The 72,089-nt window shown below is 43.5% G+C and overlaps 2 protein-coding genes across 3 annotated transcripts; both read right to left on the reverse strand.

Annotated features, from left to right (window-relative positions):
* Nucleotides 1-20,986: 20,986 nt before the first annotated feature.
* LOC103647410 (uncharacterized) lies at nt 20,987-21,994 on the reverse strand. Its single transcript, XM_008671948.2, has 2 exons — nt 21,891-21,994; nt 20,987-21,805 (listed from the first exon to the last, which is right to left on the reverse strand). The coding sequence occupies exons 1-2, from the start codon at nt 21,990-21,992 to the stop codon at nt 21,218-21,220; spliced, it is 690 nt and encodes a 229-aa protein (XP_008670170.1). The 5' UTR covers nt 21,993-21,994; the 3' UTR covers nt 20,987-21,217.
* A 17,076-nt stretch (nt 21,995-39,070) lies between these two features.
* LOC103647411 (uncharacterized) lies at nt 39,071-41,809 on the reverse strand. 2 transcript variants are annotated; one of them, XM_008671949.4, is made up of 8 exons: nt 41,525-41,809; nt 41,081-41,304; nt 40,826-40,998; nt 40,515-40,732; nt 40,339-40,423; nt 39,918-40,257; nt 39,773-39,830; nt 39,071-39,666 (listed from the first exon to the last, which is right to left on the reverse strand). In XM_008671949.4, the coding sequence occupies exons 2-8, from the start codon at nt 41,220-41,222 to the stop codon at nt 39,450-39,452; spliced, it is 1,233 nt and encodes a 410-aa protein (XP_008670171.1). In that variant the 5' UTR covers nt 41,223-41,304; nt 41,525-41,809; the 3' UTR covers nt 39,071-39,449. The 2 variants fall into 2 exon arrangements, with proteins under 2 accessions (XP_008670171.1, NP_001288506.1); NM_001301577.1 differs by lacking the exon at nt 41,081-41,304 and having other exon boundaries at nt 39,161-39,666; nt 41,525-41,799.
* Nucleotides 41,810-72,089: the final 30,280 nt, after the last annotated feature.

The following is a 72,089-nucleotide window of genomic DNA, read 5'->3' on the forward strand; positions in this document are numbered from 1 at the left end:
ATTCCATGACTATATTTGTACTTTTCTTACTTCTGGTAGATCAGATATAGATTATGGTAAGCATGCCAAGGGGTGGAATACAATGTAGTTCTGCTACATAAACCCAAGATATATGTCTATTCAGAATCGACCTTTACCATTTGGTTTATAGTATATACCATACCAGTCAAAGGACTATCCCAAGTCAATTCAGCGGCTATAAGTATTTAAATTCTGAGAGATGTATGCAACACAAGCATAGAGGTCCTAGATAGGCCGAGTAAAGTGGTTCGACGAAAACACACAATGTTGGTGTGAAAAAATTCTCAGAATTACCTTTCGATGTACTCGCAACTTCGTGTTGCTAAGGTACTAGCCATTTATCTCAAAGTTCGCTTCATGTCGTTCAGCGATAAATAGCAATGTGCCAACATCTGGTTGAGCAATGTATGACTGAGATTCTAGCATTTATTCATCTGACAAGGTCTTATTGCTTACTAATAAAATCTCAATTTGTGATGTCTTCTATGCCAAAAAGGCTTTCATGCATTATATTATATATCTTCGGGTTACTTCAGGTAAAACTTTATGCATGAGAGAGAGAGAGCAGAGAATTAACTTATTTGTGTTTCATTGTATTTCAATTTAATTTCCCAGATTTCCAAGCACTATGGGGCTTGATATAGTAGTTATGGCCCCTTGGCGATATATATAAATATATGATACCACACAACACAATCAAATAAAATATAGAGCCAAACAAAATTGTTTACGAAGGTTGTGCAATAATGTGACTTTAGGGGCTTGAATAACCCACCACATTCCACGCGAGTACAAGCTCTAGCGTATCTGGCGTCAACATATGTGCGGCCATTAGGGCTACAACAACACAACAAGCCTTTATAACAAGCGCAATTGTGGCTCGGTAGTCGGGGTACACGATAAATCCACACAACGTGCGCAACAGGCGCAATTGTGGCTCGATGATCACGACAGACGGATAGTGCCTACAGGGCTGCGAAAAATGTGTGACTCGACGATTGCGGTTCGACTCAACGGGAGCAGTCCGATTAAATGAGAGTGCGACATAGTAATCACATGACACAACCAAGTTCGTACGACACAAATACTGTGTCGTGTTGCCAAGATGCAGCCAATGCCATAACTCGGTCGATTAATAACGTAGTCTGATCGACGTGTCTGAGTACCCACTATATAATTTAATCGCTCGACGTGAGTCCAAAAGCTCAACACATCATAAATATTTAGAGCGATTTTAGTCTGCGCAGTATAGTCTGCACAACCATTTTAATAATTTTCTGCTAATTATTTACTACGGGGAATAATTATTAATGCAATAAAAATGAACACCAAAATTAATGTATGAGCATAACACATCAGGTGTAATTATCATTTTACCATATTCAAGCATGTATTTTTCTACTAATTATTTGCGATAGAAAAATAACTGATTAAGATAGAAAACATGCTTAATTATTTTGTTTTTCAGCCGGTCACTTACATGAAATACTCAACGCATGATTGTTTTCTTAGCCGCATGCATCTTTTCCTAGTTTGACTCATGCGGTAGAGGATGCATGGCATCATGCATATGTGCATGCAGACGTGCGCGGGTCAACAGGTCAGCAACGACAAGGCGACTATAACTGTGTGCATGTCTCCTAGATCTGAAAAATGCGCGTGGAGCCAGCGACCAGATGCGCCGAGCGACGCCGCCGAGCAACCGGATCTTACAGAATGCTCTGGTTCGGGCGTGGCCCCGATATGGCTCCGGCATAGTCGAGGCGCGACTGCTAGCGCGCAGTGCGGTCCCGATGAGCGGAGCACCACTACGACGATGGCAGTACGTCGCGCACGAATTACAGCCCGTGCACAACTAACTGATCAATCAGTAAATATACTGTTTGTTTGCGTAGATGGAGAATCGAAGACTGTCGCGTAGGACAGTTCGGCTAGGCCATAAGACCTGCCGGCTTGACGGAGAGTTGATGCAGATCTGATCCCGCAGCGACATCGAGGTAGAGCGTGCTGATAACGTGTTGAAAACTACATCACCACAGATCACCAGATCCACTCTCTTCCCTCCCGCCAGCAGTAGAGGCGCGAGAAGTTGTAGAAGACCTGTTTCCCTTCCCATAAGCACGACAGAGAAAACACACGAGACACAGGGTATAGGGTTGGGCATCTGGTCTCTTTCTCTTCTCTTTATTATGAGAGAGTGTACAGGTTCTTTATATAAAGATGTGAGACCCATTAGAGGCAAAGCAGGTATTTACCCATATAACCTTAACTAGGGTTACTTAACAACTCCCAATCTAATACGCCGACGCCTCGAATAGCCCCCGCCATGGGCCGCACCCTGGCAGGCCGACTGTTGCGAGCTAACGGGCCGCCCACCTTGAGCCGCCATGGGCTGAATACCTGCAACGAGAGCTGCTACTGTGCTGCTGGCCGGTGCGCACTTGCTAGCCTTCCCACGCACACATGCATGAGCATGAAGCCCTTTCTTTTTTTTAATTTTCTTTTCTCATTTTCCTTTTTTCTTTTGAGACATTTTTAATATGTCACCGCGATAATCCGTGCAAGTCTCAACCGCACACAATTGTAAATATACAATGTTGATTCAATCAAAATATCCTGCTTAGCATCTTCGACCTGAACTTAGTCACAAAATCTAGTTTTCATACCTCATTTTCCTTCCTGAATTTACTACGGAAATTAGTTATGGTCGCCGCTGCCGGCCAAGTTCCATCTTAACCAACGTCTGCACATCCACGATCCATACAGTCAAGTACAACCACAAGTCCACGACTTTCACTCACGGATAAACAAACCAACACCACTCTACTGAGTGTGTTACATTAATATCAAAACACATATTCGCACACATGCATTGTCTCCAAAATCAAGTAAAACACTTTGCAATGTTAATGTTGATTCTAAAACAATGTTCTAATGTCAACCAACACAATATTTTCATCACACATGTCACGATTTCACAATCTCTTCCTTGATAAAAGCATTAATTGACAACACCGCACAAATTTTGAAAATTGGCGTTCACTTTCAAAATTTTGATTAGAATCCAAAAGAAAAGTGAAAAAGATCATAAAAAAGATCTAGCTCACTCTAAAAAGAAGGTAAATATGTGAATGTGTGTATCAAAGTTCTCCTCATTTGACAATGAATTCATCAAAAATACAAAAGAGATAAACTTACTTCCTCTTTACACAATTTTTAATAATGGCGAGTGTCATAATTAATCCACATATGTAACAAATACTTACCTAAAACATGCTAAAATATAGTTACACTTTCAAATCCATGTACACACGATTTCATCCGGGCATAACTAAAAAATAAGTGCAAATATGATTTTATTACAAGACATGGTAAAATTTGTACATATTAAATATTCTATGCACCTTTATGCTTGAAAACTCGATGATTGTTCATTGCAACAAATATAAATTGCAAGGAGTTAGAGTTGAATTTTTCAATGTTCTAGAGAGTCTAGTATATCTTTTGTACCTTTCCTTTTTAGTAATACTTTACTTTATTTAATATTGTTTTTTCTCTACTCTACTTAGTCTTTACTTTATGCAACATTTATCATAGTGATATTGTTATTGTGGTTTATATTTGTATGTAGTTGTATGCTTGTTAGATTGATGATACAATACCCAAACCTATGCATTGGACACTACCCTAACATGTATTCTAATTGATTGATGTGTGCGTAATTAGTGTAGTGACAGATAGTGTAAAAATAAAGTTTGTATACTTGATCTTTCACATGGTTGCTGCTTGCCTTACGAATTATATGTGGATGCTAGTAAGTGGTGACAACGATGTCTAGTATTTGTATACCACCACATCTTGTAGGAAAGTTATTAAAATAGTAAGACCCTCATAACAAGTTAGCCGCTTTAGACAAACATTTTTGCATTCGCTAGTTCGCCTAACACCTCGTGTACTTTGTGGAGACTCACTCTTCTTACTACATTTGTATATCTAGGATTAACCCATAGAAGTAGAATTAGAAAAAAGAAACCAATTACTTCCTTATTGTTCTTCCACCTAGCTATATCTTACTAGTTTTCTTTTTGAGTTATCTTTATCTTTGTGCATTCAGCTTGTTTCATCTTCCTTCCTATCGTTATTAAATTACCCTGACTACACTAATTGATAACTTATTATGATTCGTCCCATGACTTGGATTATTGTTGTGGCGTAGTGTGGCAACAAACACATTCGGAATTCCAAGGTTCCAACACATTGGTCGTCAAACACATTATTATGCATATATATCAGCATCATGCGTATCGATACATTGCTACTAGTAGATTGGATCCTGCTATTAGCCTCTTCTTCGTCTCCAGCGAAATCGTCATAAAGTGTGTTGACACCAGAAAAGATCTAGATCACATAGTAAGAGCTAACATGTCCATGGTCAACACACAACCTTGACAGAAGCGTGGAGCATAGCGGACCGGTCAAGCCATAGTTGAACCTATTCTATGTCGGTAGACTCTTGAACACCTCTCAAGAAGACCCTATCAGAGATGAGCACGTAGAGGTTGTTCTAGGATCGGCAAGGCCACCTAGAACATCACTAAATCTCGCACAAAGATGTGACGAACATCAAGATAGAGAGGGACAATATGGGGTAAAAAGGATATTAGATGTATCTTTGATCTATTGTATATTGAACACCTCGATCGCTCGTGTATATAGAGGGGGACTGATCCTATCCCATTAGAAAACTACTCCAGAATATGTTGGTTAAGTATTCAATTTTAAAATCAATTTCAAAAGGATTCCATTCATAAAAACAAGAGTTAATCTAACCGACTACCAAAATCGGCAAGATCGACTTTAACAGGAGAAAATGGCCACTATAGCGGCCTGGCCGGGTTTTAAGGATGGCTTGGTGAACATTAGGCTACCTCTAGCAGCTTACTAATCTTCATCTCTCACTAGGTATGTGCCTTTGCGTTGCGATGGGAGTAAAAATTTTGTATGAAACATAGATATGGAACGACAAACATCACCATGATATTTAAAATCTATGTGGCAAACATTATCAATATCGTAAAACAACTCCATGTACTGCTACTGTTGGCCTCAGACGAGTCGTGACAGCGTCTCCCACCTGAGGTTGGCCTCAGGGGAGTCATGACTGGATCTCCCGCCCGAGGTTGACCTCGGGCGAGTCGTGACTGCGTAACTCGCCTAGGGTTGGCCTCTAGCAAGTCGTTACTGCATCTCCCGCCTAGGGTTGGCCTCTGGCGAGTCATGACTGTATCTCCCGTGGGGCATGTCGTGACTACATCTCCCGTGCGAGGTTGGCCTCGGGTGAGTCATGACTGTACATGTCTCCCACCCGGGGGTGGCCTCGGGTGAGTCATGACTGCGTCTCTCGCCCGGGGCCTTATAGAGCTGGTCGGTGGAGTTGGGCACCTTCCGGAGCATCGCCCGAGATGCCCTCAAACGAGTTGGAAATGCCCTCAGTCGAGTTACGACTGCATCTTCTGTCGGAGGGTGGCCTCGGGCGAATTGTGACTATGTATCCCGCCCAGGATTGGTCTCGGGCGAGTCCTGACTGGGTCTCCCTTCCGGGGTTGGCCTCGGGCGAGTCGTGACTGCGTCTCCCGCCCGGGGTTGGCCTCGAGCAAGTCGTGACTGCGTCTCCCGCCCAGGGTTGGCCTCGGGGGTGTTGTGATTGTGTCCCCCGTCCATGGTTGGCCTCGAGCGAGTCGTGACTGCGTCTCCCCCTGGGGTCGCCTCGGGTGATTCGTGACTACGTCTCTTGCCGGGGGCCTTATGGAGTTGGGCACTTTTCGGAGCATCGCCCGAGATGCCCTCGGGCGAGTTGGAAATGTGTAGCTTGTCCGAGGTTGGGCTCAGGTGAGTCGTGACTATGACTTCCACTAGAGGGTGGCCTCGGACGAGTCTTGACTGCATCTCTCGCCCGAGGTTGGCCTCGGGCGAGTCATGACTTTGTCTCCCGCTCGAGGTTGGCCTTGGGAGAGTCATGACTGCGTCTCCCGCCCGAGGTTGGCCTCGAGCAAGTCGTGACTGTGTATCCCGCCTGGGGTTGGCCTCGGGCGAGTCGTGACTATGTCTCCCGCCCAAGATTGGCCTCCCGTGGAAGGTGATTAGGGGCGCGGATTCGGGAGTAGCTCCTATGGAAGTCGAGACACTGTGGTGGTGAGGAAGGGAGGTAGATCCCGATGTGGGGCACGAGGTTTGTTTCCATTGATGGACTGTCGTCTAAACCAACCTTGATTCCACTGATCCAGTCAAGGATGGAAGGGGGCACGACGAGTGGGTAAAGATGGAAGGGGCAAGCTACTCAAGGGCGAAGATGGAAGGGGCACTGACCGTACCTGGACGGATGAGGTTGGCCGGTGCTAGGCGACATTCGCGGGAGAGAGGTGTTGGAACTTGCTCTCCAGTGCAAGTTGATCCAACGGGGGAGTGTAGCAACGTAAACAGGGTTTTTGCTCGAGATGGCAATAGCTCTGTTAATCTAGCCTCTCAAGGGCACTGTGCGGGGGTATTTATAGGTGTCTGAGTGCCCAGCGTCCAGTGTTAAGGACGCATGTGCCTCCAGACACCTAGGTTATCCCCGGAATATTCCTATAAAGCGGGGTTACAGACCGTAATTACAGGGAGACCTTTACAAATTAGGCCCGTAATGCGCAGCGGCCACACAGGGCCTGTTACAATGGGCCGGATCACACGTGGGCCTCCGTTTTGGACGAGGTCGCAAAATGAGACGACCTCGTCACAGGTCTTCATCCGGCGACGTGTGGGACGAAGGGTAGGTCTGCCCGTCGTCTTGTCTCCGTTGGTGCAACGAGGATGGCGAAGGCATCGAGCGAAGGGTGGCGTCTTCGCCTTCGCCCCAACATTTGCCCTCCGAGGAACCAGTTCGACTAAGTCATCTGGTGCCGAAGACGTCGCTAGATGGTGTAGACGCTGCCCTCGCTCGAAGTGGTTCCGCGGGGGTTTTTGACATGACCGTTGATTGACGCCGTACTGTTGGATTGCGGGTTTCCCAAAGCACCGCGCCCTGTGTATAAAAGGGGGTGGGGGGCGGCGCGTTTTGAACTTTGACTTTCCGCGCACCGCGAAAACCCTAACCGTCTTCTCAAACCGCTCGCTGCTCGTCTGCCCTCCTTGCTCTTGCTCGTCGGAGATCTGGCCCGTGTGAAGCAGACCGCCCACCGCCTCCGACGGTACGTAGCAATGCCGTCCTCTTCCTCTTCTGCTGCCGCTACACCGCCGGCCGACGCGTCGTCTGAGGAGACGCTGAGCAATGTGGCGGCGGAGGAGTTGCGCGCCGGCGACACAGTGGAGTTCGGGGTGCCGCGGATGTCCTCGATCCGCGTGCAAGACATGCAGCAGCTTGGTTATTTTGGCGGCGGAGTGGCACGTGTCCCGGGGGCGGAGGAGGTCCTCGAGCCAGAAGGCGAGTTGGTTGTCTTCGAGGCTTTCTTTGTCGCTGGTCTTCGTCTGCCCGCACATCGATTCGTGGGAGAAGTCCTGCGCAGATTCAACGTCCAGGTCCACCAGCTGACGCCGAATGCCGTGGTGGCCCTGTCAAAATATGTCTGGGCAACGACTTCGTACGGCGGGCAGCCATCGGTCGAAGTCTTCGCGAAGTATTATTGTCTGCATTGGCAGAAAAGGATGATCGGAAACAAGATTGCTCAATTTGGGTCCTGTACATTTACGCCGAAGACCGGCAAGACTTCGATGGAAGTCGTTGAGTTGGTTCCCTGCGCCCGCAATAAATGGGGCAACTGGTGGGAGTTTTGGTTCTACGTTGCCGAGGGCACAGTCGAAGACCATCTGGGGCTCCCCGTGGCCGAGATGTGCTCGCATTATTACTCAGCGTACCCGCAGTTTGAAGTGGCGGAGGAGGATGCAGACGAAGGGGCCCTGTGGTGCGCGGCCGGCATGAGTAGCGGGCGCGATTCGGTTGAGGAGTTTGTTGCGTATGGGATGTGGCCCTTGGCGCGTGGCTGGGCGCTGGGCGAAGTATGCCCTCGCCAGATGCCCTCCCGTGGCGGGATGCAGGTGCGGAGTCCCGCCTTCGCATTGGATTTGCATGGCCGCGATCCCGCCACATTTGTGCGTGAGGTGGAGGATGGGGCGGTGCGGATTGTTGGTCGCTATGTGCCAAGGACGGAGGCCCAGCATAGCTGGGATATACGCGGATCCAACGATCGCTTGAATAGGGTCTTCGAGTTGAACCGTCTGCCGTATGGCGGTTATCCCGGGCAAGACGTTGCCGACCGCCGCGGGAAAAAATCGGTGGCGGAGACTGAAGACGACTCTGCGCCGGCGGCCGCCCCATCCTCCAAGAAGAGGAAGCTAGGTACTGCGAGGGGAGGACTTGGGGTCTCCGATAGTTTTGCTATGGAGTTGATGGGGACATGCGCGGCCCCCGGGGGAAGGATGTCTTCGCCCGAGCTCCGAGAGTCTTTGGCGTGGATGCTGAAGGTTACCGGGGGTTGGTGGCCTAAGAACGTTCCTATCCCCCGCGCGGCCGGCGAAGACTTTTTTACATCTCGCATGGTTCGTGATATGAGAGTGTTTCCTTATGGACAGAATATTGCTGCTGTTGTGTCGGCAGTGATGGACAAGGATCGTCAGGAGGCTGCGCAGAAGCGTCGGGCAGTCATCAGGCTGCCCGAGGCTAGGCCGAAGAGGGCGCGGGGGACTGCGAAGTCTGCCGTCCCCGGCGGTAGCCAGTCGACGCTGGCGGCGAAGGCGGTCGCCCCAGGGTCCAGCAAGGTGCCGGAGGCCGTAAAGGCAGCCGGAGCCGGCGGAACCAAGTCCGCCTCGGCCGGAGCCGCGAAGGCCCGAGAATTGCCTTCGCCGGCGAGGCGCGTTGCCGACTTTGCCACCGATATTAGCGTGGACGATTATCTCATTGGTAAGCCGTGAGCCTGAGTTTTTTTTGACTGTTGATACGTTGCAGGATCGGGCGAGGGGCAACTTGTTGTTGTTCTGCCTGCGGTGGTGACCGCGGTGTCTGCCGCGGTGCCTGTGGCGAAGGGCGACCGCGGTGTCTGCCGCGGTGCCTGTGGCGAAGGGTAGCGCTCTCAACGCTGGTGGTGAGATTCCGGCGCTCACTGCCGTGAAGGACGAGGCGGGCGCTGTGTCCCGCCGGCTGAAGGAGGCGTCGCAGCGGCTAAGTCAGGTAAGTTGAGTTAGACTTCGGTTTTTACCGGTTTCATTGGGATTGTGGTCTTATGTGTGTCTTGTAGGCGGCTGACTTCGCTGACCGCGTGGCGTCGGGGGCCCTTACGGTTGTTGTGTCTGCCGAAGTCGAGAGCTTCGAGCGCAGCATGCTGACGTCGTACGGGAAAAGTCGGCCGCCGATAGCAAGTGCCGCAAACTGGCGGAGAAGGTGGCCGCGCTAGAGGGCGAGAGGACTGAACTCCGGCGCCAGTTGGCGGAGGAGAGGAGGGAGGCGAATCAGGCCCTCGCCAAGGCGCAGGCTGCGCAAGCGGAGGCCAATTTGGTGCGGGTGGAGGGTAGCCTCTCCAGGCAGCGCGCCGAGGAATGGGAGGAGTGGTTCAACGCTCTGCAGGCCCGTATGGAGAGGGCCGAGGCGTCTACGCGCTCGGAAGTTGAGCGGACGTGCAAACAGCTTATGGACTCATACCAAGAGCTGGGCGCGCGGACCGCTGACTTCGAAGTGCCCGACCGAGAGTCGGGCCTTCGCTGCCTCGAGTGGCTGCAAGAGGAGTTGCAGGCGCTCCCGACCATTGTGGAGGGTTTTATGTCTTTTGCCTCCCTCGTCACCTGCGAAGGGGCGATGAACGCGCTGTCCCGCGAAGGGTGCCACCACTATGAGGTCTTCGACCGATCTGATGAAGATTTTGAGCGCGAGATCTACAAGGTCGAGGACCCAGTGGTGAAGGAGTCCACGGGGGCCCTCTTTGACCGGATGTGGGGCCCTCACGGTCGGGAGGTGGTTAGGGAGCGGTCTGACCGGGCGAGGGGCCAGGTAATGTTCGTCTTTTGTTTAGTGTTGTTGGATGTGGGATTATACGTGGGCTTGCTGAATCGGTGTGCTGTGTTTTTTAGGTGGCGCGTGCCGAGACCGTGGAGGACTTCAGATCTTTGAACAGCGCGCGGCCCGAAGCCGAGACGAACCCGGTGGCAGCAGAAGCTGAGGTCGTCCCGGCGCCGCCCCCGGAAACCGGCGAAGGCTCCCTCGCTGCCCCTGCGGCTACTGCGTCCGGCGGTGGCTCGTCGCCAACCGCTGTGCCGAGGGCTGAGGAACCCCCGAAGACGGCGATGGAGCCGGCGGTGGAGGATCCCACGTCGGTTGGGCCTTCGCAGGTGGCTTAGTGGGTGTGGGTAGTTAGAGAATTTTGTCTATGTTGCTGAACCTTGGTTGCTGCGCAGGTTCAAGATTTTGGGCCTGCGCACGCAACCGCTACTGCTAATTTTGTGGCGGCTTCGACCGTGGATGCTGAGAATGAATTGGATGAGTCTGCTTCTAAGTTTTCTGATTTTGGTGACTCTGGGAGTTCGGTTGAGTGGACGGATGAGGACTTGGATTACTTTGCGGCCTTGGATGTGGCAGCGGCGGAGGCTTCGCCGCGTGCTGCGGATGCTGAAGTTGTGCCTGGTCCGAGTGCTGGGCGTAGGCGGCGAAGGGCGGTTGCGAAGCGTAGAGTGAGTGAGGCAGACGGTGGTCGACTTCGTGTTGGCAGGGCTGGCAAGCAGGAATTGTTGTCCTCGCCGGCCGTTGCGAGTGTAGGTGAGGGGGAGCTGCGAAGTCTTTTTGAGGGTGAGGAGCTGAGGATAATGCTATTTAACTATAGGGAGATGGGGATCATTCCGAAGGTTGAACCGATGTAAGGTGTGATGCCCTCGCTGTACATATGTAATAGCTTGTATAATGAGGCTGTGCGCCTTCGCACATTCGGCTATGCTCATAAAGGCGTTGCGCACTTGGTCGAGTGTGTTTATTATGTCGGTCCAGCGCGCCTGTAGTCGGTCTTTGCGCAGACAGTTTGGTGTAGGGTTTTGAGGAAGACTTCGATTTTTCGCACTTGTTGTGCTTAGTCCGGCTGCACCCTTAGGCGACTTTTGCACAGATAGTCTTTTTGAGGAAGACTTCGATTTTTCGCACTTGTTGTGCTAGTCCGGCTGCACCCTTAGGCGACTTTTGCACGGATAGTCTTTTTGAGGAAGACTTCGATTTTTCGCACTTGTTGTGCTAGTCCGGCTGCACCCTTAGGCGACTTTTGCACGGATAGTCTTTTTGAGGAAGACTTCGATTTTTCGCACTTGTTGTGCTTAGTCCGGCTGCACCCTTAGGCGACTTTTGCACGGATAGTCTTTTTGAGGGAGACTTCGATTTTTCGCACTTGTTGTGCTAGTCCGGCTGCACCCTTAGGCGACTTTTGCGCGGAGTGTCGCACGGGAGGGTGGTTAGCGCTGGACCTCGCGGTGACTCTATATTGGTCGAATGTCGAAGACCGTCGACGCGGTCTTTTTTCGACGTAGATTTTTGCGGGGGATTTTTCACTTGTATATTACATGACTCCGCCTCGTTAAAAACCTCACCCCCCGGGAGGAAAAGAGTGCGGGCCAGAATAAAATTGTTTTTGCGAATTACAAGGGCGAGCTGGCCCTGATGAGTCAAACAAAAAATTTGCGGAGATTATCAATGTTCCAGGAATGCTCCAAGTCCTCGTCGGATGGCGTTGCGAGCCTGTATGCGCTGGGGGATGCCTTCGTCTTGACGATGAAAGGGCCCTCCCACATGGGCTCCAGCTTGCCCCTGGACTCTGTCCGAGCTGTTCGGACGAGTACGAGGTCCCCTTCGCTGAATTCCCTCGGGATGACTGCGTGGTCACGCCATGCTTTTGTTTGGGCTTGGTATTTATTTAGAGCTTGTAGGGCGAAGACACGGTCTCCATCGATGAGGTCCTTCGAAGTGGGCTCGTCCACGTCAGGGACAGCTGACGAGACTGTCCGTGGGGACCCATGTTTTATTTCTTGCGGGGTCATGGCCTCCGATCCATATAGAAGGCGGAAAGGGGTGTACCCAGTCGCCCTGCACTCGGTCGTGTTTAGCGCCCAGACCGCTTCAGGTAACAAATCGGCCCACTTGCCCTTTTTCTCGTCGAGGAGCATCTTCTTGACAGCTGTGAAAATTTTGCCATTTGCGCGTTCCACAACTCCGTTGGACTGCGGGTGGTATATTGAGGCGAAGGCAAGCTTGGTGCCAATGGAGAAGCAGAAATCCCTAAAGTCTTGGCTGTCAAACTGCTTGCCGTTGTCAACTGTAAGTTCGGACGGTACTCCGAAGCGGCAAACAATGTTTTGCCAGAAGAATTTCTGTGCAGTCTTTGATGTTATTGTGGATACAGCCCTCGCCTCGATCCATTTGGTAAAATACTCGACAGCGACGAAGGTGAACTTGAGGTTTCCCTGAGCCGTGGGCAGGGGCCCGACAATGTCCAGGCCCCAGCGCTGGAGAGGCCACGTGTGGGCGATTAGTTTCGTGAATTGCGAAGGGCTGCCTGATCGAGGAGAAAACTTCTGGCAGGCTTTGCAGGACCTTGTGACCCTATTTGTGGCGCAGATCATTGCGGGCCAGTAGAAACCTTGACGGATCACCTTTGCGGCCAGGGCCCTTGGCCCTGCGTGAGAGTCGCAAGTACCGTTGTGGACTTCGCGCAGGATTTGGACGCCTTCGATCTCGGTGACACATTTAAGCACTGGTTGACTGACCCCCTTCTTGTAAAGCTGGCCTTCAATCAGCGCGAAGTCCCGGCTTCGATGTTTGAGGCGCTTGGCCTCGTTGATGTCGGTTGGATGGTAGTACCCCTGTAGGAACAGGGTTATTGGTGCCCGCCAGTCTTCGGTCATAATAAGGTTGACTATGCGGTGGCCCTCGCTGTCATTGGTTATTTGGAGCCCTTCGGGGCTGCGGACGGCTGGCGTGCCAATCACATGGTAGAACACATCGGAGGGCAGGGACTCGCCTCTAGCGGCAGCCTTGGCCAATGTGTCGGCCTCCTCATTTTTGGCCCGGTCCACATGCTGCAAGGTGAAACCCTTGAATTGTCTCTCGAGGCTACGGATAGCCGCGAGGTATTGCATAAGCGCGGGGTCCTTTGCTGCATAGTCTTTCTCGACTTGGCCGACGACTACCTTGGAGTCTGTTCTGATAATGCAGGTGGTGACACCAAGGGCCCTTAGCTTGCGGAGGCCGAGGATGACAGCTTCGTATTCTGCTATGTTGTTAGTGCATCTGTCAGATTCCAGAGCAAAGCTGAGGCGTGCCGCGTATCTGTGCTTGACCCCGGTGGGTGAGGTAATGACTGCAGCAGCGCCTGCCCCCGCGTGGCACCATGCACCGTCGCAATGGATTGTCCAAACCTTCTCTGTTGATGGGTCCGGCTGTATTATTGGCCCAGTCCAGTCGACGACGAAGTCTGCCAGAACTTGTGACTTGATGGTTGTCCTAGGCTCGAACGTGATGTGGTAGCCGGAGAGTTCGGCCGCCCATTTGGCAATCCTGACCGATGCCTCCAGGTTTCTGAACAATTCGCCGAGTCCCCTATCTGAGGTGACCCGGACCTTGAAAGCTTCAAAATAGTGGCGCAATTTGCGCGAAGCCATAACAACTGCGTAGGCTATCTTTTCTAGTTCCGTCATATTACATTTTGATGGTGTGAGCACTTCGGAGACGTAATAAACTGGACATTGCCTGATCACGCCCTCTACTGTCTCCTCCTGAACCAGTGCCGCGCTGACCGCGTGCGGCGAACCCGCAACATAAAGCAATAGGGGTAGCGAAGAGTCGGGGCTTGTAAGAACTGCCAATTCCGATAGGTACTGTTTCAATGAGGCGAAGGACGCCGCCTGCTCTGGTCCCCAAGCGAAGTCCTTTGCGCCGCGGAGAGTTTTGAGAAAGGGGAGACTTCGCTCTGCAGATTTGGAGATGAATCTGTTGAGGGCGGCCAATCTGCCTGTCAGGCGCTGGACGTCTCTAGCTGACTGCGGGGGCGTCATGTTGATGATGGCCTGAATCTTGGTTGGGTTGGCCTCGATTCCGCGGTGTGACACCAGGTAGCCCAATATTTTCCCCTAGCGAACGCCGAAGACACACTTTTGGGGGTTTAGGCGAAGTCGTGCGTCCCGCATGTTCGCAAACGTTTCGGCGAGGTCGGCGAGATGATCCTCCTTGCTTCTGCTGGCGACGACGATGTCGTCCATATACGTGAATATATTTCTGCCGACTTGCCCCTCGAGCACCGTTTTGGTAAGCCGGGAGAAAGTTGACCCGGCGTTCTTGAGTCCCTCCGGCATTCTGATGAAGCAATATGTGCCGAAGGGTGTAATGAAGCTGGTGCTGGCCTTGTCCTCCTCCTTCATGTATATTTGATGGTAACCGGAGAAGTAGTCGAGGAGTGACATGACTTCGCACCCGGCCGCGCTATCGACTATTTTGTCGATCCGAGGCAACACGAAGTTGTCCTTTGGGCATGCCTTGTTGAGGCTGGTGAAATCGATGCACATCCGCCATTTGCCGCTCTTTTTCTGCACCATCACAACGTTGGCGAGCCATGTGGGGTAGGCCACTGGCTCGATAAATTTGACCTACAGGAGGCGATGCACCTCGGCCTTGGCAGCTTCTGTCTTTTCATCAGACATTTTGCGGAGCCGCTGTTTTTTCGGTCTCACCGAAGGGTCGATTCCCATGCTGTGCTCGATGATGGAGCGACTGACCCCGACCAGGTCGAGGGCAGACCAGGCGAAGACGTCTTTGTTCTTGGACAAACAGCAGAGGAGTTTCTCCTCGTCATGCGAAGTGAGGTCTTCGCTGATGGTGACCGTCTGTTTGGGTGTGGCCTGGTCGAGTGGAACAGTCTTGGTCCCGTCGTTGCTCTGTAGTTGTGCCTTGTCGTGTTCTTTGTCAGTTGGGCTGTCGGACGCGGGGACCTCGCGCTGGGCCGTGAGGCAGTGCACGTTTCTTTGCCCGGGGACGAAGTCCCGTTCTATGTTTCGCGCAGTCTGCTGGTTGTCGTAGACCATGATGGCGCCTAGTGGACCTGATATCTTCATGCACAGGTAAAGTCCGTGAATGGCTGCCTCAAACTTGTTGATGGAGCCCCGGCCCATAATGGCGTTGTACGGATACACCATGTCGACGATATCGAAGGTCACTTGCTCACTTCGGGCATTGGGTGCTACACCGAAGGAGAGAGACAACTCTATTTTGCCGACGGGAAATGTGCCCTTGCCGCCGAAGCCATACAGTGGGTTGTCCGAAGGCTTGAGCAGGCTGTGGCTTATGCCCATGCGGTCGAAGGCATGGAGGAAAATGATGTCTGCTTGACTGTCGTTGTCGACTAGGACTTTGTGCAGGTCCCAGCCTGCCACGCTGCAGTTGATAACCATGGCGTCGATGTGGGGGGCGCTGCGCAGATCGATGTCTCGGGCGTCGAAGGTTAGCGGCACATGGGACCACTTCGTCTGCACGACCGGACCGATGATGGCGACGTGGTTGATGTTGCGGTAGTGGTCCCGCTTCTGCCGCTTCGTGTCGAAGTCGGCGCTGGACCCCCCAATGATCATATGAATGACTCCGCGATACGGCTGATCGGCGAAGTCCTCTTGCTTTGGGGCGTGGGGGTGGTGGATGTTTTGTTGTTGCTGGTGTGGAGGTGGGGGTGGGGGAGGTACGATTTGTACTTCCTGGTGGTGTTGGTATGCGTGGTGCGGTGGATGCGGAGCGGGGGCGTGGATGTATGGCGGAGGGGGGTTGCTGGTACGTGTGCGCGACAACTCTAGGGTTGTCGGCTAGTTGCGCCCGTGCTATCCTGTCTCTGGTGGCCTTCGTCTCTGGGCAGTCTCTGGTTTGGTGGGCGCAGTCTTCGCCGTGGAATAGGCAGTAAAATCGGCGCGGCGGCTGCGCACGTCCCCGGCCCCGACCGCGAGTTCCGTTTCCGCGGCCCTAGGGGGATATTCCTGGCGGCGAGGGGCCTCGCCAGCAGGGTGCTGGTTGGCGATGTTGTGCACCTGTTGCTGATTGCAGCCGTCCCGACCAGAGTCTGGCTGCGAAGTCCTCGTCCACGTGCGGCTGGACTGTGGAGCGTCTTTGGGTTTCCTCTGAGACTCGACTTTGCGCTGGTGGAGCTCTTCGGATCTGGCATATTTTTTAAATAGCTGATACAACTCCTGGAGGTTCTTGGGCGGATCCCTGATGCAGTGGTTGTAGAGGACACCGGCCCGAAGGCCACTGATGGCGTAGTGGATGGCGATTTGGTCATCGACCGAAGGCAGTTGTGACTTGATGGTCAGAAACTTGCGGTAATACTCCCGCAGCGTCTCTTTTTCCAGCTGCTTGCAGAGTGAAAGTTCAGCCAAGGCATCGGTTTCTGGGCAGTAACCTTGGAAGTTGAGCAGGAATTTGTCTCTGAGGCTTCTCCAGGAGTCGATGGACAAAGGGGGCAATCTGGAGTACCAGGTGAGAGTTAGGCCTTCGAGTGCGATGATGAAGGACTTGGCCATCGTGGCGTCGTCCCCTCCGGAAGATGCAACGACGACCTGATAACTCATGATGTACTGTGTTGGGTCAGCGCTGCCATTGTACTTGGGATATGTCCCTGCCCGGAAGTTGGCAGGCCAGGGTGTCACTTGCAGGTGCGGCGCCAGGGGACTTCGCTCGTCGAGGTAGTTGACGCCTTGGAATGCCGCGGCGTGTGGAATGGCATGGTCGCGCTGGGGGAAGTGTAGGTCTTCGACTTGTGCGTGCTGTTGCAGGGGTGGCCCGTGCTGCAGGCCGAAGTGGCCTTCGCGCTGCATTAGCGCGATCTCTTGCTTGAGCTCCTGGGCCTTCTGCTCTTCGTCTCGTATCATTTTCCGCACCTTGGCTTGTGCGGACACACGTTGGCGCTTGGCCTCAAGTATCTCTTTTTGCTTCTGGAGATTGCGGTTCTTGATGCGCAGGGCGCGCAGCTGTAGCTGTTCTTCCGCTGAGACACCGATGACTTTGCCGTCCTCGGTGATATCCGCGCCCTCCGGTGGAGCGAAGTCTGGGGGAGGTTGCGGCTGTCCTTCAGAGCCGCAAGTGCAGAGAGTGTCGTCTTTAGTGGCCTCTTGGTGGATGGTGTGGGTGAGCGCGAGGGCCTTGCCCTTTTTTGCGGCCAGCAGTGCTGCCTTCGCAGCCTCGTCAGCCTTCGAGCTAGCTTTCTTGGGTGCCATCGCGGGTGGTTTTTCGTAGCACGAACGGTGGGCGCCAAATGTTGGAACTTGCTCTCCGGTGCAAGTTGATCCAACGGGGGAGTGTAGCAACGTAAACAGGGTTTTTGCTCGAGATGGCAATAGCTCTGTTAATCTAGCCTCTCAAGGGCACTGTGCGGGGGTATTTATAGGTGTCTGAGTGCCCAGCGTCCAGTGTTAAGGACGCATGTGCCCCCACACACCTAGGTTATCCCCGGAATATTCCCATAAAGCGGGGTTACAGACCGTAATTACAGGGAGACCTTTACAAATTAGGCACGTAATGCGCAGCGGCCAGACAGGGCCTGTTACAATGGGCCGGATCACACGTGGGCCTCCGTTTTGGACGAGGTCGCAAAATGAGACGACCTCGTCACAGGTCTTCGTCCGGCGACGTGTGGGACGAAGGGTAGGTCTGCCCATCGTCTTGTCTCCGTTGGTGCAACGAGGTTGGCGAAGGCATCGAGCGAAGGGTGGCGTCTTCGCCTTCGCCCCAACAAGAGGCGGGGACACATCGGGCGCCGCGGTGGGTACGACGGGTGCGACAACATCCGTGGGAGCACATGCAACGTGGGCGCGAGGCGGGGTGCGCGGGCGAGGGCAGGGCTATGGACGCTGACTTTACACTCTACGCGTGTCATCGTCAGAGTGAGTCGAGAACTGAACGCATGCAAGGCAAAGGAGGCGAGAAGGGGAACCTATGTACAACTAGTAGTGGTAGGTACCTCGGGAGCAACGACAGGGGGGCACGGTCGTACCCCGTTCGCTTACGTTGTCATCGTCGCCTGGCTGGCACGGCCGGGCAAGATTCGGCTCACTGCAAGAACAAAAGAGGAGGGAGAGGCGTGTGCTGCGGTCGGGATTCGAAATGTCGGAGCGTGGGGACTAGAGCGGCACCCATCGTCGCACGTGTGTGGCGTTCACCGATCGCTGCCGTAGCAGATATGGCATCATGCATGGAGGGGGCACCGGGGCGGGAACAATGGTATCAAATGGGCTGACAGACTCCTTTCCTAGCGAGGAAATGGTGGATCAGGGTGAATGTCGCTGGGGAGGGGGCCTGGATCAATAGAGTACTAGCCAGTTGCTCGTGCTTTGCTACAGTTTTCATATATCATATAAAGAGGTATTGAGATATTTATTTAAATATAATTATTATTTATTTCTAAACATTAAGCTATGTGTGGTTTGATGGTTAGCCTCAAATTTTGGAGCAAGGTGCGTTGGTTCAAATGCTTGTTTTACAATATTTTTCGCGGTGGTAGCTACGCGGACACGGGTCAGATGTTAGATGCAGCCTGCTAAGTGTGGGGCACATAGAGCAATAGTTGAGAAAGCGTTACGCGGACGCTAGGCGTGGAGCCCACGAGACACGGCAAGTACAACAAATTTAAAACACCACTACATTTTGTGTTCTGCATGACCTAGTCAACTTTATCATGGTCCACACCGGGGTTTTTTCCCATATTTTTTGTGTCAGCGCCCAAGAAAGGTGAAGACGTTAGGCATTCCAAAAGTTGTGATGGCTGACTCGCATGAATAAGGATTTGTCAAAGCTTTTGAGGAATCGGTGAATGAGACTGTCTCCAGCAGCGTCCCCTAAATTTCGTCCCCTAAAGGAATATTCTCTGTCCTTTACAGAACACTCTAAAAGATTCTATCTTCTATATATTCTCCGTCTCCAGCAGCGTCCTCTAAATTCCATCCCCTAAAGGTACAGTGTTAACAGATTCACATTTTCCATTTCTTTTTCATTTTTCTTTGTTTTCTTCTCATTTGACACTATATAAATGATCCGAAAAAATTGTATTTATTAATTTTTAAAGCAATAAATTCGAAATATCAATAATAATTACATTGATTGTTTTGTTGCTGTGTAATTGTTGTCGGTAACGCGCCACATAGTATAATATCGTTGCCAAAATAAGTTTTCAAATGGACAAGCTTGCACCGTAAGCCAGTACTCTTCTTCGAGAAGCCATAGCCTTGCTTCCCTTGCACGACAAGCGCACGTCTTCTATCCGAAGCGTACTTCCTCTATAAATACCAAGTGACCCTTCCATACTTCACTCAACCTTGCCTTTACAAACTCGACAACCATGAATCCCTACTTAGAAAACAATTTTCTTGTGCGCTTGATGGAAGAAATGGAAGAGGAAGAAGAAGAGTTGCAGTTGGCGAGGCACATGGTCAATAGGAGGCGACGTGCACGCAATGAGCGTCGTCATGGTGGTTCGATTCCAGGGCGTGTTAGGATTCATCATGATCACATGAGCGGCGATGCAAGAATCCGAGCGGACTACTTTGGAGCCAACCCGGTGTACACGGATGCTCAATTTCGTAGGAGGTATTTACAATTAACAAATTCTTTTTACCATGTACAAAACTTCATGACCCCTATTATGACACATGAATTCTATGGTAGGTTCCGCATGCGTCGCCATGTCTTTGAGCGCCTTGTTGATGTTGTGCAACAAGTGGATCCTTATTTTATTCAGCGTCCAAATTGTGCGGGTGAGATTGGTCTTTCTGCTCTACAGAAAGTTGTTGCTGCTGTTCGAATCCTTGCTTACGGTATTCCAGCTGATGCCGTTGACGAATACGTACGTATTGGGGAATCTACTGCTCATGAGGCATTGAAACACTTTTGCACGGTCGTCCAAACCGTGTTTGCTCCATATTATCTCCGTGCACCAAATGCAGAAGATATCGCACGCCTTCTCCAAGTTGGCGAGTCACGTGGGTTTCCTGGTATGCTTGGTAGTGTTGATTGCATGCATTGGGAGTGGCGTAACTGCCCAAGTTCATGGAAGGGGATGTTTACAGGGCGTGGTAAACATCCTACCATGATCTTGGAAGCTGTTGCGTCGTATGACCTGTGGATATGGCATGCATATTTTGGTCTGTCAGGTAGTTGCAACGACATAAATGTTCTTCACAGTTCAAACCTTTTCGAAAGGCATCTAAGCGGTGACACACCTCCTGTTTCATTCACTGTGAATGGTCACACGTACAATATGGGATATTACCTAGCAGACGGGATTTACCCTGACTGGCCCGCATTTGTGAAGACAATCCGTAACCCCTACGACGTTAGAACCCAACACTTTGCAACAATTCAAGAGTCTGCTCGAAAAGATATAGAACGAGCTTTCGGTGTACTCCAGAAGAGATGGGGTGTGGTCCGTGGACCTGCATACGGTTGGAGTCCAGAACACATTGGGGACATCATGAAAACATGCATAATATTGCACAACATGATAGTAGAAGACGAAGGTCCATTGTCTTTGAACACAACCTTTGAAAACATCGGAGTGCTGGCAGACACAACTCAAGGTTCAATGGAAGAGCGCAACGACTTCGTCAATCAAAGGTACAACCAACTGAAAGACTGCAACAAATATACTCAGCTTCAGGTAGATCTGATACACCATCACTGGGCGCGACATGGATCCGGAGTTGCATAGGACGCAATGAAACAAGTTCTGTCATGGCTGTTCTTATCTACTGTCGAACTGTCTTTGTTTACTTTACATTGTTCTACTGTCTGTGTTAGTGTCATGTCTGTTCTACTTCATGTGTCAAGTGTGTGTACTGTGTGTCTTAGTGTCCAAGTGTCGTAGTGTCTCATGCTGCTGTTTGAATTCAATAAGAAGGAGTACTACTGTCATGCAACCACATGTGTGTACAAATGCTAAACAAAAACTGCACCAAGCTCACAGTTCATGAAACCAAATAGTTCAACACATATAGTAAAACATTCAGGTACAAACCATGACAAATAGTTCAAAACAATAACTTGAAAACAAATAGTTCAAAGACGACCTAAAAAATCTGGTACAAACCAGATTACGATCTGACGACAGCAACCTCACAGTAACAAGTCCGAGTACGCCTCATTCATAAATGACAAACAAACATATTAAGTAAGGAACCTTCACTGGCCAGATGAAGTAGACCCAGTAACCCTTGCCAGTATCTCTTGTTGCTTGGCTTCATAGTACTGGCGGAGGAGAGGGTTACATTTGCTCAAATCCATGCTTAAGATCATTATCTCCTCTTCCTTGTCCTCCTTTAGTTTCTGCCTTTCAAGCCTTAATTTCTCTAGGTTCAACTTCTTTTCAAGGAGCAATTTCTGCCTCTCATTTCTGTTCATTGAATCCAACTTCTTTTCCTCAGTTGTAACAGCTGTTTTGTACACTGACAGGCGCTCCAAAGAAAGATCACCCATGCGTGTCATAAACTCAGAATCTGATGAAGATGTGTCCACAGATTTAGTCCTCTTTGCCTTTTCCTTCGAAGAATCTCGACCAAGGGGCCTCTTGGATGTGAAGCTTGATGGTACAGATTCTTCTGCATCCAAATCGACAGTGTTAGAATGTGTGGGATTAGCGTTGGCTTGCTGTTGTTGTTGACCCATGTGGTTGTCCATCCATTTTGGTTGGTCCTTAAGAATGGCCCAACAGTGTAAAAAGTGGAAAGGCTTCTTCTCAATTGCTGCAAACCTAGAAGCTGCCAGTGATGTCTGCCACATATAACAAATGGTTACAACAGGAACCTACTAACAAACCTCTAAATAGTGATGTCAAAATGTAACATGAAAGATTTACCTTGTCTGCGTCACTGAGTCCACTAGGATTCTGTCGGAGGACTGCCATCATGTATCCAGCAAAAGTGGAACACTGTGTTTTGATAGTATCCCATCTACTCATCAAAGATTATGTATCTTGTGTCGTAGAGAATAAGTTTCCCTTGAGTAAGTTATACTAAGACAATCCAAAATGGTAAATTTGTATCTCATTCATATGGATTGTAATCTTTGTTTTCTAAATAGCTACTCTTGATGCAGTTTAAAATTTCCTTATCGTTAAATCTAAAAGTGCATAAGAATATTTTTGTTGATATTCATCACATACATATGCACTAACATGGATATGATTTTTAAACTGTAAAAGGTACAATTAGTGATCCATACTCTCTAAATTTTGAAAATCCATATTTTGATATCTTAGAAATCTACTTCAATCGATATCCATATGCTTCACATTGAATTGGATCACTAAGTTGTAAATTCCATGCATAACTTGTCTTTATGATATGAATGCTTGTGCGACTAACCTTGATAAGCTAGGTGCACCCAAAGTCAAGGTAGGTTCATCATCAAGAAGGCAACACAATGATGTATTAATAAAAGGAGAAAAGGCTCCTATTCTTAACTCTAGTTTTTATCTATGTGATTAAATATTGACTTGAAACCATGTAAGATGGTTGTCAAGTATATGTGGGTGCCTACACAAAGAGAAAGGCCACAATAAGGATTGTGTGGGTACTCAAGGCTCTTACTACTAATCTCAAAGGACCCAATTCAAATTGGGTACCAAGATATGAGGCTTAAACTTGTTTTGCAGGATCACTCCTTCAATGGATCAAGTTGGGTGCTCGATAATGAATGTATAAATCATCTTTGGAGATAGTAGCAAGGGTGGTAACAACTGAATCTCAAGTGCATATTATTTTCAAATCTTATCTTTTTTTGTGACTTGTGTAGCCACTAAAGAAAAAGAAGCACTTGAGGATATACATCAGTTGTTGATAAAGGTCTAATTGGAAGATGAATGAATATTATCACATGGTGAACAATCCAAAATTATGTGACGTATTCTCTGTCTAGTTAATTTGGATTTGATTCTTCTTTATTAGACACTGACCATAATATGGATTAAGTCAGCCCTTTAGACTTTATTGAACAACCATGCATATTATCCATGTCATTCAAAATATATTGTGCATGAGGGATCAAGGGAAATTTAGTCCATATTTTGAGGTTTCTCTATTTTAGCAACTCGTTTGCCCTTCACATATAAAGGGTTGATAAATAAGAAACTAGTGCTTGTGCTACTAATGCCATCTCTTGTGTTGAGTTTATCCATAGAAAATCTATGTTAAGAGATGGTGCTTGTTTTAAATTGTATAAATCACAAGCTTAAAGGATACTATTCAACTAAAGTAAGAAGAAGTTGATAAGAGGCCAAGGTATGAAAACTTCCTCTCCTTCAGTTGTTTTAGTATTCTATCCTTAGTGGGATGTACCATAGTATAGGTTAAATTCCTCGCAATATAAAATGTTCAATAGTGCATATAACTTTGACATCAACTATATGTGTGCACTAATTTAAAGGAATTTAGTCTATCCTTTTGGGTTTCAAGAATGATGATTCATTTTCCATCCACATATAAGGATTATCATTTGTGAAACCCTCCCTCGTGTTTCTAATGCTCTCTTTTCTAAGTGTTTAAATAAGGTCCTTCCAAGTGCTTTCAAGATGGATTCAAAATTCACGGATATAAGAGTCTTGGTTGTTTCAATCATTGAGTTTCAATGGGTCTCATATCAAGTTTGATTGAACCAAGCCAAGATCAATGAAGTTCAAGATCGCCTGGTTGGATGAAATCATAAAGAGAAAAGAAATCATAGTGATTCAAGAAGGAAGTTACACTTTTTTGTCAACCTAATAATGAAGATGTAGTGACATATTTATATGATATCCTTCATTATGAGGTTTGAGGTTCATATTAGCATGCTTTACCCTCCAAGATTTCAATTGATATACTTTTAGTTCTTAAACTTTTAATTGGTTTAATTTTCATCATCTATGTAAAGCATGTTATGTTAAACCAAGATATAGTGCAAACATCTCCTTTAACCTCGTATTGTTAATGTGCATAAGTGTACTTTGTGTACTCTTGCATGCACAAATTGAGGAAGAGTTTAGCCTATATCTTGTGAGGCTAATGATTTCTTCAAGTTCATGTTTTGTAGTCTCACACCTTGGAGAACATCAAATGAGGATGAGTGGTTCCAAGGAAATGATCAAATATTTACCACATGTCACCCCATGGATTAGTTCTATTGGGGGGACGATATGTGTTCTCTAGCATAAATTCAATTATTTCAAATATATTATGCCTTGACCAAGATATATGATGAACTCCTCTAAGAATCTTAATTGAATCAAGTGCATGTTACAAGTAATTTGAGTACTTGATGCATACATTTAGGGGGAGCTCATTCTATATCTTGTGTCCTTAAAGACTAACATTTTCTTTTAGTGAATTTGTGTAGTTCTTTGAAGAGAATAAGTTTCTCTTGATCGTTTAAAGAGGATAAGTTTCTCTTTGAAATGTCAAGCCTATCAAAAGCTAAGATAGAAATTCATGATTATAATGAAGACCATATGGCATGGAACAAAGGTGTGTCACTCCATGAACTATTGTATTACATTTGTGTATCTAGGCTCTTACAAGTTAGTGTATGCATATATATGCAATATCTTAAGTCACATCATAAAGTTGCACTTGAATCTTGGCTTAAAATATTGCATATCATGTCGATTAGTATACCGTTTGATTATGAGTAATTCCTTAAATTGGTGCAATTTCATATTTTCGTACTTTATTTGTACCAAGGTTCAAATTGTAGAACTTAATCCCCTGGCCTCACAAGTCCAAGTGCATAAGCTAAACAAGTATTCATCACTTGTATGCACACATTTAGGGGGAGAATGGTCTATAATTTGCATCTTTGAGACTAACTTCATTTTCAAGTCTATTATGTGTGTAGTCTCAAATTAGAAAGGAATCTTCAAGCAAAGACAATCGCTTCCACTGCAAATTTTGATGAGTATCAAAGATTCTTTGCTCCAATAAATGTATCTTCTATACATTTCATAAGAGAATGAGTTTCTCTTGTATATGCCACTCCAACGTCATCTAAAATTGGTAAATATGTATCACATCTTTTTGGATTACAAATATCTGAAGTAGCATAGCTTATAGATTCTCCTGTCTAGAACTTAATTGATTAAATAGTGCACATGTTTCTTATGTTGCATGATTATGTTCAATTGATACTCCTTTTATGCCAATGGTACTTTAAGTTGCAAATAAGTACTCTCAACAGATATCAATTGAATTCATATATATGTGTGCACTAAAACTTGAGGAGAACTTAGTGCAATATGCTATTAGTGATCTATTTATCTATCAAATTGTATCAATTGGTGTTTTTCAATTGATATTTTTCATACATGATCACTAGTTGCATAATCCATACTTGTGCAATTTTCATGTTGCCTCTTGTTGTGATAAGAAAATGCTAGGTGACATCTAGACTCCAGGTATCAAGATTTATCCTTCAGTTAGTATGACAATCTTCATTTGCTATCTTGGACCTATGTCACAATTATGCCAACAAGAGCTTGCAAATGAATTCTAAATCCAACACAAGTCTGGAAACCCCTTGAAAAGGTAAAACACAAAGGTACATCACTTATGACACTTATCCATTACCTTTGTGCCATCTAAGGATCCCTTTCATGATAGTGTGTTCACATCTCGCTTAATCATAATTTCTATCCTTTATATTCTTTGTATCCTTTTTGGAGATTTATGACAAAGGGGGAGAAATTGTGCATTAAAGCTTACCTTTAGTCTTATGTAACTAAGTGTTAGAAGACTTTTAAAAAGGGGAGAAATAATTAACAAAAAGGGGAAGTCATAAGAAAAACATAAGATGAAGAAAGTTGATAAGTGCATTCCATGTCATGAGCATCACATTTATTTTATGACACAATGCACCCTATGGATAGTATGATATAAGTTGTCTATACTTTGACCTAAATATGTGCTTTTGGCATTTGAGTACAAAAGTGTTATTTTCTGAAATGCACATATTTAGGGGGAGGAAACTATATCATAGGATTTAAAATCTTATTTATCAAATCTTATGTAAGCTTTAAATGTGTTGTCATCAATCACCAAAAAGGGGGAGATTGAAAGTGCATTCATCCCTTTTGTGAGTTTTGGTGATTTGGATAACAACACATTTAAAGGTCTAACGAGTTTGCTAAGTGTTGAACAGGAAATTCAGTATGATGAACATACTTGAATAGTGTATAATGATCGGTGAACAAAGGTTCAACACGAGGTTATATAACCAATGAGACAATGCAAATGGATATAATATGATCTCTATATTGGTTTGAATATATGGACAAGACCTGAGAAATCACTACATACATATGACCAGAATAAGAGGACAAAGTGATTTAGAGGATTGGTCAAGCCAAAGAGAATAAGATATGAGGAATCGTGAATTGGCTTGACCATATTACTGTCAGTCCATATATGCTTCTATGAGAATCAAACTAGAGCTTGATTGATCTTGACAATTATATCTAGAAGACATTCAAGCAAGGTTCACAATATTGAAGAAATGATTCTCTCAATGGATGGTCAATTTGATGTGACTCAAGAATGGCTTGATAGGGTGAAGATAGCAAGGAAAGGGCTTCGAGGAACTAAGCGAAGGTGAAGGTCAAGCGACGGCTTGTAGACCGAGGTACCATGGCTAAGGTGAAGAAGAGAGTACTTGCACTAAGTCGATGAACTAATCAGCTATGAAGAGTTATAACATGTTGATGCATCAGTAAGGTGACTTGAAGCCATGATTTGAACTCACATAAGGTGATATGGTACAAGTCACTGGGTTTGATTTGAGTTTGCTTCAAAAGGTGAGACAAAGATGTTTGTGATCCTTATGAAGCAATGCCATGGAGAAATCACACATGAGACACCAATGACTCAAGGAGTTTACTTCATTATATTTTATTTAACTTGAGTATAGGAATCGTCGTACTATAAAGGGGGATCCAAAAAGAAGGTTGGTGTTTGCCAAAGCTCAAACCTCTCTGTTCAAAAGCTATTTTTGAAAAGCAAAAATCTCTTTAACGTTCTATGGTTGACCGTGGTTAGGGTTGAGAAACCTAGAGTGTTCTTGCTGAAAAGCAGCTGAACTTCTTCAACTGCAGCTGAGCTTTCCAGCTGAACTTGACTTCAGCTGAGTTGAGCTTCTTCAGCTGCAGCTGAGCTTTTCAGCTGAGCTGAACTTCAGCTGAGTTGAGCTTTCTCAACTTCAGCTGAACTCAACTTCAGCTGTGAACCTCTTTGACCATACACCAGCTGAACTTGCCTCCGGGCAGTTGAGCTGGGGTTTTCTCTCCTAAACTCACTGGTCAAGACCAGTTGAACTGGTCCTGAGGGGCAGTTCAGCTGGTCTCTGACCCCTCTGACCTCTGATCTGCATTCTGCCAGTCAGACTGGCAAACAGGTCGCCAGGAGCTGTCAGGGGCGGTTCAACCGCCCCCCCTGGGCGGTTCAACCGGTTTTGGTCAACTTTGACCAGTCTGCGGTCAGTCTGCGCGTCAGTCTGCCAGTCAGACTGGCAGACAGGCTGCCAGGCCTGCCAGGGGAGGTTCAACCGCCCTAGGGGGAGGCTCAACCGCCCTCAAACAGAAAAATCGGCCCAACGGCTAGTTTTGAGCTCCAACTATATATACTCACTCCTACCTCTCTCCCCAAAGTAGTGAGCACGATTTGAACTCCATTTCTAACCCAAGAAACACCTCCCTCTCTCTCACACACATCTCTTGCCTCTCCCATTTCAAATCTTTGGAGAGAAATCTTTGAGTGAGCTTGAGAGCTGCGGTTTTGTGCTTCATCTCTAAATCTCTCTTGCTCTTCTTCTTCATTCGAGCTTTGGTACTACATCGAGTTCTTTGTGGATTCATTACTCTTGGAGCTTCTAGCTCCTAGACGACTAGGTGTCTCTTGTGAGTCTCCAAATCTTGTGGAAGACCACAAGAAAGTTTGTATTACCCGCTCGTTTGAGCAAAGATTATTGTGTGGGCTTGACCTTTGTGGTCGGCAAAGGGAGGATTAGGGTTGAAAGAGACCCGGCTCTTTGTGGGCGCCTCAACGAGGAAGTAGGGCACCTTTTGTGGTGTGACCGAACCTCGGGATAAATCTTGTGTCTCTTGCGTTCTTGCTCATTGTGTTTGTTCATGTTCTTCGTTCTCTCACCATTCCGTGGAAGATTGTTTATATCTTTTTGGTGTGTGGATTTTGAGAAGTGCCCTTCTCTGATCTACTACTTTGAACCCTGTGGATCATTTAGAACATCTCATTTCCAAAGTTAACTGGGTGAATTTCGAGATCAATTCAGTTTTACCCAGTTTGCTTCTAGTTTTTGTTGAAAAAGTTTTAACTTGCCTATTCACCCCCCCCCCCCCCTCTAGGCAACTTTCAATTGGTATCAGAACCTAATCCTCGTTCTAACGCTTAACCGCGTGAGGAAAGATCATGTCGGGGGGACTAAGAAACGAAAGTGCTTCTAAGCTTGAAAAAGTTGAGGTTGCCTCGACTTCATCTTTTGGTGCAGATGTTGATCCTAGGGCAATAGACCTTGCCATGAGAATCGCCGAAAGGATGTTCCTCAAAATGAAGGAAGATGAGGCGAAGAACATTATTGAAGAAGAAGAAAATGATCGATGGAGACCAAACGACGAATCCACCTCTTCACAAGGTTCGTCTTTCAAATCCACTTCTCATATGTGCTTTGTTGCTAATGAGAGTGACAGTGAAAGCGAAAGTGAGGATGAGGAGGAGCATGAAAGTGATAGTGAAGATGAGGATGATCTTCAAAAATTCTTCGCTCAACTAAGTAAGAAGAACCGGATGAGCTTGCTCAAACTCATGAAAAGGGCGGAAGAACAAAAGGAAATGCTTCATAAGCAAGAAGATATCCTCATCGAAAAAATCAAAGACTTGGAGAAGTTGACCAAAGAGCATGAGAAGCTAAAGTGCTCTCATGATGATTTGGTCCAAAGGTATGAAAAGATTTCAATTGAGCAAACTAGTACTTCAAATGCTTTATCTTGCGTTGCTCAATCAGAAAAAGAAAATACTATGCTCAAGAACACGATAGAAAAGCTAAACATTGGAAATCTAGCTTTGCAAGAAAAACATGATATGCTTGTGTGCTCTCATAATAAATTTATGGATTCACATATCACGTTAGAAATGGCTCATGAGGTTGTGTTAACTAATTTGAAATCATACCAACCTCACATGTGCACATGTGTTGAAATTGAAACTATATTACCATGTGCTAACAAATGTTGTTATCAAGCAAGCCAATCTTCCATTGAGCTAGAAATTTCAGGAATTAGTGATATTTCTATCACACAAGAAAATAAAGAGCTCAAGGAAGAAGTTGGAAGGCTAAGAAGGAGCTTAACACTTTTGAAGGGAAAGTGTCATGCTCAACCTTCTCACGATAACCGTGATAATATGGTGAAAAAGCTTGAGAAGGGGGACAACCGTAGCATGCACAAAACCCCTTCAAAAGAATACCAAGCTTTTCAAGAAGGGCATGAGCAAAATCCATGGTAAGAAAATTAATGCTCATATGATTTGCTCTAACAATGTACCTATGTGCTTCAACAAAGAAAGATCAAAGAGAAGCGATAGGAGATGCTATGGATGCAAGGAGAAGGGCCATGAAATTGATTCATGCCCCCACATGAAGAATCAAGACCTTGCACGATCAAGAAAGATGACCATCAAAAAGGATGAAAGCAAAAGGCAAATGCATTGCAAGGACAAGCATCGCATTTGCTACAATTGCCGTGAAAAAGGTCATCTATTCAAGGTTTGTCCAAAGGGTAAAACTCCTAAGCCTAACTTGTCAATACATTCAAATATGCTTAGGAGACCCAAATTTGACTCTTGTGCTAGAAAGGTGATGAGTTCACCACATTCTAGGACCAAGGCTATTTGGGTGCCTAAGTCCTTATTGGCTAACCTTGATGGACCTATCATGAGATGGGTACCAAAATGTACTTAATAAGTTTTGCAGGTACCCAGAGATGATATGAAGCTTTGGGGTGCTTGAGCGGTTCAACTCAATCCTTATCTCAAGCTATCAATCTTACATTGTCTATCCTTTAAGATTGACCCAAAGATGAATTAATTTGTTATATCACTAACTTCATATTCATCTCTAGCAAGAACTTATGTTGTAGGGAATAAGGATTAACCTTTGTGGGAATCAAGCAAAAGGCCTACAACCAAGTGATATCCAAAGGATGGTAACAATTAATTCTTAAGTGCACATTGCCTTTAATTGGTATATTCCTTTGTGTCTTTTGTAGCCACATAGGAAAAATGAAGCACTTGAGAATGAACTTAAAAGATTTTACCTTGCTTTGGAAAGGATCTAATTATATGTTAGATTGCAAATTCATATTTTTATATTGTGACAATCTACATGCTTTAAATTGATTGTATGTATCTTGTGGCATATTTCAAGTTAATCATCATATTATTGCCATGACCTAGACATAAAGAGTATTATCCCATGTTCTTAAATGAATAGAGTGCTAAGTAAGAAATTCAAATTCTTAAAGCACTTATCAAATGGGGAATTCTCTATATGACTAGAGTTGTGAGACTAATGTTTCTATCTAAGTGTTTATGTAGTCTCACAACATGAGAATGTGTTTCCCAAATGGAGTGTGCCATTCAACATTCAAAGAAGATCGAACCAATACTATGTGATGTATTCATTCTTGTTTAAATTGGTTTTGAGTCTTCTTCATTAATCACTCACCATGCTATGAATTAAACTTGCCATGTAAACTTAATTAAATAATCATGCTACTTTCATCTTTTTTATAATTGATGTTATGCATGATGCTTGTAAGGGTAATTTAGTTCATATCATGAGGTTTCCTTGTTTTAGTAACCTTCTTGTCATTCATATACTAGAGGTTGCTAAATAGGAAACTATTGCTTGTGTTACTAATACAATCTCTTTTAAGATATTTAATGGAAATTCATAAGTAGAGATTGTGCTCTTTCAATTGGTAAAATCACAAGCTTTAAAGGTTAATCTTCACCTAAAAGGAAGATTAGGAATGTTCAAGGCAAAGGTATGGAACAAATTGCTTCAATTGTAGTTGATCAATAGTAGTTTCTTCCAAGTGGCATTCTTTCAATTGGTAATAATATATTCTATGGAAAGGAATGTCAATATGAAGGTTAAATTCCTTTTGGCTTAAATTTGTAAATTAATGCATATTGTGAATTCACTGCTCCATGTGCATTAACTTAAAAGGAATTTAATTTATGCCTTTACGCCTCATAAATGATGATTTGTTTGCCATTCATATATAGATATCATCATTCATTAAATACTTCCTTGTACTACTAATACCTCTTTTCAAAGTGTTTTATCGACTAGTTTTAAAAGGAAAAGAGATAACAAAGAAGGAAGTCTCCACAAATGATGAAAAGAAGAATACTAAGGTGACACCACCACAGATAGTAAGATCTGTCAAATTGGTATAATAAATGGTACGTTCTATATGGTGGTAAGTATTCTTAGGCATAAGTTAATTCATTGCAAATTTATCATGCCTTGAACAATATATGTAATGTACTCCTCATGAGTCTCTTAACTGAATTGAAAGTGCATGTGGTAAGTCATTCAAATACTTGATGCACATATCTAGTGGGAGAACATTATATATCTTGTGTCGTAGAGAATAAGTTTCCCTTGAGTAAGTTATACTAAGACAATCCAAAATGGTAAATTTGTATCTCATTCATATGGATTGTAATCTTTGTTTTCTAAATAGCTACTCTTGATGCAGTTTAAAATTTCCTTATCGTTAAATCTAAAAGTGCATAAGAATATTTTTGTTGATATTCATCACATACATATGCACTAACATGGATATGATTTTTAAACTGTAAAAGGTACAATTAGTGATCCATACTCTCTAAATTTTGAAAATCCATATTTTGATATCTTAGAAATCTACTTCAATCGATATCCATATGCTTCACATTGAATTGGATCACTAAGTTGTAAATTCCATGCATAACTTGTCTTTATGATATGAATGCTTGTGCGACTAACCTTGATAAGCTAGGTGCACCCAAAGTCAAGGTAGGTTCATCATCAAGAAGGCAACACAATGATGTATTAATAAAAGGAGAAAAGGCTCCTATTCTTAACTCTAGTTTTTATCTATGTGATTAAATATTGACTTGAAACCATGTAAGATGGTTGTCAAGTATATGTGGGTGCCTACACAAAGAGAAAGGCCACAATAAGGATTGTGTGGGTACTCAAGGCTCTTACTACTAATCTCAAAGGACCCAATTCAAATTGGGTACCAAGATATGAGGCTTAAACTTGTTTTGCAGGATCACTCCTTCAATGGATCAAGTTGGGTGCTCGATAATGAATGTATAAATCATCTTTGGAGATAGTAGCAAGGGTGGTAACAACTGAATCTCAAGTGCATATTATTTTCAAATCTTATCTTTTTTTGTGACTTGTGTAGCCACTAAAGAAAAAGAAGCACTTGAGGATATACATCAGTTGTTGATAAAGGTCTAATTGGAAGATGAATGAATATTATCACATGGTGAACAATCCAAAATTATGTGACGTATTCTCTGTCTAGTTAATTTGGATTTGATTCTTCTTTATTAGACACTGACCATAATATGGATTAAGTCAGCCCTTTAGACTTTATTGAACAACCATGCATATTATCCATGTCATTCAAAATATATTGTGCATGAGGGATCAAGGGAAATTTAGTCCATATTTTGAGGTTTCTCTATTTTAGCAACTCGTTTGCCCTTCACATATAAAGGGTTGATAAATAAGAAACTAGTGCTTGTGCTACTAATGCCATCTCTTGTGTTGAGTTTATCCATAGAAAATCTATGTTAAGAGATGGTGCTTGTTTTAAATTGTATAAATCACAAGCTTAAAGGATACTATTCAACTAAAGTAAGAAGAAGTTGATAAGAGGCCAAGGTATGAAAACTTCCTCTCCTTCAGTTGTTTTAGTATTCTATCCTTAGTGGGATGTACCATAGTATAGGTTAAATTCCTCGCAATATAAAATGTTCAATAGTGCATATAACTTTGACATCAACTATATGTGTGCACTAATTTAAAGGAATTTAGTCTATCCTTTTGGGTTTCAAGAATGATGATTCATTTTCCATCCACATATAAGGATTATCATTTGTGAAACCCTCCCTCGTGTTTCTAATGCTCTCTTTTCTAAGTGTTTAAATAAGGTCCTTCCAAGTGCTTTCAAGATGGATTCAAAATTCACGGATATAAGAGTCTTGGTTGTTTCAATCATTGAGTTTCAATGGGTCTCATATCAAGTTTGATTGAACCAAGCCAAGATCAATGAAGTTCAAGATCGCCTGGTTGGATGAAATCATAAAGAGAAAAGAAATCATAGTGATTCAAGAAGGAAGTTACACTTTTTTGTCAACCTAATAATGAAGATGTAGTGACATATTTATATGATATCCTTCATTATGAGGTTTGAGGTTCATATTAGCATGCTTTACCCTCCAAGATTTCAATTGATATACTTTTAGTTCTTAAACTTTTAATTGGTTTAATTTTCATCATCTATGTAAAGCATGTTATGTTAAACCAAGATATAGTGCAAACATCTCCTTTAACCTCGTATTGTTAATGTGCATAAGTGTACTTTGTGTACTCTTGCATGCACAAATTGAGGAAGAGTTTAGCCTATATCTTGTGAGGCTAATGATTTCTTCAAGTTCATGTTTTGTAGTCTCACACCTTGGAGAACATCAAATGAGGATGAGTGGTTCCAAGGAAATGATCAAATATTTACCACATGTCACCCCATGGATTAGTTCTATTGGGGGGACGATATGTGTTCTCTAGCATAAATTCAATTATTTCAAATATATTATGCCTTGACCAAGATATATGATGAACTCCTCTAAGAATCTTAATTGAATCAAGTGCATGTTACAAGTAATTTGAGTACTTGATGCATACATTTAGGGGGAGCTCATTCTATATCTTGTGTCCTTAAAGACTAACATTTTCTTTTAGTGAATTTGTGTAGTTCTTTGAAGAGAATAAGTTTCTCTTGATCGTTTAAAGAGGATAAGTTTCTCTTTGAAATGTCAAGCCTATCAAAAGCTAAGATAGAAATTCATGATTATAATGAAGACCATATGGCATGGAACAAAGGTGTGTCACTCCATGAACTATTGTATTACATTTGTGTATCTAGGCTCTTACAAGTTAGTGTATGCATATATATGCAATATCTTAAGTCACATCATAAAGTTGCACTTGAATCTTGGCTTAAAATATTGCATATCATGTCGATTAGTATACCGTTTGATTATGAGTAATTCCTTAAATTGGTGCAATTTCATATTTTCGTACTTTATTTGTACCAAGGTTCAAATTGTAGAACTTAATCCCCTGGCCTCACAAGTCCAAGTGCATAAGCTAAACAAGTATTCATCACTTGTATGCACACATTTAGGGGGAGAATGGTCTATAATTTGCATCTTTGAGACTAACTTCATTTTCAAGTCTATTATGTGTGTAGTCTCAAATTAGAAAGGAATCTTCAAGCAAAGACAATCGCTTCCACTGCAAATTTTGATGAGTATCAAAGATTCTTTGCTCCAATAAATGTATCTTCTATACATTTCATAAGAGAATGAGTTTCTCTTGTATATGCCACTCCAACGTCATCTAAAATTGGTAAATATGTATCACATCTTTTTGGATTACAAATATCTGAAGTAGCATAGCTTATAGATTCTCCTGTCTAGAACTTAATTGATTAAATAGTGCACATGTTTCTTATGTTGCATGATTATGTTCAATTGATACTCCTTTTATGCCAATGGTACTTTAAGTTGCAAATAAGTACTCTCAACAGATATCAATTGAATTCATATATATGTGTGCACTAAAACTTGAGGAGAACTTAGTGCAATATGCTATTAGTGATCTATTTATCTATCAAATTGTATCAATTGGTGTTTTTCAATTGATATTTTTCATACATGATCACTAGTTGCATAATCCATACTTGTGCAATTTTCATGTTGCCTCTTGTTGTGATAAGAAAATGCTAGGTGACATCTAGACTCCAGGTATCAAGATTTATCCTTCAGTTAGTATGACAATCTTCATTTGCTATCTTGGACCTATGTCACAATTATGCCAACAAGAGCTTGCAAATGAATTCTAAATCCAACACAAGTCTGGAAACCCCTTGAAAAGGTAAAACACAAAGGTACATCACTTATGACACTTATCCATTACCTTTGTGCCATCTAAGGATCCCTTTCATGATAGTGTGTTCACATCTCGCTTAATCATAATTTCTATCCTTTATATTCTTTGTATCCTTTTTGGAGATTTATGACAAAGGGGGAGAAATTGTGCATTAAAGCTTACCTTTAGTCTTATGTAACTAAGTGTTAGAAGACTTTTAAAAAGGGGAGAAATAATTAACAAAAAGGGGAAGTCATAAGAAAAACATAAGATGAAGAAAGTTGATAAGTGCATTCCATGTCATGAGCATCACATTTATTTTATGACACAATGCACCCTATGGATAGTATGATATAAGTTGTCTATACTTTGACCTAAATATGTGCTTTTGGCATTTGAGTACAAAAGTGTTATTTTCTGAAATGCACATATTTAGGGGGAGGAAACTATATCATAGGATTTAAAATCTTATTTATCAAATCTTATGTAAGCTTTAAATGTGTTGTCATCAATCACCAAAAAGGGGGAGATTGAAAGTGCATTCATCCCTTTTGTGAGTTTTGGTGATTTGGATAACAACACATTTAAAGGTCTAACGAGTTTGCTAAGTGTTGAACAGGAAATTCAGTATGATGAACATACTTGAATAGTGTATAATGATCGGTGAACAAAGGTTCAACACGAGGTTATATAACCAATGAGACAATGCAAATGGATATAATATGATCTCTATATTGGTTTGAATATATGGACAAGACCTGAGAAATCACTACATACATATGACCAGAATAAGAGGACAAAGTGATTTAGAGGATTGGTCAAGCCAAAGAGAATAAGATATGAGGAATCGTGAATTGGCTTGACCATATTACTGTCAGTCCATATATGCTTCTATGAGAATCAAACTAGAGCTTGATTGATCTTGACAATTATATCTAGAAGACATTCAAGCAAGGTTCACAATATTGAAGAAATGATTCTCTCAATGGATGGTCAATTTGATGTGACTCAAGAATGGCTTGATAGGGTGAAGATAGCAAGGAAAGGGCTTCGAGGAACTAAGCGAAGGTGAAGGTCAAGCGACGGCTTGTAGACCGAGGTACCATGGCTAAGGTGAAGAAGAGAGTACTTGCACTAAGTCGATGAACTAATCAGCTATGAAGAGTTATAACATGTTGATGCATCAGTAAGGTGACTTGAAGCCATGATTTGAACTCACATAAGGTGATATGGTACAAGTCACTGGGTTTGATTTGAGTTTGCTTCAAAAGGTGAGACAAAGATGTTTGTGATCCTTATGAAGCAATGCCATGGAGAAATCACACATGAGACACCAATGACTCAAGGAGTTTACTTCATTATATTTTATTTAACTTGAGTATAGGAATCGTCGTACTATAAAGGGGGATCCAAAAAGAAGGTTGGTGTTTGCCAAAGCTCAAACCTCTCTGTTCAAAAGCTATTTTTGAAAAGCAAAAATCTCTTTAACGTTCTATGGTTGACCGTGGTTAGGGTTGAGAAACCTAGAGTGTTCTTGCTGAAAAGCAGCTGAACTTCTTCAACTGCAGCTGAGCTTTCCAGCTGAACTTGACTTCAGCTGAGTTGAGCTTCTTCAGCTGCAGCTGAGCTTTTCAGCTGAGCTGAACTTCAGCTGAGTTGAGCTTTCTCAACTTCAGCTGAACTCAACTTCAGCTGTGAACCTCTTTGACCATACACCAGCTGAACTTGCCTCCGGGCAGTTGAGCTGGGGTTTTCTCTCCTAAACTCACTGGTCAAGACCAGTTGAACTGGTCCTGAGGGGCAGTTCAGCTGGTCTCTGACCCCTCTGACCTCTGATCTGCATTCTGCCAGTCAGACTGGCAAACAGGTCGCCAGGAGCTGTCAGGGGCGGTTCAACCGCCCCCCCTGGGCGGTTCAACCGGTTTTGGTCAACTTTGACCAGTCTGCGGTCAGTCTGCGCGTTAGTCTGCCAGTCAGACTGGCAGACAGGCTGCCAGGCCTGCCAGGGGAGGTTCAACCGCCCTAGGGGGAGGCTCAACCGCCCTCAAACAGAAAAATCGGCCCAACGGCTAGTTTTGAGCTCCAACTATATATACTCACTCCTACCTCTCTCCCCAAAGTAGTGAGCACGATTTGAACTCCATTTCTAACCCAAGAAACACCTCCCTCTCTCTCACACACATCTCTTGCCTCTCCCATTTCAAATCTTTGGAGAGAAATCTTTGAATGAGCTTGAGAGCTGTGGTTTTGTGCTTCATCTCTAAATCTCTCTTGCTCTTCTTCTTCATTCGAGCTTTGGTACTACATCGAGTTCTTTGTGGATTCATTACTCTTGGAGCTTCTAGCTCCTAGACGACTAGGTGTCTCTTGTGAGTCTCCAAATCTTGTGGAAGACCACAAGAAAGTTTGTATTACCCGCTCGTTTGAGCAAAGATTATTGTGTGGGCTTGACCTTTGTGGTCGGCAAAGGGAGGATTAGGGTTGAAAGAGACCCGGCTCTTTGTGGGCGCCTCAACGAGGAAGTAGGGCACCTTTTGTGGTGTGACCGAACCTCGGGATAAATCTTGTGTCTCTTGCGTTCTTGCTCATTGTGTTTGTTCATGTTCTTCGTTCTCTCACCATTCCGTGGAAGATTGTTTATATCTTTTTGGTGTGTGGATTTTGAGAAGTGCCCTTCTCTGATCTACTACTTTGAACCCTGTGGATCATTTAGAACATCTCATTTCCAAAGTTAACTGGGTGAATTTCGAGATCAATTCAGTTTTACCCAGTTTGCTTCTAGTTTTTGTTGAAAAAGTTTTAACTTGCCTATTCACCCCCCCCCCTCTAGGCAACTTTCACCCCCCAAACCCGAAATGGATCCCGCAAATCCGGTCTAAATTGAAGCATCCGGACACAACAATAAGCCATTGATGCATCAAATTCATGCGCATTATTTACAATGCTCAAGATCGTAAACCCAAAACATCCCAGAAACCCTAATCCATACTACCGAATACGAACAATACAATACGGTAATGATTAAGTACTAAACAAAAAAGGATTTGTGTAGTTCGTACCTCGCTGTTCGCGGATCTGCCTCGGTGGACCGAATCGAAGACGAAGACGACGACGGCGAGGAGGTTCTCTTCCTTTTGCCGGCTGCCTTCGACGAAGTCGGCGGACGACGAAGCCTTTTGCCGATGGCGACTCTCCGGCGACGAACAGGGGGAAGCTGGCTTGGATCTTCGGTTGCGGGGGTCGCGCGGCCTCGGTTCCAAGGGGTGCGAGCTCTACGCCGACAGACCCGCCTCCGCACGGCCGCTTCTCGCCCTCCTGCCTCGATGCCGGCGGCGAAGCGCGCCGGATCGAGGGCTCGGCCCCGGAAGATGCAGTCGCCAGCGCGGGGTAGGAATGCGGGGAAGTTTCCTGGCGGCGGCTGGTGGACGAAGAGCGTGGATAGCGCACTCCCGGAGCCCTCCACATTTAGAGTGCCTGCCACATCCTCTAAAATTTAGAGGACGATATAGATTGCCTTGCTGGAGCCGTAGGGGACCTGACAGTCCTCTATATTTAGAGGACAGGACCCTTTACAGGGTGCTGTTGGAGACAGCCTGAAAAGAACTGGTTGAGGAGGCACTTGGGAACATCCGAAACCTTGCAACGACTGCTGCCCATCTACTGTGTACACATGCTGCCACCAATCAGCAGTCTTTGAGATACTAACTAAAACGGAACAGCTCAAAACAACGTGAGCCAATACTGTGTACACACGCATGCTGCCAATGAGATTATGAGAACACCATCGAGAATTGCATTCTGCAGCTTGAGAGAGGTTCATAATTCAAGAACAAGTGTATTACACTTTGGCCATACAAATGGCGCAGAATTTGTATGCCTGTATAATTTGATTACTGCTAGAATAACACATCTGAGTTCATTTCCAAGAGAAATGGCAAAAAAAAATCAAGAGTCTGCAAGTGACAGCTCTCTTGTTAGTTAGGTGGGTGGGGGGCACTACCATCTGTACCAGCAGTACAGTAACCTAACACGGCAAAACAGCATCACGGTAAACAACAACGGCATCGATAGTAATCTCTTCCTCTTGAGTGGAAAAAAGTATTCTTATGGTTTTCTGCATCGGTCAGCCTGGACAAATCTATGAACACTGGGCACGGCACGATCAGATCTGTAGCTTGGTGCTGGGGGACTCTTCGCTGAAGCTGATGATGCTCCTGGGCTGCCCCCCTAAACACAGGGACTCTTCATGGTTGCTGGAGAGGGCAATGTCTGTGCACGAGGACTTGTCGTTGGCGTTGGCGCTGGCGCTCCCGCTGCCGAACGTGTCGCTGCTCTCCAGTGGGCTCTTGGCTGATGGGTAAGGCGCGGCAGTTGTCACCCTGCGAGAGAAGCACGCACAGAGTCAGAACAGTTGCAGATCTGCCTCAAAACCAAAACAGATGTGTGGTGGAATGGAATCACCGAGAATAAGAGTATGGATTCTACCTTTCCTTCCTTTTCTCCAAGAATCGAGCAAGGGACGCCTTCCTAGCTTGAGGGACAGCTGCATCGGACGGACAAGAACGATACAATTTCAATACAGTGGAGGAAGAGAGCAACGAGAACTACGATGCAGCCAGCAGTACCGTACCTCTAGGCATTATTGCTGCTGCAGTTGTAGTGGCGATCAGTGTTGCTGGCGGAGCCTGGCTTACAGGAGGAACAGCTAACGGGACCGAAGATTTTGGAGCTGGGGAGTCAAGGTTAGAGCTAGATGAGGCGCTCCTGGGGAGAGCTGCAGACTGCAAGATGCCAGGGACACTGGATGGAGGCGGCGAGAGATGCTGTGGTTTTTGAAACAGCATCTGCTTCGCAGGCAGAAGAACCTCAGGCGCTGTGACCTTCGCTGGAGCGAGAGTAGGAGGAGCCTCTGGCTTACAGGCCACGGGGGCTGAGCTTCCTCTGCTGGCTAGGAACATGAGCTCCTGAGCCTGTGGCGATGCGAAATATGTCAACGAGGGAGCCCAAAGGCAAAGCGAACTAGAATGAAATGATCCTGAGAGAAACTATACCTTCTCAGCTGAGACGTTGTTGAACACATTGACGGAACCGGCGTAGAAGATCGTCAGTTGTGCCGTCCTTGGCCTCACCGCATCCCTTCGCAGGCAAAGCGTTTCAGTCGAAGCTAATTTCACAGCCACTTGTACAAGTCATGGTCGTAACAGACTAACAGCAAACAAACTAGTACCTTGTTCCGCCATAGGAACCCACAGTCGAACTGGCCACGGCGTTGCTGATGGCGAAAGGCGGCTGCTTGAACGCGGTACTGTTCGGAAGGCTGGGCGAGCTCTGGACCCTGAACATCGGGTTGCTCTGGCTGAACGGCGACGAGACCGGAACGACTCTAGCCCCGTTCTGCGCGCGGTGCAGCGCGGCGTACTGCGTGCTGTCGGGGCCGAACGATCTCTGAAACAAAAAAAAAGAAGAAACACCATCAGAGGGCCGAAACACGCGAGCTGACAGGAATCAGTCAGAACCAAGAAGAGCTGCCGCGCGTACCTGGTGCGTGAGCATACGAGGGGCTGTGTTCTTGGTGCCGTCCAAGGCGGAGAACTGCGGGAACGAAGGCTCCTCCCTCGCCGCCGACCGGAACGACATCAGCGCCGGGGCGGCGCAGGGCTTGCTCGCGAAGGACCAGTCCATCGCCGGGACGGCTGCTGCCCCGAAGTAAGCTGGCAGAGATTGCACACGGCTCTGGGAATCAGATTCCGGTAGGCGGCAGCACATAAATACATACAACAACAAAGCACGAACCCAGAGATGGATCCGTTAAGCATCCCCGTCCTTCCCACCAGCAAGCAAGCAGAAGCAGAGGCAGAGGCAGCTCGAAATCAACTAACGACACGCGCGGCTGTCCGAAAGGTTCGGCCACTCTCCATCGTGGCTTTTCACGCATTAACTCTCGCCCGAATCGAGCGTACACGGCAGGCCGGCCGTCAGAAGGAATTCGGCAGGCATGGCAGCCAAGCCCGCACACTCTTTGTTGCGAGCACAACCAAAATAAATAAATAAATAAATAAGACAGGAGAGAGAGAGAGAGGAAGGGGCGCTTGAATTTCGCAGCGCACCCAAGCCGCATCTCGCCGAAACGAATGGAGTGAGCGGAGCCCAACCCAACCCAACCCAGCACGGCACGGCGCGCGTACAGATCAAGAAACGCAGCGCGGCAGGCGGCGAAAGGAGGGCGGGGGAGCCTACCTGATTCCTCCGCGCCTCCGCCTGCCTTCTCCTTGCGCGGGTGCTGCTGCTCCTTGCCGATCGCGGCCAGGAAGTCCCGCTCCATCCAACCCGGGTTCGGGAAAGGAGGCCGCAGATGTTTGCCTTGCCCTCCCGAGGTAGCTGGTGGGTGGAGGGGAGGGGAAAGACGGACAGCTCGGCAACCCCCAAGTCCCCAACTCCTTGAAGCTTCTCTCTCCTCAGCTCCTCGTCCGCCCCTCGACCTCGACTGACTAGTGAACTGATGACGATGCGCGCGGCAGCCTTGACCGTTCTCCTCTCCCCTCTCGTCTTTGTAGGCCTCCCGTGTGTGCTTGTTTAATGGCCTGCGATCCTTTCTTAATTGGAAACGAGGGTATTAGATTACTCAGCTGACAATGGCTAAGGAAACGGAGGAGATAATTGAGTGGTCCGCATGGCGACTGGCGACTAGAGGCGGCGGGCCCGAGCCGCGGTGACCGGATCGGGCGCGTCTCTCTCGGCGGGGCCCGCGCCACGTTTATCGGTTCCCCGGTCGAGTCCCCCACGTGGTACGGCACGACGCCCTTCCCGCTGCACCGCGGTGAGTCCCGTGCACGTCACTGACATCTGGGGCAGAGATGGACGGAACCCGCATGTCGGTGGAAGGGTTTGCGGCGGCCGAGCGTCCACCGTGCCACGGAGCCGGTGTGCGGGTCATCGATAGGACGACACGTGTTCGGGACGGGGAGCGCACGAGGCGACTGGCGCGGTGGTGGCGGGTGGGGCCTTGGGATTCTCCGCGCGGGGAACGGGTCCCACGTGGTTCCTGTTCGGACCACGATGGGCGCAGCGCGGTTGGGCCCACTGTGCCGATGAAATATTGAATCAGGTCAGTTGGTGTCGGGGGGAAAGCTACAAAAGGCACTAAATAAAAAAAAAGTAAACAAGTAATAAATAAATAATATGTGTACTCCTAGGTAAAGGAATTGTGTCACGGGGGCTTCGGACTTTAGCGGGTGGCGTGCCGCGACGGTTTTTGTTTATGGTTTCTAGCCATCACCTGTGCCATGTGCGCACGACGCTTCTCTTTTACTACTACTTCTTTCCTTAGTCATTTTAACTTTCACCAATAGTCAAAACAAGTATTAACTTTTATTAAATTTGTAAAAAATAATAACAAAAGTTGCAATATTAAATAGTTATATTGTAGAAATATAATTAAAGAAATACTTATTTAGTACTATAATATTATTTTATTATATAAATTTAGCAAAATTTATAACTTTTGACTAAAATTGTATTGACTTAAAACATAGGATGGAAGAAATGATAAATTTAATTTCATCGTTTCGAGCTTACAACATAAAGTAATGATTCCTTAATTTTCACCTCCTAAATTTATTAGGTTGACCTTACTAAAGACTATATTCTACTGTGTAGTGTTGAAACATTTATTTAGACCTACTTCAGACCTAAGTGGTGAGGATAGCCTTAGATCCTACTCATTGTTGACTTTGATTGTGTTTGAGTTTTGTAGAAAGTTTAAAAAACGATTCCATCATATTGTGAAGAGATAGAGTGGAAGTAAGTAAGGTTGAAAACGATATATGTAATTCTACAATTTGACATGACTTTGAATTTTAAGGATATAAATACTAGTTGGAGGTTAATACATGTAATCTAAATTTGTTTTGTGTGGATAAAGATATATATAGAATCGGCAAAAAAACTAACCACTCTGAATTATTCGTCCTATGTTTCAAATACGGGGCTTCAAATGCTTAAGTTCATGTTTGTAAGTGAAATGTTGAGTTTGCCCATGCTTTTAAATGTATGGTTTTATTTGTGTGATTTTTTAAAGAAATTTTTGCTCCTATTCTATGTTGTCCATCTTTTAGACAAAAGGACAAGGTTGTTTATGTGATTTTACCCCTATTTTGATATACTTTAGATAATTCAATTATGCAAAACTAAAATAACACAAATTCATAATGGAAGCTGAAATGTGTACCATGCATGAATTTGCTTAATATTATAAAATGATAACTGTAGAATTTGGGCGCCCTCAGAAATTAATTAATTGGAAGCACACTAATAGTCGGCTTTTGCAAGGGAAATTTTGTAATTCTTGATAAATGACAAGCATAAAATTCTCAACCATACATCTCTCGGTACCATTTTCAATGTCTAAAACTTTGCATCGGCATCCACATCCATATATTATATGTTTCAATTGAAACTAAACAAATAAAATAGAGTTTAGTTATAGAAGAGACATCATCTATGATTCTGTCCTAGACTGTTTTTTATCCATAGGAGAGTAAAAGGGGTAATTTTCCCTACTTGGTAGGCAACAATTAACAAGAAACATGGGGTGTTAAAAGTCTAGTTTCATCCCGGCCAGAATATTCACCCTAGCTTGATGTATATATAAGCTCGTTGAAGGAGCAGGAGAAGAAGAGATCGAAGAGGAATGGGAGTAGTGTTGATGCTTTAAACAACTCGAACACTAGATCCACACTCTCTTTTGAGGAAGGCAATCCGGAAGAGTAAAAATATTAGCTTGGAACTATTGGAGGCTTCTTAGTACCGAGATAGTTTGAGCACTTTTGGATATCTAGAAGCAAGAAAGACCAAATGTTTTTTGTCCAACGCCCATCTTTTTAGCGGTGAAGGAAATAAAGTGGAAATAGAGACTAGGACGTGACAATTCATGATTCATGAAAATCATGGTCACAGTGGGGGTTTGTTGATGCTATGGAATAAGGAAATGGTGATCCAACAAATGAACGATTCACAATACTACATCGATCATTACGAAATCTGATCATTGTTGATACAAACCAACTCAGGGGTCATAGTAGTGTTCAAACAAATGGGGTTTAGAGACATTTTGAAATATGTTGGTTAAAGTAAGAGATAGTACATGAGGTGGCGCAATCTACTTGGGCATGATCATAGGCCCAAGGCTGGGTTATGCTGCTTATGACAAAAGTGAACCGAGTGCATTCAAACTTACACATATGGGATAAGGGCATCCTAAAGCAAGGTACCTTCCTCTAAAATACTATTAACAAATATTATGATTCTAAATATCCATTTGTAAAAGTTAATTAACAAATGTGTTCATTCCAAGGAATTGCCTCTATAGATAGTGTCAAGATTTCATAACTTTTTTATACGGATTTGGATAAAGACACATTTTATACTAAAATCCTTGATGTTGACATAATCTATAACTTTATAGTTGATAACTTTATTATTGGAAAATGTTAAGAATCTCAGTTTGATCTCTCATATTTTGAAAATGAAAATTTAGAATTCCCAAACATCCTCGATGTTGACATAATGTGCACAAAAATGTAGTTTACAATATGGTCTACAACTTTGTAGTTATTTTTTTGTTTTATTTTTGTAGATTCTAAATATTTGTTTTATGTTCTAATATTTTGAAATTTATAAATTAGAAATTTTAAACAATATTGATTGTTGATGTGATCTATACTAAAGTTGTAGTTGACATTCCAACCTACAACTTCACAGTTCTTGCAAGCTTTGATTTACAAACATCTAGAGTCCACAATATTTATTTCAATTGTTTTTACATTATTTTTTAAAATTAAACTATCTAAAATTCTAAAGGTCACAAGATCTAAACCTGTGTGGTTTAACTTTTTTGCCTAAAATATTCAATACAAGATTACCAAACATTGATAAAAAAAAGATAATAATGTATATATTCATAAATGAGTTGATAGTGCGATACAGATGTGTAATGTGTTGTGTATGCTGAAGATTAGTGGTAAACATGTTAAGACACACATCTCTACAAATCTGGTATTACACGAGGCGGACAACTTACACTCTTCTGTTAATCAGTTTACAAAGATGAGCAATACCGCCGATCACTATCTCTATAAATAGCCATTAGGGGAGATGATTTGGTAGAGACGGCAGCCTACCTCTATAAATAAAAATTGGTCGTCTCTGAAAATATTCGTGAATTAGTGAGCAAAAACCTTTACTGTTGTTATTACAATATGGCAATATATATTTTTCTAAAACTAAATTTCAAGACATACCACTCTCAAACGTTTAATTTCAACATATGAACATTAAACTTTTTTAATCTCCTCTACAGATATGCGTACACCCTACCTCTCTCAAACACGGTAGGCTGTCTTTTCTCTAGCAAATCGTGCATATAATCATACAAAATATTATTTTATACTCTAGATTGTATTATTCACAGAGTGAATTTTGAAATAGAAGATGAATTAGAAAATAGGATGAGTAAGCCGATGAAGACAACCCAAACTAAGCTTTTTTAGGACTTGTTTGATTTGCTCTCAATCTATATGGATTAGGTGAGATTGAGTGAATTTAAATCACAGACAAGTTAAAATCTTTTATAATTTTTTCCAATCTCATATAATCCATATGGATAGAAATAATCGAACAACACCTTAGCATTTTCAAAACATTAGGCCAACAAATCTAAGTCAACATAGCCGCCTGCCTCAACGTCGATAACCACAATTAAATCCAAGAAAATGTGAGTTTTCGTATGAAGTTTGCAAAGATTCTTGGGCTCCATGTTACATCTGCATGCCATATTAAGTAGTCAATGAAATCAAGATGACTCGAAACTTATTTTATATTTTTATACTAATAACACAGATCATGTGGAACTAGCTGCTAGCTGGATCATAAGTTTTTAAATGCCAGCAGGGTTGTGCCGCTAAAATACCTAATTAACTATTACTTTGGGATAGACACGGTCTGTGCAAACGTGCTTACATGTCACACAAAAACTGCTACACAATCAAACTTTATATACCATCGTCATACAGAAGTCATATATTTTTTATATATTTTAATATAGAATAAACTAGAACATAAGATTTGCACATAGTGATAGAGTAAATAATAAAGTACATCTATAATTTTTTATAACTTAATTGCCTTGCGAATGTATAGTAAATTATTGCGCAATAGTTTTCTAATTAGCTCAAAAACGTCAGTTTGGTAATTGGTAGTAGTGACAAAACAACATTATTAACACTGCTTTGCAAAAAGTAGTGACAAGATTGTAAAGAGCTGCTCTCTGGTCCTCCCATGTGCTGCTGCTCCTTTCTATCGTCCTTGTTTTTTATTCGGACATATGCCATTTTTATTGTTACAACTTCCCTTTTTAAACATTCATCGGCCAATTTTAAAGAGAAAATACGTGAGAAAGAACAAAGAGCAGGACATGGTCCATGATAAGAGAGAAAAAGAAAATGTAAAAGTGGTTGGAATAATTTAGAAACAGTTTAGAATTTTTGTTGTAAAATTATCTTCTACATTTAGACCCAGATTCTAGAAATTGTTGGAGAAATCCAATAAATATACTGTTTTTTAGCCACTTGAAAAGTCTCTTCGATTTCCTTATTGCTTTTCTAGAAATTATTGAAGATGCTCCTAAAAAAAGGATATGGACGGAGCACTAATTACTCCTATGTAAATGCACGCACAACCGATTAATCTTGTGAAAGCATAAAAGCTAATAAGATTTGCTAAGTTGACTTGAATATAGTCGCCCAGATGATTTTTATATGGTTTTATTGCATAAATAAAGAAATGGATGAAGGGTTGACTAGGAGATAAACAAAATATGCGTGTGTTCATATATAAAAGCATAACATGTTGACTTGATCGTCTCGTGTGAAGGAAAAAACGTACTTATATAGCTATTTCACGGAATATTTATAATTAACAAAATAATAACATTGGGGATCACTCTCTAGTCTGTATGCTGGACCAGGAAGCTTTCTCAGAGTGCTGGGTCAGCTCTTTAACATGCACGCACTACGCACATCATGCACCCACGCCGGTTATTATTATAGTGAAGCACATGCCATCCGATCCATGCAGAGAGTAGAGAACCATCATCCCATCATTATTTATTTATTTATTAGGAAGTGTAAGGAGATGTTCCACGTGTCGCTGATCAAACGAATGGCTTCCTAAACAAATGATGATGCGATTCATCATGCAAGATTATATATATATACTCTTATGCGTATATTATAATAATATTATTGATAATAAAAAATGAACGGCTCAGAATGGTGCCATTCATGCAAGATATATGTGTATAATTATAATAATGTAATGGCTCACATAAAAAAACCGCAAAGGAAGCTAGCAGAGACCTTTTAGTTAAAATTAAAATAAATCGGCAGTGCGCTCAACTGCTCAAGTCGATCTAGTAATCTCTTATACCAATGACCATGCTACTATAGATTATGTCCTCACATGCATGTATATACGTAAGTGATGACATTGCAAGCCGTCGGACTATTGAAGAACTGTATTCTAGCTAAATCTACTAATTAACATATCTATTAAAAAACATATAAATACAATATTATAGATCATTTACCACTAGACGTGCAACATAAGTAGCAGAAGAAAAACGTATTGTCCCTTTGTGCTGCTCAAGTTTGTTGTTGATCAACACCGCATCCATATATATATATATATATATATATATATATATATATATATATATATATATATATATACATATATATATATATATATATATATACATATATATATATATATATATTGTATATTAGGAGTTCTGGGCTTTCAATAACTAAAGGAAGCTCATGCCAGACTGTGCAATCCGGTCGAGCCGGATCATGTCCAGACGTCTATAAAAGCTAGGGATCAGTTTTTCACGCCTCATCTCGATTCATTAGCGACGACGGTTGCCCGATAGCACGCGCGGCGGTGGACCCTCGGCCGGTGGCTGCGGTGGCCGCGGCTCCCCGACCTCGACATGCGGTGGCGGCGGTTCCCAGGCCGGCGGCGGCGGCCCCCGATCCAGAGGGCGAGCGACGGCAGTGCCCTTGTGCGGTGGCGGCGGTTCCCAGGCCGGTGGCCGCAACTCCATTACCTCGACGCGCGGTGGCGGAGGTTCCTCGATCCGGAGTAGTGGCGGCGGTTCCCCGATCCAGAGGGCGAGCGACAGCGGGGCCCTTGTGCGGGCAAGCGGCGGCGTCCTCGAAGCCCCCGAGGAGGCGGCACTTCCAAGGCCGGCGAGCAAGCGACGCCCGTCGACGTGCGAGCAACGGCGACGCATGAGGCGCGATGTTCGAGCGAGCGACGTCACGGAAGGCGCGAGATACGTGCAGCGATGATCGCGCGTGACATCCTCCGATCTGGCGCAGTTTCCTTTTCGATTATTGTATTTTATGTCTACCACATGTATTATTTACGCTTAAAACTGTACGATTTTATGCTTGAACACAGAGTTCGTATATCAGTTTACTGCATGCACATTGGAAAGGCAATTCCTTGATTTATGCTATTCGTAATTTGCGCGCATGCAATGGAAACTCCCACGATTTTGCCATAATTTTTGGATCTGTATAAAAATAGAAACCGCATGCATGCGGCTGCCATGTTTTTCGGATCTGTCATAAAAATAGGATCGTAATAACAACCTACTAAAGGTATCAACCTTTAATTGACTCGGTATTTACGCTTATAATTGAGAGATTTTATGCTCAAAACTTAAGGTTTTTACGCTCCACCTGGAGATGCGTCCATCTGTGAACAATATGCCAGATTTTTTACGCAGTGTAAGGAATTGCATAAATACCTACACCGTGTAGTATAATTTGTTTCAGTATACATCATAAACTAGTTCTAATGTGTTTAGCTGCATGGCTGTTGGAGGGATCCTATATTTATGAAGTAAATAAAACATTAAATGCGATTTTTTGTTTCTATGCATGCAATTCATTTCCTTTCATTGCATATTCTTTCCATCATAAATTCGTGTGCATGCAGCTGGTAGCAGATTTTTATGCAGTACCGAATTGCATAATTATCTACATAGTGTAGCATATTTAGTATCAGTATATATCATAAAATGGTCATTACGAGTTTTAATTGCATGTCTGTTGCAGCGATCCTACATTTATGGAGGAAATAAAGCCTTTAAAATAGAAACCGTCACACATCTCTTTCCTAAATTTACGCGCATGTCAGGGAACGTGTTTGACTTATGCATGCATTTTGCCATAATTTTTGGATCTATATAAAAATAGAAACTGCATGCATGCGGCTGCCATATTTTTCGAATCTGCCATAAAAAATAGGATCATAATAACAACCTACTAGAGCTATCAACCTCTCACATTGGCCAGGTATTTACGCTTATAATTGAGAGATTTTATGCTTAAAACTTAAGGTTTTTACGCTCCAACCTGGAGATGCGTCCACCAGTGAACAACATGCTAGATTTTTTTACGAAGTGTACCGAATTGCATAAATACCTACACCGTGTAGTATATTTAGTATAAGTATAAATCATAAACTAGTTTTAATTTGTTTAGCTGCATGGTTGTTGGAGAGATACTATATTTATGAAGCAAATTAAACATTAAATACGATTTTTTGTTTCTATGCATGCAATTCATTTCCTTTCATTGCACATTATTTTCATCATAAATTCGTGCGCATGCAGCTGGTAACAGATTTTTACGCAGTATACCGAATTGCATAATTATCTACACAGTGTAGCATATTTAGTCTCAATATATATCATAAAATGGTCCTTGCGTGTTTAGCTGCATGGCTGTTGCAGCGATCCTAAATTTATGGAGAAAATAAAGCATTTAAAAATAGAATCTGCCACACATTTTTTCCTAAATTTACGCGCATGCATTGGATCGTGTTTGACTCATGCATGCTTTTTTTTGCGCTAACAGATGTGGGGCAGGTGGCGCACCCGACAGGCTGGTTGGGCGCGCTGGATTGAACCAGTTTGTAGGGGTGGTCGGCCTGGACTTCATATATATATATATATATAAACTCTCATTTTTCCCTATCTCTCTATCTTGTTGGTACTCATGCATGTTTCTCACTGAGATTTCATAGTCTTCTAGGTGATATTGTTGATCTTAGAAAAACAACCTTTAGAGCTAATTTGTTAACCTTATTTCCATAAGTGATTTATATTTTCCCAAGGAAAAATAACCTAATGTCCCTTAGAAAAATAGGGTTACCAAACCAGACCATACGTGTGTCGACATATTTTTTTGGGAGGTGTCTAAGAGTCGATTAGGGCATACTCAATTTTATCCTAATCACAATAGAAAAACACTGAATATCCGATGGCTACGTTATCTCCGACGGCTTCCATACAAGCCATTGGAGATACAATTATCTTTGACGGCTTCCAACGGCCGTCGAACATAAGGTAGTACATCGGATGGCCTGTCTGACAGCCGTCCGACGGCTGTTAGAGCCAGACCGTCGGAATTAAGGGATTTTAATCCCACAACACTGAAACCAGCCGTTTCATTCTATCTCCAACGCCGCCGCTCACTCACTCCATTGCTCCAACACCGCCGCTCACTCCGGCCGCCGCACAAGTCGCCGCCGCCGCAACACTCCGGCCGCCCCTCCACGCTCCCGCCGCCTGTGAATCATCTAGGCCCCTTTGGTAATGTTTTGGTAATTAATGACAACTACTTGTGGACTAACGATTCTTGGAGAAATAAGAATGCAGGGTTGGACCACATAGAACAGGAAATGTTGAAGAGTCATACGCATTGGTTGTGGATCAGATGAAGGCAAAGGTATAATATAGGTTTTACTTTTGCCGGTCTTGAGGAGTTTAGAGAAGATACCTGACCGGATTAGTAGGCTAGATAGCCGTACTATTAAGAGGGGTCAATGACTTAGATCTGTGTAAAACTTAGTGCCTCATAGAGCATCAAGTAGTTGCATTTGCATGAGGACTAACAGCGCTTCTCATTTCGTGAGTTAAAAGTTCATTCAAAAGCATGTTTGAGATTTGAGAAGTCTTGGTCGCGCGGACTGTCCGGCCCTTGGGGGCGGACCGTCCGCGACCCTCCAGAGGGTCCGAAGTCTTACCATTTGTGTTGACACTGTGTTCTATTGTACTGCGGACCGTCCGGGCCTTAGGGCCGGACCGTCCGCAGTCCTGACCAAAGGAAGGTGGCTTCGGGTCAGTCCCTGAATTATAGGCGGACGGTCCGCCTGTGAGGGGCGGACGGTCCGCATGTGTCTAACTCGTTTTTGGACAGGGACTGTGTGTTTTTATAGATTTGTACTACGGACGGTCCGGGGGACCAGTCCGGACAGTACTGTCTCAAGTCGCGGACGGTCCGGGATTTATAGCCGGACGGTCCGCGTGTGTTAACTCCGTTTGATCCGAGGCTCAGGTGTTTGAATTTGCCAGGTCGCGGACGGTCCGGCCTTGAAGGGCGGACTGTCCGGACCCACCTTTTGAGACAGCTCTGACATGTTTCAACGGTCATTATAGCCGTTATGTTGTACGGCGGACCGTCCGGCCCTAGGGCGCGGACGGTCCGCGTGTGCGCAGAATTGCCCCCCTTTGCACATAACGGTTGGTCTTAGATGGAGGGCTATAAATAGAAGGGTAGCTCGTGTGAGAGAGCTCTCTTGGCCATTCCTTGCACACATTGAGCTCATTTGTGATCCTCCAACTCACTCTCTCACACTCTTTGCTTGAGATTGCATTCTAGTGAGAGATTGAGGGTTCCTAGTGCATTTGCATCATTTGGTGATTCTTGAGGCACTAGGTGGTACACCGAGCAAGCGTCATTGGCTTGTTACTCTTGGAGGTTGTTGCCTCCTAGACGGCTCGGGTGATTGTCTCCGTCGAGCTCTCCAAGAAGATTGTGGAGAAGTCGCGGTGTTGATTGTGAGGGGTTCGCGCCTACCTCGCCGGAGCGGCAAAGGTGATATTAGTGGAATCGAGGTATTGAGTGATTTCTTGTCCACTTGGCTCAAAGATCAAGTCGTGTCTTGATAGAGGAGCAAGTGAGAGCTTGAAGTCCACCTCAACGTGGATTAGGGGTGATCGGCAAATCACCGATACCACGGGATAAATTTCGGTGTCTATTCCTTCTAGCATTACTTATTGCCTTGCAATTGATTAGTGTTTTGCTTATTGTTCTTCAAGTATTCAATCTCCGTAGTTGTCTTTCATACATTGTTTACTTATTGACACTAGTAAATTTATTCCTCTTGTCGTATTGATTAAATTTACTTAGTATTGTTGTTTTTAGTCAAAACCGTCTATTCACCCCCCCTCTAGCCGGTGTCCTAGATCCTACAAGTGGTATCAGAGCCGAGGACTCCATTGTTTGTGGATCTAATCATCCCGGAGTGGGACAAAATGGCTAGTAACAACAATGTGCACATTGGGAAGCCACCGCACTTTGATGGAAACAATTATGATTATTGGAAAATAAGAATGTCAATGCATCTTAGAGCAATGGGTGGAAAAATTTGGCCAATTGTTAGAGATGGATTTGTTGTATTGAAGGAAGATGAACCATCCGTTAGTGATAATGAGAATATCCTCACAAATGATCAAGCCATGAATGTCTTTTATGATGCTCTTGATATAAATGAGTTCAATCGTATCAAAAATCTCACAACCACTCATGAGATTTGGGTAAAACTAATGGAAATTCATGAAGGAACTACAATTGTGAAGAGTGCCAAACTATATGTGTGCAAAGGGAAGTTTGAGCAATTTATTATGAAAGAAGATGAGAGTGTATCCGATATGTTCAATCGGTTGAATGAGATAGTAAATGAACTCAAAGGACTTGGTTTTAATGTACCGGATGTGGACTTCACACACAAGTTCCTTAGATCACTTCCGGAGAAATATGAGACTATTGTGACAATACTAGTAAGGAGTGATCTATCTACAACCTCTCCAACCGAAGTATTGGGAGAAATTCTCACTCAAGATATATTTAAGAAGTCACAAGCCGATGCTTTAAGTTTGGCAAAGAAGGTGAAAAATGAATCTATTGCTCTCAAAGCCAAGGCCTCAAAGGCAATTGAAAAGGAAGATAGCAATGATGAAGAAAATGAAAGTGAGAGTGATGGTGACATGGCTTTATTTGTAAGGAAATTCAATAAATTCATGAAGATGAGAAGAGGTCAACCTAGAAGAGGTCAAACATCTAGAAGAAATGCTTTCAATGATAGAAAATGTTTTGAGTGTGGGGAACCCGGTCACATTGCCATGAATTGTCCAAGCAAGAAGAAGAAGGGCAAAGATGAAAGTGACAAGAAGAAAAAGAAATACTATAACAAGAAGAAAGATGGCAAAGCCTACTTAGTTGAATGGGACTCGGATGATAGCTCGGATGATGATGATGATGACACCTCATCCAAGCTTAATGCCGGAATTGCCATCAAGGAAGCTCCCTCACTCTTCTCATCCCCCCATTGCCTCATGGCAAAGGGAGATGCTAAGGTAAAAATCATCACCGATTTAAATGATATAAATGATGATGATGATATCGATGATGTCGATGATGATGGCTATTCATATGATGATCTTGTTAGAATGTTAGGTGAGGCCGATGACTACATGCACAAAGAAAAAGAAAAATTTAAGGCCTTGAAGGAATTGTATAAAAACCTCCAAGTGTCTTTTGAGGAGCTCAAGACCTCTCACAATGACCTCAAAGAAAATTGTGAGAAGCTTGCGGATGCTCAAAAATTATCTATTGTGCATGAAGTTGAGGTGGTCACTAAGGATGTTGGAGTCACTTGTGACTTACTTGATAGTCTTACAAGTGAACCACTACCTACTAACTTTATTTGTGATAAATGCAAAATTTCTCTCAATGATAACATTGCTCTTGATGAATCAAAAATTATTGTTGAGAATGAAGTGTTAGTAGATAGAATAAATACTCTAACTCATGACTTAGAAAAGGCATATGGTGGTAAGACTAAATTGGATTTCATATTGGGAAGTCAAAGATGCTCTCTTAACCGTGAAGGTCTTGGATATGTTCCCAAGAAAGGAAAGAATGCTTTTGTAAAGCAAAAGACATTGTTTGTGAAAGAATGTGACAAAGTGTGTCACAAGTGTCACAAAAAGGGACATGTTAAGAAAAATTGTCCCAAGTTCAAAAATGTATCCTCCACTTGTTTTGAGCATTGTTATGTTCTTTCTCACAATGCAAAAGGTGTTCATGCTAAATTTGTTGGTACTTCAATTGTTGGAAACAAAAAGAAAGCTATTTGGGTACCAAAGACCTTGGTCACTAACATCCAAGGACCCAAGCAAGTTTGGGTACCTAAAAGAGATTGATTTCCTTTTGTAGGTAAACTACAAGGCGGGAGGGAATCATTGGGTGTTGGATAGTGGATGTACTCAACACATGACCGGGGATATGAAAATGTTTACCCAAATGAGTGAGGAAGATTGCTCAAATTATGATAGTATCACATTTGGAGATAATCATAAAGGAAAGGTTAAAGGTTTGGGTAAAATTGCTATCTCAAATGATCATTCTATATCAAATGTGCTATTGGTTGAGTCTTTGAATTTTAATTTACTTTCCGTAGCTCAATTATGTGATTTAGGATTTTGTTGCAATTTCACGGTTGAAGATGTTATTATCTCTAGTGTTGATGGTAGCAATCTTAAGTTTAAAGGTTTTAGACATGAAAATCTTTATCTTGTTGATTTCTCATCTAATGAGGCAAAGCTCACAACTTGCCTATTTTCAAAAGCTTCACTAGGTTGGTTATGGCATAGAAGACTTGGTCATGTTGGGATGAAGCAACTCAATCGGTTAACCAAGCATGACTTAGTTCGAGGCTTAAAAGATGTGAAGTTTGAAAAGAACAAATTGTGTAGCTCTTGTCAAGCCGGTAAGCAAGTGGCAAACACTCATCCAAATAAAAGTCAAATGTCCACTCATCGACCCTTGGAATTACTTCATATGGATTTATTTGGGCCCACATCTTTTGTAAGTATTGGTGGTAATTCCTATTGTCTTGTGATTGTGGATGACTATTCAAGATTTACTTGGGTCTATTTTCTACGAGACAAATCCAATGTGTTTGAAACATTCAAGTCATTTGCTATATTGGCTCAAAATCAATTTGATTTCGACATCAAAAAGGTTAGAAGTGATAATGGGTCGGAATTCAAAAATGCAAGAATTGATCAATATTGTGATAACAAGGGTATCAAACATGAATTCTCTTCAAAATATACCCCGGAACAAAATGGTATTGTTGAAAGAAAGAATAGAACTCTTATTGATATGGCAAGGTCTATGTTAGCGGAATATAATATATCGGATTCTTATTGGGCCGAAGCAATAAATACCGCTTGTCATTCATCAAATAGACTATATTGTCACAAGCTCTTGAAGAAAACTCCATATGAATTGCTCATTGGTAGGAAGCCAAATATCTCATATTTTAGGGTATTCGGTTGCAAATGTTATATTTTGAGAAAGGGGAGCCGGCTTTCTAAATTTGAGAAGAAATGTGATGAGGGTTTTCTTCTTGGATATTCATCAAATAGTAAGGCTTATAGAGTCTTCAACAAAACTCATGGTATTATTGAGGAAGCATATGATGTTGAATTCGATGAAACAAATGGGTCTCAAGATGAGGGTGATAATCTCGATGATGTTGGGGGAACTCAATTGATAAATGCAATGAAAACAATGGCCTTTGGTGAAATAAAACCAAAGGAAGATGATGATGAAGATAGTATGGTTGTCATTCCTTCATCCTCAACTATAAATAAGGAAGATCACCAAAGCCAACAACTTAATGAAACCATGGATACTCATGATCAAGGTACTTCAAGACCTTCGGTTCCTCCTAATGCTTCATCAAGCAATTATCAAACAGTATCAAGAATTCATCATTCCATTGTGAAGGATCACCCGGTTGATCAAATTGTGGGTGATATTAGTAAGGGTGTTCAAACTCGCTCTCGCATAGCTTCGTTTTGTGAACATTTCTCTTTTGTATCTTGTATGGAACCTAACCGTGTAGATGAAGCTCTACTTGATGTTGATTGGGTGAATGCAATGCATGAAGAATTAAATAACTTCGCTCGAAATGAAGTTTGGGAGCTTGTTGAGAGACCAAAGAACCACAATGTTATTGGTACAAAATGGGTGTTTCGCAACAAGCACAATGAAGATGGTGTGGTAGTAAGAAACAAGGCAAGATTAGTTGCACAAGGATATACTCAAATTGAAGGATTGGATTTTGGGGAGACATTTGCTCCCGTAGCAAGATTAGAAGCAATCCGGATTCTACTTGCTTATGCTTGTGCACATAATATCAAGCTCTACCAAATGGATGTAAAGAGTGCCTTCCTAAATGGTAAGATTAGTGAACTAGTGTATGTTGAACAACCTCCCGGTTTTGAGGACCCCAAAAGACCTAACCATGTGTTCAAGCTTTCTAAAGCTCTCTATGGGCTTAAGCAAGCTCCACGCGCTTGGTATGAAAGGCTTAGGGATTTCTTGCTTTCCAAAGACTTCAAAATTGGGAAGGTTGACACTACTCTATTCACTAAAAGAATTGGCAAAGACTTATTTGTTTGTCAAATCTACGTTGAGGATATTATTTTTGGATCTACTAATGAATTATTTTGTGAGGAGTTCGGAAAAATGATGTCAAAAGAATTTGAAATGTCTATGATAGGAGAATTGAGCTTCTTTCTTGGCCTTCAAATCAAACAATTGAAAGATGGAATTTTTATAAGTCAATCAAAATATTTGAAGGACATGCTCAAGAAGTTTGGTTTAGAAAATGCTAAGCCTATCAAGACTCCAATGGCAACAAATGGTCATCTAGACTTAGATGAAGGAGGTACTATGGTTGATCAAAAACTTTATCGTTCAATAATTGGTAGTTTGCTTTATATTACCGCATCTAGGCCCGATGTTATGTTTAGTGTATGCATGTGTGCTCGATTTCAAGCTTCACCTAGAGAGGTTCACTTGAAGGCCGCTAAAAGAATTCTAAGATATTTGAAGTATACTCCCAATATTGGTCTATGGTATCCCAAAGGTGCTCAATTTGAATTAATTGGATATTCGGATTCGGACTATGCGGGGTGCAAAGTTGATAGAAAAAGCACCTCCGGTTGTTGTCAATTTCTTGGTAGATCTCTTGTTTCATGGTCTTCTAAGAAACAAAATTCGGTTGCTCTATCTACCGCCGAGGCGGAATATATATCGGCCGGAAATTGTTGTGCTCAACTATTATGGATGAAACAAACCTTATTGGACTATGGAATTATTTTCAAGAATGTGCCTCTCATGTGTGATAATGAGAGTGCGGTAAAATTGGCTACTAATCCGGTCCAACACTCAAGAACCAAGCATATTGATATACGACATCACTTCTTAAGGGATCATGTTGGCAAGGGAGATATCTCTATTTATTCCATTGGCACGGATGATCAATTAGCAGACATTTTTACAAAACCTTTGGATGAAACAAGATTTTGTTCTCTAAGAAGTGAAATGAATGTGATCGATATCTCAAATGTGGCTTGAAGTTGATCACACATGTGTCGTATTGCAACTCGGGTCTCAATATGCTCATTATGCTATTTATTTGGTATTATTCGTGCATTTTTTTCATTTCTAATTGCTCTAGATAGTCTAATTCAAAAATCATGCATTACTCAATTAAATCATATGTATATGCATGCATATCAACTCTTGGATTGGTCAAAATGTCCATATATGAGCATCAATTCGGATTCGGAATTCAAAATCAAAAAGTGGACAGCAATTGGAAAAATGAGTATAAGGCTGCGGACCGTCCGCCCATGGACCGCGGACCGTCCGCAGCATCAGGAAATGGACAGTCCGATCAGCCTCGCAGACCGTCTGAGATCATCATGGCGCGGACCGTCCGCCGTCCCAGCGCGGACCGTCCGCGACAGGACAGAAAAAGGGGCAGTGGCCGCAGACTTGCCAGTAGTGCTCATTCGCTTGTTCTCTCTAGCTCTCTTCTCACCAAATACTCTCCTGTGTCGAGTGTGCGCGGACGGTGAAGTGAAGTTGTGCGCGGACAGTCCGACAACTTGTGGCAACATTCCCTCAACATGTCTTCATCACGGTATCTTCAAATCTTGTGGATTTCATCAAATTTCTTCAATTTTGAGATTATTTGGGTTTCCTCTCTGATCTGAAATTGAGCAGTGGGTTTCAAAATCTGATTGGTGGGATTGATAGTTCTCTTCAATGTGAATGCTATGCAAATTTTTGAACTTGTTTGGCTGGGTATTATTTGCAAAAACATCAAATTTAACACTTGTGGCGGCTAGGGTTCTTGGGGTCGCCCCTGGTCGGTCGCGGACCGTCCGCCTGGTGGACGCGGACCGTCCGGGCCTCTGGCGCGGACAGTCCGGCCCCCTAGCGCGGACCGTCCGGACCCTGGCAGAGCATTACCATTCCATTCTTTTTATAAGTGGTGATTGGTATCAATTATTTATCTATGGACGTCTGTCACCTTGTTGCAGTGGTTTTGGTGGTCTCCGCAAGAAACTTGCAGGTCGCTTTAAATCCAAGCGCCCTCGTGGCAATGATGATGACTATACACCGACCACTGATTCAGAGGCCCAATCCTCAGCTGGGGCACTGAATCCATGGATGCTGAAGATTTTCCTCATGTTCATCCTGATTATCCCATTGATATCCAAGGATGGACTTATCCCAAGCGGAGATTTTCTATGGCTGAGTACTGCTCTAGACGGACTGTGAACCAGTATAATCTGCCATCTGATACAAATATCCAGTTTTTCCACACTCAGCTGCAGTTTGATGTCTTTTGGGGCACTCTGGTGGATACCAATTTCCACAAGCATCAAGTGATTGATTGGTCCTTCTTGCTCAGTCAATCAGTCATGTAGGGTCTCATCCCTAAGTTTGAAACATGTGGATTATATCAGTTTATGGGCCAACGCACAGATTTCAATGAAATGGCTGTTAAGCAATTCTTGGCTACTTCAGAGATTGATATTGAAGCAGAATCTATCACCTGGATGACTGGCTTCAAGCGCTATTCTGCTTCCTTTGCTGACTTTGCCGCTGCAAACAGTCTGAACTATGACACCATTTCTGCTGGGCTGGATCTTTATACTGAAGATAATTTTGAGGATTTTGTGCAGTTTTATGAGCCAGCCAGGCTCGGTATACCCAGGAGGTTTGGAGAGACAGCAGGACTCAGACATCATCCTGCTGTCATCAACAAGATTGCCAGAGTCACCATTCTTCCCAAGAGTGGTGATAAGAGTAAAATTCGAGATAAGTTCTGGAATATAATCCAGCACATCATGAATGGTGAAGTCATGAACATTGTTCTTTTCATGATGAGACAGCTTAATGATTTGAAAATGGACAAGAATCAAAATCTGGCATATGCTCCATACATTATGGCTCTCATCAAATCCTAGACAAGATTTGAGGGCCCATGTGAGATTGTTCACACACCATTCAGGCCTTTTAAGAATGAGATAGGATTTCTCACCAGGCCTCTCACTCCCTTCCCAGATGATGAGGAAGACCCTGGCTATGAGGGTGGAGCAGCTCCTAATGTTGAGGGACAGCAGATGCCTCCTCCTCCACCTCCTCCTCAGCCTCAGCACTATTGGGAGCCTGCTCCAGGATACTTTGATCCTTATTTTCAACAAATGCAGCAGGGGCTTGAGACTCATATTGATACTCGATTTGAGGGCTTGATGACACATGTGGATCACCGCCTCGATGACATGCAGTCTCGCTTTGACAGTAACTGGGATGCGCTCAACTCTGAATTTTCTGACTTTCGTGATCAAATTCACACTAATGTCACTGATCCCATCATGTCCAGGCTGAATAATATGCAACAGAGTTTTCAAGATAATATGGGTGCTCTCTCCAGTCAATTTGACAATCTTTCTACAACTGACAACATGCATGATATAAGTCAGAGGCAGCAACAGCTCCAGCAGGATTTTGGCCAGTTCTCCTCCCTGTTTGACACCTTCAGCACTCATTACTACAACATGCATCCTCCGCCGAGTGATCAGTGAGGCCTCTCCTTTGTGGCAATTGATGCCAAAGGGGGAGAGAAGTTGGTGGTTCTATGGAGTTGGTGGTTCTATGTGGACATTAAGACCATGCATATGCATTTTACCTTTTCATGCCGCTTTAGTTTATGTCTTATGCATTTGGAACTTGGTTTGATCAATTAACTCTATGTCGTATGTCTGTGGACTATTATCTGTAATATTCTGTGGGATGAACTATGTTTTAGTTCAAATTACTCTGTGTGTGGTTAATCGAGATGTGATTATAATTGCTGCGCTCACTCTACGGATCATCTCTTGTATGCCTCGAGAACCATGGTTGTAGGAAAGTCTCCATCAAGCTCCAATATATTATGTGTGTTATATCCTCAACTTCAAATAATCCTGCACACACTTAGGGGGAGCCTTTCTTGCATACTGAGTTTTTATTGGGATTTATCTATTTCTTGGACAGAACTTCAAATCAAGATAAGTCCTATGAAACTCATCTCCAAGATCTATCTTATACCTTAGGTATGAGAGAGATTTGGAGAAACTAAACTTCTCTTTAATATACTATGTGGTGTTGTCATCAATTACCAAAAAGGGGGAGATTGTGAATCATCTAGGCCCCTTTGGTAATGTTTTGGTAATTAATGACAACTACTTGTGGACTAACGATTCTTGGAGAAATAAGAATGCAGGGTTGGACCACATAGAACAGGAAATGTTGAAGAGTCATACGCATTGGTTGTGGATCAGATGAAGGCAAAGGTATAATATAGGTTTTACTTTTGCCGGTCTTGAGGAGTTTAGAGAAGATATCTGACCGGATTAGTAGGCTAGATAGCCGTACTATTAAGAGGGGTCAATGACTTAGATCTGTGTAAAACTTAGTGCCTCATAGAGCATCAAGTAGTTGCATTTGCATGAGGACTAACAGCGCTTCTCATTTCGTGAGTTAAAAGTTCATTCAAAAGCATGTTTGAGATTTGAGAAGTCTTGGTCGCGCGGACTGTCCGGCCCTTGGGGGCGGACCGTCCGCGACCCTCCAGAGGGACCGAAGTCTTACCATTTGTGTTGACACTGTGTTCTATTGTACTGCGGACCGTCCGGGCCTTAGGGCCGGACCGTCCGCAGTCCTGACCAAAGGAAGGTGGCTTCGGGTCAGTCCCTGAATTATAGGCGGACGGTCCGCCTGTGAGGGGCGGACGGTCCGCATGTGTCTAACTCGTTTTTGGACAGGGACTGTGTGTTTTTATAGATTTGTACTACGAACGGTCCGGGGGACCAGTCCGGACAGTACTGTCTCAGGTCGCGGACGGTCCGGGATTTATAGCCGGACGGTCCGCGTGTGTTAACTCCGTTTGATCCGAGGCTCAGGTGTTTGAATTTGCCAGGTCGCGGACGGTCCGGCCTTGAAGGGCGGACTGTCCGGACCCACCTTTTGAGACAGCTCTGACATGTTTCAACGGTCATTATAGCCGTTATGTTGTACGGCGGACCGTCCGGCCCTAGGGCGCGGACGGTCCGCGTGTGCGCAGAATTGCCCCCCTTTGCACATAACGGTTGGTCTTAGATGGAGGGCTATAAATAGAAGGGTAGCTCGTGTGAGAGAGCTCTCTTGGCCATTCCTTGCACACATTGAGCTCATTTGTGATCCTCCAACTCACTCTCTCACACTCTTTGCTTGAGATTGCATTCTAGTGAGAGATTGAGGGTTCCTAGTGCATTTGCATCATTTGGTGATTCTTGAGGCACTAGGTGGTACACCGAGCAAGCGTCATTGGCTTGTTACTCTTGGAGGTTGCCGCCTCCTAGACGGCTCGGGTGATTGTCTCCGTCGAGCTCTCCAAGAAGATTGTGGAGAAGCCGCGGTGTTGATTGTGAGGGGTTCGCGCCTACCTCGCCGGAGCGGCAAAGGTGACATTAGTGGAATCGAGGTATTGAGTGATTTCTTGTCCACTTGGCTCAAAGATCAAGTCGTGTCTTGATAGAGGAGCAAGTGAGAGCTTGAAGTCCACCTCAACGTGGATTAGGGGTGATCGGCAAATCACCGATACCACGGGATAAATTTCGGTGTCTATTCCTTCTAGCATTACTTATTGCCTTGCAATTGATTAGTGTTTTGCTTATTGTTCTTCAAGTATTCAATCTCCGTAGTTGTCTTTCATACATTGTTTACTTATTGACACTAGTAAATTTATTCCTCTTGTCGTATTGATTAAATTTACTTAGTATTGTTGTTTTTAGTCAAAACCGTCTATTCACCCCCCCTCTAGCCGGTGTCCTAGATCCTACACCGCCGTCAGCCCCTTCCCCGGCCGCCCCGTCGAGCTCTTGTCGGCCCCGCCCCGCCCCCGCCCCCACCCCCGCCGCCCCGTCGTGTCCACGCCGGCGCCGGTCCGCCCCAGCCCCGGCCGTCTTGTCCCGCTGCCCACCGCTGGTGCCGCCCCGTCGCCGTGGCCGCAGCCCCGTCACGCACTCCCCGCTCGCTAAGTGAGTATTTTTTAGTATTATTTTGTATATGCTAATATTGTTTTGTGGTTGTTATTTTTTATTATTAAATAATTAGTATGGTAAATATTGTTTAGCTTGTTATGTCCGATGGACGGAATTTGATTACATAATTAATTTAGTTTGTTTTAGTTTACTTAATGGTGCTTAGATAATTTAATCTTTTAATTTCCGAGGGTAATTATTAGGCCCTCAGAAATAAGGTCATTTTATATAATTTGTCACACGTGATAATGTTATTTAGTGGTGCCTATATAATTTAAACTTTTAATTTCCGAGGGTAATTATTAATCGATTCCACAACAGAGGTTTTTTAGTCTAACTAGAGGATTTTTAGTCTAACTAAAAAATATAAGATTTTTAGTCTAACTAGAGGATTAAAAATCTATAGCGAATAACAGGATTAGAATCTAAAAATTGAAATCCAGATTTATGGCATCATATGATTCGAGGTGCAATAAGGGAAACTATAGTTTAATACAAGAATTTAGCTAAATGCATATTCAAAAACATGAAGATGATTTTCAGAGAAAAGTTGTTGATATAGATAATAGAATATATATATATATATATTAGTAATTGGTAAACTTATAACAAGTAGACTAAGAGACTCCAAAGTGCCAATTTTGTTAGAAAATAGACAAAAAATATAAAAATCATTATAATCAGATTTTTATAGTCATATATAGTTACGAAATAGACGTCTAAACCTTATATTTCTTAATATTCTAGCTCGTACCAAAGCGCCAATTGATAGGCTATAGTAATAATAGTCTATTGATATCTTTGTTTATATAATTTATAAATTGCTTATGGTCAAAGTAAGTTAACATTAAGAAATAATCAACACGATTCTTTTGCGTTCTCGGTCGGGCTATCCCCTGTTGCATTTTGGGCCTCGTGGGATCGATGTTGCTTCGGCACCCTTGACGGGGGCGTCGCTGGCTACTCTGTGCTTTGATGTCGGAGACCTCTTCGTTCGTGCATCTGAAGAGGACGGCGTGCAAACCCTGGTGGTTGATCTAATTCTAGACATCGCACAAAGGCAGGGTGGCACACAAACCCGGTGGAAAAAGGTTGAGAGGAAAAGGTCATGCCAACTTCGGAGGCAAAGCATGGTGGGGCATCAAGTTGGCAAGCGCAACAAATATGGTGAGTCGCTAGCTTATATAAAGACCAAGGCATGGAAGTCGAGGGGCCACAACTTCTCTCGCTCATTGCCAGTGGGCGTTCACACATAAAATTCCATTTTCAACTATGCACAATGTATTTCGGTTTAACCATTTTCGATAACAAACTCAAAAGAAGGTGTTTTCGGATATTCGGTGGAAGTCCTCTTTGTCCCAATTTGTCGCGGTTTGAGCTCGTTATGGAAAATGAACTAACCCCGCGAGGGGTTACTGGATAGAAGCCTTTGTAGAAGGTCCTCTCCTAGTTGTCCTTGGTCCGTTTCAAGAACAAAGTAAGCTTCGGATGGAAGTCTTGTCAAGATAGAAGGGGAAGTAATATGTTCATGGCTTAAACGGAATGTCGATGAACGATTGGAGGAGATCCTCGTCGTTGTGGAGACGAAGGGGGGGTGGAGGAGACGTGTACGACACATCTCATGGGAGAGAAGACAAATGTCCCCTCGGTGTTTTTTTGTAGATCATGTGTAATATGTTCATGGCTTAAACGGAATGTCGAGGCATGAATGAAGGATATCCTCATCGTTGTGGAGACAAAGGGGGCTAGAGGACACGTGTACAACACGTCTCATGGGAGAGAAGACAAACATGCCCTCGATGTTTTTTGTAGATCATGTGTAGTAAGTGAGGGTATTGATGTAAGTTTATATGAAGGTATACATTGTCGTATCATTTTTAATAGGTGTACAGTGCCTATGCACGGACCCCCACTTTTTGGGTCAGACTCGCAAACGTCTAACATCTCCACACCTTTGAAGAACTCAAACCCTAAAGCGGCATGTCTGTATTCACTTTCGTGTGCAGCCAAAAGGTGACACGAAGGTAATCTAGTAAACAAACAACGTGCAATGAAAATGAAAACCCAGATGTTTATTGTCTTTTTCACTTGTCCCTTTTGTTAGGTCATCTCCAGCGGAGCGTGTATATAGCGTGCAAAACACTTTTTACATTGTAGACTGCACTGAGTGAAGTTTAAATAAAGGAACAATTGGATCTATACCATTAAAAGATCCAAACTTTAGATATATACCATGGACCCCACATGTCATTGACTCATGTGGACCCACATGTAAGTGAGATAGTAATGGTATGGATCTAAAGTGGTGATCTTTTAATGGTATGGATCCAAATTTCCCTTAAATAAAACACTTTTTACATTATAGACTGCACTGAGTGAAGTTTAAATAGATAAGGAGTGAGATAGAGAGGCTGCTGGAGATAAAGATAACATTACCATTCTCTTTCCTTTGCATGCCTTGTATGGATCCTCACGAGAACCATGACATGACATGTGACAAAAACATTGTAAAATTTATATCTAGTTACCGCCCCTTCTTGATAAGAGATGTCGCCTCACAAGTTGAACAAATGGCTCGAAAGCTTAATTAACTTATTAGACATTAGTAGAACGGCAAGAGTACGCAACTCCAGTGTTAATAATGGGCAGTAATTATGTGTAGGTGTACGAGGGAGCTTGTTCATTGCTAAGTACGTACAGTAGTACGTATATAGCGACAAACATTTTGTTTTGAAAAAAAACTAAGGGCAATAAGAGGACGACCATGCATAGTCCATACTCAGTAGCGAGAACTTTTGTCAATACGTATCACTGTAGCAGGTACTGTACTTTACTTCCACGGAGGCACAAGTCTCCACCATATTATAATGATTTCAGTGTCCACGCATTGTAATGGTACAGTGGTACACTACACTTTTGTTCCCATAGTGGAAATATTTATAACTATATATTTCTGGCAGCCTAATTCATACTTGTATACACAGGACTCCGCTGAGAAAAAGTACTCCGGTACTAATCAGTTTCTTAAATATACTAAGAAAATGATGTCGACGTGGTGCTGGTTCCTTCTAATCAATGATCGGGAGTAGAGTTGACACCAGGTATCTATTCGTTGGATAGTATCATTTTGTAGCCGTACCCATAAGAAATCATAAACACCGATACTCATGTACGCTCGTGGTCGGGTAACATGCACTCACTACAAAGGTATCAAATTACAATACAATCACTCAAAATGTCAAACAATCATATAGAAAATAAGTTCAACTTAAAATATAACAAATCATATGATTATATAACTTGACAGTTAAATAAACAATAGGCAGACAAAGATTTTTTTAGCTAAGATGGACTTTATTAGATAATAATAGTGATATAATATACATATTTTTTATCCACGTGTACACAGGTATAGGTAATACCACCCACCATATCTGTACACATCTACCCAACAAGTAGAGGTTATTGTACATTAACATACCCGTCGGTAGAGAAATCATCATATATCCGCTTTTATATCGGGTAAAACACGTCATGTATTAAGGTTTCTGGTACCCATTGCCATATCTAATCGGGAATAAAAAATTGAGAAGTCTTGCGGTGCCAAAAAATATAGATAAAAGCATCTTCAATAGTTATATAAATTTATCTCCCTAAATTATAAATTTATGGAGTTGCTAAAACACTTTAAGGAGTAAAAAATATTTGTGCTTCAATAGTGCTCTATTTACTGGTTGCTAATTTTTAAAGTTGTCCACGTCAACGAAAAAATAAGTAGATATCCTTTCTATTTTTAATTGGACTAGAAGCATAAATACGTATTAACAACCTTCCTTAACTTTTTTAGCGGCATAGGATCTGCTACAGATCTTGACGAGGTGAATTCTCCCATCGACTTCCATAAAAACATTACCAATAACGTCTTAGGAGGTCGGAGCTATTGAAGGAACAACAGACGATCGCGGCGATGACGTGGAGGCAACATAGGGGTACTCTAGTGGCGCCTCAACACAAAATATTGTCTGGTGGTGGCGGCGTCAAGGTATCTGAAGCGGTGGAGATGGATTTGTGATCGCGGAGATGATGCGACGACGCGAAACAGTGGCGAGAGTAGGCTCTTCGCGATAGATTTGGCGTCAACGTTGATTTGTGAGTCCCATCGAGATTGCTAAATGTAGTGATAAAATCAGGTTATATAGTGACTTTGTAAATTTAGGGAGTTGCATTACATAATTGTTGGAGAAATGTTTTTCTTAAAAACTTCTTAAATTTATATATAGGGAGTTTTTTACCCAACTACTACATATGCTCTAAGGGGCCAAACAAAAAAATCTGTTTGTAATAAGTGGACCTAGCTCAATCAATTTGTCATGATGACCGTCTAATCTAATTTATCGACTTAACATGATTGCTCATATTTTCTTGATTCAACAACTTATGGGTCCCATATTTTTTATATATGTATTCTAGGATTTTAGGCACTACTCTTTCTATAGTAGGAGACATATATGTCGACAATAAAGTTTCCTCGTGACTTCACAAATTTCAGATCTATCAACTCAGTCTTTGATATGTTTATAGGGGTCACTTGTATGATCTTATTATCAAGAAGATATGACAAAAATTCTATTATACTCTCTCTTAATATGAATAAAATTATATAGCAGTAAAAAATATTGTGATATGTTAGAGGCTCATGTCCTTGGCTCCGCCACACATGCATATGCATACTCATATATATATATGCTTCTCATTTAGGGTGTGTTTGGTTAGCGGATTGACGCGGGTTGGAACGGGTTCAACCATAACAACTCGTGTTTGGTTCAAAAGGCTCGCGGGTTAGGTTAGTTCTGGCTCAAAATACTTTTTGAAAATATGGTTCTAGTAATTCCTCAAAAACAAGCGAATCATTTCGACCCACTACCTCTCCACCCTCTCATCACCCATGCCTTATCCACTCGAGACCAGCACAGGAGCGCGTCGGCGCTGCCGACCTGCTGGGACGAGGGACTCCCGCGGGCCTATCCTCCGACGTTAATCCCGCGCCTGCCTCCCGTCGTCAGTCCCCCGCTAGCCTACCCTCTGATGCCGGCGTGTTCTCTAGTAGGCACAACCCGCGAGTCCTGCTAGTGTTGTCGTCGAACAGGCAAAGGTCAGTGTTCGTCGCCACCTAGACAAGCCTGCTGGTGACGGTAAATGTTACAAATTCACTGAAATGCATCTTGATATTGTTGGGATGTTCCTTTAATTATGACTAAAATGTAACAGTGAGACCTCGTCACTAAAAATTTACGATACTCAATAATGGCTTTGATTTATTTATATCTTATGCTTATGGATTCCTCAAATATTAAAATAGTGTCAGTTTCATTTATTTTGAATGATGTCATCTTATTGAATTGAAGATATCATCTAGAGTGTAGTAATATGACCAGGAAGGTGACCGTATTTAGTTCATCTTTCATGACGAAACAAACAAGAGATGGTGCAGCTCTAAACCACTTTAACCTTGTAATCAAACAAGAAACTAGGTTCAACCTGTCACTGAAACCAAACAAGGAACGGGTCCGACCCAACCTAGAAAAATGGGTCGGCTCCGACCCGACCCACGTCGTTCCGAAACCAAACATATGTAGACGATTCATTATACGAGATGGATGAAAACTTGTACATCTTAGAAAACTCGCATGGCTTTTTTTGGACCCGCCTTTATCCATGTATTTTATTATTTTCTCTGAAATAAAAATTATTATATTTTCTAGTTTATTAGAAAAAAATATTGTCTGTTTATTATAAAATTATTCTTCTTGATATAAATAAATAAAATAAAATACACAACAACAAAAAATTCCACAACTAGTTCATTCTTGGTTGTTCAAATAATATTCTCCCTCTAATTTTGGATATATATATATAACTATAGGAAATATATTCTATGTTCACCAAACCTCCATAATGCTGGTGCATTTGTAAACAATCTAACTAGACCCGAATTTTCCGATGGCATTAAAGGTAAGTGAAAATTTGTCGGTCTTGTTAGATTGTTCACGAATGCACCAGATTTAAAGTGTTCATGTGAGCATGGAGGCTCCACGAGCACAGAATACATTCTCATATTTGTAACACCTTGATTTTCCTTAGACAGAAACATGTTTATGCATTCATGCTGCTCTTATATAGTGTTTTGGTTGAGAAAATATTTATAAATGTATCATGTATCGTCTATCTCAGCTAAGGATTTTTTTCAATCTTTCCTAAGTCGGTTTCCTTGTTTTCCTAAGCAAAGATCTTCATGGTGGAAGTTTTGCTATCTTTCCTTGATCTCTAATCATTTTATTCGAGTTTATTGGGTTCAAAATCATTCTAATGATTTTTTGAGATTTTTTAAGCTCCTGGAGTATTTTTTGGGTTATATATAGTATATTATGAGCCATTTGCTTCCAATAATCAGGGGAAGTCCTGTTCCAATGATGCCTTCTGGATCAAACTTGAGGATTTTATGATCGTGAAAACAATGTCACAGAGATATCCATGTCTCCATGTTGGCTTTGAATTTACGACAACCACTTGGATTCTTGCATGCTTGTTACACGAGGTTGCACGTGACATCTTGTTCACCATCGTAACAATATTTACGCTATATCTATCACAATTTACGCTCAAAATAACACGCCATGTTTTCCACGTGCACGGTGAAAAGGAAATCCCTTGATTTATGGTGTTTGTGAAAGGGAAATAGGGTCAAACCTTTTTTCTATATGATTTTGGTGGTTGAATTGCCCAACACAAACAATTGGACTAACTAGTTTGCTCTAGATTATATGTTCTACAGGTGCCATAGGTTTAACACAAACCAATAAAAAGAACAAGTTAGGGTTCAAAAAGAAAGGAGCAAATGAAACCGAAGGCTGCCCTGGTCTGGCGCACCGGACTGTCCGGTGCACCAGGGAGATCAACTCTGAACTCCTCAGCTTCGGGTTTTCTCCAGGCCACTCCGCTATAATTCACCAGACTGTCCGGTGTAGCACCGGATTGTCCGATGTGCCATGCGGAGCAATGGCTACTGCGCCAACGGTCGTCTGCAAAAGGTGAACAGTGTGTGAACAGTGTGCGGATAGTTCGCGCAGAGTCAGAGCAGCGCCAGAAGGCACACCAGACAGTGAACAGTACCTGTCCGGTGCGACACCGGACTGTCCGGTGCCCCAAGAAGTCAGAGCTCCAACGGTCAAAACCATCAGAACCCTAACGGTTGGGTGACGTGGCTGGCGCACCGAACAGTGTTCAGTGGCGCACTGGACTTTCTGGTGCGCCCATCGATAGCAGCCTTCCCCAACGGTTGTTTTGGTGGTTGGGGCTATAAATACCCTCCCAACCACCACCATTCAAGGCATCCAAGTTTTTCAGACTACACATTCAATACAAGAGCTAGTGAAATCAATACAAGACACAAATTCAATAGAATTAAAGCCTCTCCAAGTCCCAAGTCCACTCCAAATAAATAGTGACTAGAGAAAGAGTTTTGCTCGTGTTCTTTGAGCTCTTGTTCTTGGATCACTTTTCTTCTTCCTCCATTCTTGTTCTCAACACACTTGTAATCAAAGCAAGAGACACCAAGTTGTGGTGGTCCTTGTAGGGGTCTAAGTGATCCATTTGATTAAGGAGAAAAACTCACTCGGTCTAGGTGACCGTTTGAGAGAGAGAAAGGGTTGAAAGAGACCCGGTCTTTGTGACCACCTCAATGGGGACTAGGTTTGTGAGAACCGAACCTCGGTAAAACAAATCACCGTGTCATCCGCTCTATTTCTTTGGTTGATTTGTTTTTGCCCTGTCTTTTGGACTCGGTTTTATTTCTAACGCTAACCCCGGCTTGTAGTTGTGCTTAAAGTTTATAAATTTCAAATTTGCCTATTCACCCCCTCTAGGCGACTTTCATTTGGTATCGGAGCTCGGTACTTTATTAGAGTCTAACCACTCGAAGTGATGTCGGGAGCATCCGCCAAGAGGGAGATGGAAACCGACACAAGCCACGGGAGAGCTCCATCGAAGGAGTCTGGCGCCAAAGGAAGGGAGGAATCACCTCCCCGCATCAAGTCGCATCGGAGTGGCGACAAGAAGAAGAAGATGAAGAAAGTGGTCTACTACGAGACCGACTCTTCGTCGCCATCCACCTCCGGCTCTGACACACCGTTTGTCACTTCTAAGCGCCATGAGCGCAAGAAGTTTAGTAAGATTCCCTTACACTATCCCCGTATTTCTAAACACACTCCTGTACTTTCCGTCCCATTAGATAAACCACCGGTTTTTATGGTGAAGATTATTGTATGTGGAGTGATAAAATGAGGCATCATCTAACCTCACTCCACGCTAGCATTTGGGACATTATTGAGTTTGGAGCGCAGGTACCATCCGTAGGGGATGAATGATATGATTCGGATGAAGTTGCCCAAATCCGGCACTTCAACTCCCAAGCCACTACTATACTCCTCGCCTCTCTAAGTCGAGAGGAGTATAATAAGGTGCAAGGGTTGAAGAGTGCCAAAGAGATTTGGGACGTACTCAAGACCGCGCACGAAGGGGATGAAGTGACAAAGATCATCAAGCGGGAAACGATCGAGGGGGAGCTCGGTCGGTTCGTCCTCAACCAAGGAGAGGAGCCACAAGCCATGTACAATCGGCTCAAGACCTTGGTGAATCAAGTGCGCAACCTCGGGAGCACAAAATGGGATGACCATGAAATGGTCAAGGTTATTCTAAGATCACTCGTTTTTCTTAATCGTACACAGGTTCAATTAATTCGTGGTGATCCTAGATACAAGCTAATGTCTCCCGAGGAAGTTATAGGAAAGTTTGTGAGCTTTGAATTGATGATCAAAGGCTCCAAACAAATCATCGAGCGAGGTGCCACCTCCACACCCGAGGTGCAACCCGTCGCATTCAAAGCGACGGAGGAAAAGAAAGAAGAGTCTACATCAAGTAGGCTCCCCATCGACGCCTCCAAGCTCGACAACGAGGAAATGGCGCTCATCATCAAGAGCTTCCGCCAAATCCTCAAGCAAAGGAGGGGGAAGGATTATAAGCCCCGCTCCAAGAAAGTTTGCTACAAGTGTGGTAAGCCTCGTCATTTTATTGCTAAATATCCATTATCAAGTGATAGTGACAAGGGCAACG

The sequence above is a fragment of the Zea mays genome, chromosome 2, assembly GCF_902167145.1.
Source record: "Zea mays cultivar B73 chromosome 2, Zm-B73-REFERENCE-NAM-5.0, whole genome shotgun sequence".
Classification (NCBI taxonomy): Eukaryota; Viridiplantae; Streptophyta; class Magnoliopsida; order Poales; family Poaceae; genus Zea; species Zea mays.

What these genes read in the sequence shown, in the direction of transcription:
- LOC103647410 (XM_008671948.2), bottom strand. Translation starts at nt 21,992, where the DNA reads ATGAGTAGATGGGATACTATCAAAACACAGTGTTCCACTTTTGCTGGA. An exon ending in GACTCAGTGACGCAGACAAG is followed by an intron (nt 21,806 to 21,890) that starts GTAAATCTTTCA and finishes TATATGTGGCAG; the next exon opens with ACATCACTGGCAGCTTCTAG.
- LOC103647411 (XM_008671949.4), bottom strand. Translation starts at nt 41,222, where the DNA reads ATGCGTGAAAAGCCACGATGGAGAGTGGCCGAACCTTTCGGACAGCCG. An exon ending in GGTTCCTATGGCGGAACAAG is followed by an intron (nt 40,424 to 40,514) that starts GTACTAGTTTGT and finishes TTGCCTGCGAAG; the next exon opens with GGATGCGGTGAGGCCAAGGA. An exon ending in AGCAGCAATAATGCCTAGAG is followed by an intron (nt 39,831 to 39,917) that starts GTACGGTACTGC and finishes CGTCCGATGCAG; the next exon opens with CTGTCCCTCAAGCTAGGAAG.